This window comes from Acomys minous (genome assembly GCF_964271855.1).
Source record: "Acomys minous genome assembly, chromosome: 15".
NCBI lineage: Eukaryota > Metazoa > Chordata > Mammalia > Rodentia > Muridae > Acomys > Acomys minous.
This window is the reverse complement of record NC_140497.1, coordinates 93,950,689-94,021,805: the sequence shown is the minus strand read 5'-3', so window position 1 is coordinate 94,021,805 and position 71,117 is coordinate 93,950,689. Positions and strand designations below refer to the sequence as shown.

Below are 71,117 nucleotides of genomic sequence, written 5' to 3'. Positions count from 1 at the left end.
ACTGCAGGGGAAGGGAGCTGGGGGGGGGGACACTTTCTAGAAAGAGACAGCAAATGTAGGGGACAGAATGGAGAGGGTGGGCACACCAGACAGAGGCTGCAGTGTCAGGGGTAGATAGATCCGGAAAAGTGAGCAGGCCAGAGGAGCGACACAGTGTCAACAGAAACAGTTGGAGCCTGCGCGTCCATGGAACCTAAGCACACAAAGTGTGTGTGCGTGTGCGCGTGTGTGCATGTGCGCGTGTGTGTTTTCCCATGTTATCAGTTTATGCTTCTTGAACACAATTCTGTTCCTCACTGAGAAGAGAGTGCCTGAACCCCGCTGTGATAACTGTAACTCTGCAGTTCTAGTGAAGATGAGGCAGTGAGCTGGGGGTGGGCGTGCACAGCCTGGCATCCAGGAATAGGGGTACGCACCCCTGGAAATGTACCTGGCCTGCCACCGGCAGTCAGTGGGGCTGTCAGGAAGGGATAAGGCCTGTGGGCGTGGCCATGTCTCAGGTGTGGATCCGGCTCTATGTAGTGTGTGGTTCCTCGGCTTGCTTGTCTACTTTGTGGCTCCTCTACAGGCCTTCTCAATGTTCTGACCGGGCTGACTGGCTTCATTTCCCTCCCCCCCCCAATAGCAGGTTGGGCATTTGATATTTGTGTGACCAAAAGACCCATTAATTTTGATGCCAAACCCAGTGTTTTACAGACTGCCCCCAAGGAGTAAACAAGAGCTGATTCTTTGGGCAGGGTTGGCACATTAGATATAACAGATTGTGAAACAGCCTTGTTTTTTTTCCTTCTTCCTCTTCTTCTCAGTAGGTGAGACTGAGTTGTAGTACTTTTTTAAGGAACCAGGAAATTGTGACAGGGGACATAGGAAGTTGATGGGAACTGTAGAAGAGTGTCCCATAGAGCGCCCCCTAGAGGTCTTGAAACTCCGCAACAAACAACACCAGAAAGTCTTCCGTTAGGATATTTTTCAGAGCGGGACATGGCAGCGCACACTTGAATCCCAGCAGCCAGGGAGGCAGAGGCAGACTGGTCACTGTGCATTCCAGGCCATTCTGGTCTACAAAGTGAGTCCAGGACAGCCAGGGCTAAAACAAAACAAAAAGATATTTCTCACATGAATACCACTAGCTTCACCTTCAAAACCTGTCAATAACTAATCCAAGTAGCTGCTTAGAGCCCTATACGCCTAAAACAAAGTTCTAGTGGCTTTGGAAAGAGTGAGCTTGGATCTTCTGAATAGCTGTAGCCTCTCCCTCTGTATTTTATTTTGTGATAACACAGTAGGTGGTCTTCCTCAACTAAAGCTAGTAATTTTCTGTGTGACCCCAAGCAAGCTATTTGGTCTCTACTTTTGTATTTGCTAATTGGCTGCAATGATCGTCCCTGATTTGTGGAAATGCTGCCCAAGGGGGAATGGGTGATTCATGGAAGGCTTTAACCCAGCACTTAATGCATTAAAAAAATGATCTATGGGCGTTAATGGTGATTGTTGGTACCAGTAAAAGGAGTGCCTTCCTCTGGTCTGGGTCACCAATGGTCGGTGCTTTTTATAAGAGTACAATTTCTGGCTGTTCAAATTGAGGTTGAGTATTCTTTCTGCTGTTTTCAAACTCCGTAACTTTAGCCAGATGACTCAGCTTCCCTGTGCCTCAGTTTACTCACGTGCGAAGGTGGAGTGACGAGGACTCCAGCCCCCAGAATGGTTTACAGATTAAATGAGGCGCATGAGGAACTTGATAGAATGTGCTGCTCCTTCTCTGCTCATTTGCTTCACTTCACTTTTTGGTCACCTGACTTTGACTAGTTTAAACAGAATCATTACTCTGAAAGAATTGCCTCCGCCAGGGGACAGGGAAACGTCTGGATGCTTACAAGACGGAGGAACTCCCAGGTCATTCAACTCTAGAGAATCTAACTAACACTTTCAGAAAAATATGCTGCGGAGACCAAACATTATAAGTTTAGACTAAAGGAGAGTTCATGAGCATGCCTGTAATCCCAGCACTGAAGGAGGGAGGCAGAGGCAGGTGGATCTCTGTGAGTTCAAGGCTAGCCTGGTCTACAAAGCGAGTCCAGGACAGCCAAGGCTACACAGAGAAGCCCTGTCTTAAAAAAACGAAACAAAACAGACAAACAAAGAATTCATGAGGAGAGAATCTCTGGATTGTCCACACAAACAGACAAATAGACAAGGATGTAGCTCTCTGCATCACCCACAGAGATGAACTTCCCTGACCTCTGGTCTTGGTCAGGTCTGAGTCACAGCCATGCTATCCCTGTCCCTGTTCAGTGCCACTTTATAAGGCCAGTGAGAGCTCCTCTGACAGCTCCAGGGATATAATGACCTTGTGATCTCACAGCTCCACTAGCAGGAATATGACACTGTGAAAATAGCTCCCACACAGGAAATTGGATAGTTGGCGTCTTGCCCGGACTTCCATTCTGATTTACCAGTTGACCTTGGGCAAGCCATTGCATTTGTTACCTCAGTTCTGTCAGGTGTAAAAAAGAGAATAAATGTCTACTTTCCAAATCCAGGGGACTATTATGAAGATTAGACATATACAGAAGTCACTCAGAAGGCAGTCAAGGCAGGAGGGCATGCGATTAAGTCCCACCTGACCCCTACTGACCTTGTAACCTTGCATGACTCCCTTGCTCTTCCTGGTCTTCGTTAAAGAAGTATTGTATGTGTGCAGTTTTAGGTAAATCGATAATAATATGATTCTTCTGCCTTTGACAGACATCCTTAGGGTTAGGTTACCCCTTCGTCCCTCTCCTTCTGCACTGACCTCCCTGCCCTTTCTCTAGTGAGCCATCCTCTTGGCTGCATGGCGCCTCTTTTACTTTCCTGGTTTCTGTGGTTACCTTACGTGATATAGCTCTAAGATTTGGAGCTAGGAATGACAGAGGAAAGAGATGCACCATTTGCCTATGTGTGTACATATACATCTTAATGATGCTGCTCTACTGGGGTTGATAGTGATTTGCACCCCTCCCCACATGTCCCCCAAGAGCTGTTAACAAAAACCTCCATTCCGGGCAAGAAAAACCTCATTCGAGTTGTTGGTCAGAGGAGCCCAAGAGAGTCCCCAAACAATACAGGTGCTGTTGTCGCCTCCAATTACCTCACAGAGTTGAAGGTGGGTCCCTAGTCCTGAAGACACTGTGCTCTTCAGACACAGGCCTTGAGCTGGATCTGACCAGGAAGCCTCCTCCCTGAGGATGAGCTCTCATAAGACCGCAAAGTGCTATGCAAGCTGCCAACACAGAGAAGCAAGTAATAGCCCACCCAGCCGGGACGCCTGTGTGCTACATCAGTGGCCAGCATGGTACGATATCCATAACGGTGCAACAGCGGCACTCAGGCCAACAGCTCTTTGCTTGGATTTAAAGCCCATTCAATACGGGCCAATTCTTGCCTGGTACTGGAAGCATAGCCTGGGGCTAGTGAGGTCACGGACCTTGGAGGCAAACTCCTACTGTCATTTCATAAAGTCAGCACAGCTCCTCACTGAACTGTAAGTATTAATCCTCCTGCCCACGGAGGAGGTTTAGCTCTTACCTCTCGTCAAAGAGAGATCTCTTTTTGCAACAGACAGAGACTCCTACAGAAAATTATAGCTGACAACACGAAGAGAACAAGTGACCACGGGGTGGAGGGGGGGGTGCTCAGCCCCAGCTGATACATCTAAAACATGGTCCCTTTACCTAAGGCTCGGTGAATGCGGAAGAAGAAAGAGCAGGAAGGACGTGAGGGCCACAGGACCGCGGAACCCGCTGTGAGGCTATCTTTCCTAGAAATAGCAGAGAAGCCTCAGCCACAATACTGCAATGATATGGCCACCTAAACAAGGCTTAGCAGCACCACACCAACACACACGCTAACAGGGAAGAGGGAGAGCTCACAGGGCCCACGCAGGGACCAAGACTTACAGGCAACTAAAGAATGCCGAAAATAGGAGAAATGGTCATCCCTGAAATTATATTCATACAAGTACTACTACCACTGAATGGACCGTGTAGGAGATCTATCTATCTATCTATCTGTCTGTCTATCTATCTATCTATCTATCGTGTGTGCATATGTGTGCACTTGTTTGTGTGTATGCATAACTATAACAAAGAAAAAGAGGCCATAAGTTTAAGAGGGAATTGGGGGTGGGAAGGGCAAGGAAAGGATTGGAGAAAAGGGAAGGGGATAAGATAATAAATATAATAAAAACAAAGTGAGTAAATAAAGTGTAATAATTGCCTTGCATGTCGTTTGTGAGTAACAGTGAGATGAAAGGTCTGCAATGGCGTGCCTCATTTATCCTGGGTTGAGAGGGGTTCAACCTCAGTATCCACTGACAACACGGAAGAAGAGTGCTGCGGACAGGGGTCCTGGCTCTGTGCCGACTTGGTTACCATCTCCAATGTGCCTTGTCACAGTCTCCATGTTGGCCTCAGTAACTAACAGCCGCAACTGTCCAGAAGTGATGTAACGCATCATATGCCTGAAAAGAGATTTCTTGCAATGGTACGTTCAAACAGCTAAGCAAGGAGAGTACAAGTTGAAGGGACAGAGCACAGCATGGCAGGACCCTCTCAGGAAGGATGTGGTGAGATGGTGTAACCAGGACAAATTCCATGTGAAGATGATGACAGATTCTGCTCAGGGACTGTCCGCAAGAGCAGCCATTTGTCTGGCCCAAAGATTGCAGGTTTCTGTTGGGGCACTGTATACGTGCTCCTCTCCCAGCTCAAAAACACTGGGAGAGCTAACGAGGACGGTCAGTTCCTTCGGCTAAATTACAGCTTGTGTTTGGCTCACAAGCCCACTTGTAAGTATGTTTCCCATACCATGTGGCTACTGTTCTCGTGGTTGCTTAGGGTCACTGGCAGAGCTGAGACGCAGGCCCCACACCCTCCCCATTTAGTGAGTCTGTGGCCATCGCTTGGGAGGATTCGGGCCTTCTAAGCTTTGCCTCTTGAAATGGGTATTAGCAAAGTCCTACAGTGTCTCACACCAAATTTTTTTCTGTTGTTAAATATTTGAATTTGGAGAATTTCAAATGCATAGAAAGTATAGACTGCAACCCAGTGAGCTGTCATCTATTCTTGGTCTGGTTCACGAAATAATTTTTGTGACCAAGCATGTCCCCGGACTCAAGGGGCTCCTTTAAGATTGGGGCACTTAAAGGAATGCACAGTCATTGTCCCAAGACCTCAATTTACCCTCAGACCTCTCCTATTTCCTTCGTTTTCCTTTCTTATCTTTATTTTGTGCTGGGGTGAGAGCTGGCTCCCAAGCCTGGACTCAGACAAAACTCACACAACCACACCTAGACCGTGCATACGCTTACCTCCCCGCTACAGGCCACACAACCCCACAAGGCTTTGCCCTTCCATACTTCTGGCTTCTCCACTTTAGTTCTTTCCCAGCATGCATCTGGAGATTTTATCCCAGCATGCATTTGGAGCTATCAGAACAGGTTGTTAAAACAGCAGTTATGACCCAGGTGTGGCGGCTCACGCCTTTAATCCCAGCACTTAGGACACAGAGGCAGGCAGATTGCTGTGAGTTCGAGGCCAGCCTGGTCTACAAAGCGAGTCCAGGACAGCCAAGGCTACACAGAGAAACCCTGTCTCAAAAAGCCAAAAAACAGAAACAAACAAACAAAACAACAGAACCCCAGCAGTTATGTAGGCTGGCTCTCTACCTGATGGGCCATATGAAAAGTAAGTTCCTTTCTTCCTTCCCCATAGTTTCTCTTTCTTAATTAATCTCTAGACCTGATATGCCTCTAGTGACAGTTCTATTTATATCCTACTCTATATTTATATTTTGCCATATATTTACAAATAAGGACAAATAGTGCCATTGTTGTATCTGGAAATGCCAGTAACTTAATTTTCTGAACTATGTAGCAAATAATAAGTTTCTTCAACTGTCATATTTATTTTTATTCTGCCTGTTTGAGACAGGCTTCAAATACCACTCCTGCACCTCTGTAACTATCTTCTTACAGAGGGTGTTCTTGTGACGCCCGCGCCACCGCGGTACCGAGTCGAGGGCGAGGGGCTCCAGATTTAACTCATACACACACGAACGCACGCACGCACGCACGCACACACAATAACGCAGCGGGTCTTTCGTGCTAAGAGAGCAGCAGCTGCAGCAGCAGCCGCGGCAGTGGTTTATTCTCTCCCCAGAGTTCCAAAGAGCCTTCTTATAGGCAGCAAAACAGGAATTCTCCTCCCAGGTGAAATCCCTCAAGAGGTAATCGTACACAGGAGGAAAAGTCTCAAGGAAGGGAGGGGCGCGTTCTCAGAGCAGTAAACACGACTAGCTAACCAAGATAAACACAGACATGGAAGCTGCTAGAAACAGGACATGAAACAGCAAGACAGGCCTGCAGCCCAGTCGGGCCTGGTTCCTACAGTTCTCTCCTTTCCCACATTTTAGTTTTTGGGGATTAAAAAAAAAGACCTTTAGGACCATCTTTGCTGACTGCATCTTCATGATGTCACCTCCTTCTGTGTCCCTGTGGCTCAGTGAGATGTAACTATTTGCTCACGCCTGAGCCCACCTCTTTCACGAGTGACTTACATAATCTATCACGGGTGTGACCGGCATCTGCCTGCTCTCTTGGGGGCTTCACATATATGAACTTACTATGTTTTTAGAATGGTGACAAATTTTCATCCACCTTTACTCTCTTTGGCAACAATGTAACTTACATTTCTCTTTACCTAGTGAGAATCACAGCCTTACCACATCCCCTTAGTCACAGGGTCACCCTGTTTTCACCAACCTTCAGCTACAGCTGAATTCGTGCTCATGGGTTTCTGCTAAGTCCCCTGACGCCTCTGAGTGATTTTGGTTAATGCCCTGCCTCTCTAATATAAGAAAAAAGTAATGTATTTCCTCTTAAAGTAATAATATTTTAACTCATAGAAAAAGTTCATGAATTAGTTCAAATAGTACTCACCTCTAGAGATCCACACTAATTTGATGACAAACACCCTTGGTCACAGCTGCTGTGTATTCCGTGGTTGACTCTGGTATGTATCAGCCTATAGTATGAACAATGTCATTAAGATAGCCCAGTGTGTTCTGTACCTCATGGGACTGGTGCCGACTCTTAGATACTGGATATGTGAATAGATTTTTCGAAAGCTCAGACAGACTCTGACCGGGACAGGACCATCTTAGTCTTAGTTCACCTCTGGATGTGAGGATCCTCCTGTCCTTGTCCGTGAGTACGTGTGGGATATGTGTGTGCAGTGTGTTGTGTGTATGTGTGCACATGTATACCAATGTTTGTAGAGGCCAAACGTTGATGCCGGGTGTCTGTCTTAATCATTTACCACCTTATTTCTTGATCCAGGATCTCTCACTGAACCCGGGCTTACCAAATTGACTAGACTAGCCGGCCAGTGTGGCCAGTGAGCCCCAGGTAGTTGCTGGTCTGCCTCCCCAGCTCTGGGAGTACAGGTAAGAGCTGCCACATCTAGCTTGGAATCCAAACTCCTGTCCGCATGCCTCAGTAGCCAGCAGTTTATTGACTGGGCTGTCTCCCCAGCCCCAGGGTCCTCTCCTCCTGCTGAAGTCTGGTGTCCTTCTGTCTGCCAGACCCTAAGAAGCTGGGCTCTATGGAGTCCGTTTTGCAGTATGTCGCCTCTTTCTCTAGGATGGTGCACATTCCGTCTCTGTGGCTGATTTTCATACACTGACTTTCTCTGAAATGCTACTGAAATAATTTAAGCGATCTTTTGTGGAAGAAATAATTAGCTTTTTTTGAAGCAGATCTATTTGGGATATTTTCTTAAAGCTGAAATCCAAGCCAGCAAGAAGTCTCAGTGGGTAAAGACCCTTGTCACTAAGCCCGACAGCTAGAGTTCAGCCCCTGGGACCCACGCGGTGAGAGGAGAAAACTGACCTCTCCTCCACATGCACACTGTGGCACATGACCCCACCCCGCACACAGGCACGCACATGACAAATGCCTTAACGCAAGAAAAACATGTCTAAGTCTGCGGAAATTTCTGTAAGCTAAAAGTTCTACTTGAAGGAAATATACTTTGTAGACATAGTTCCATAAATACATAAACAAAATGTTCATTTAAGTACTACGTATAGTTTTTTAATTGAAAAGAATCTCATTTTTTATCAACAGGGGACTGTTTAAACAGTGTTTTATTCCTATGATGGCCTGGTATGGAGCTTTACCAAGTGTGGAGTAACGGCTGTGTATTAATGCTGAGAGGACAATTTGCCAGCTCAGCTTTTATCAGGTACTTATATATACTGATGTGTATCTATATATCAGTATTATATACTGTGAGCAGTATACAATTCTACACTAACAGAGAGGGCTGAGAGAGAGTCCATTTATTGTACACCACACCACAGTGGAATAAACATGTCCATGGCTTTACATCAGATAATGAGGAGTTTGTGTGAGTTCCGCATTTCCACAAGGATCGAGGCACAAGGGATGCCCTGCTCTTAGTGCTAAGTGCAATAGACCCAGGTCAATAGGTAGCAATTAGGAATTGTATATTCTGACCCAATGACCTCTGTCAGTGGGAAGGAGACCCAACCCTGAGCAGGATACAGCATTATGTAACTGATATGGGGACCGATCGACTCCCTCTGGATCTGATGAGCAGCCTGGCAGAGGAGGACAGACCTGAGCTCTGCTCTGACCCGTTGGGCAGATGAAGACTGAGAGCCGTCATCAGATAAAGTTGACAGAATGTTTAGGTGTGCTCAGACAAGGCTCTGTGTGTGCTTTTGTTCGTGTGAAGGCTTTTCATAAGGGAGCAATGCGGGGCACCCAGCCGTGACTGAAGCCGGTTCCGTGGGTTTGCAACAAAAACTTGCTGAAAGACGCATGCGAAGGAAGACATGACTTTCTGAGCTACATAGACTCAGGGAAGAGTCCTGAACCACATTTTTCAAGGGCTACGGGTCTCAATAAGGAGAGAAGGGACCCTCTCATCAAGCTCCACTCCCTCCGCACAGGGGGACAGTGACAGGCAGCCTTTGCCTCGCTTGTCACACTAAGGAGCTGTTTTTAATGAACTCAGCTGTCACTCAGTACCTCTTATTGTCATAAATTTTCCACAGAGCAAGGAGAGCTATCAGCTGACCGACTTAATCATCAGATGATGGTGTTAGCTTTCCACCTTCGTAATGAAATTCTCCAGTCGGCTGTGAAAGTAGCAGGAAGCCAGACGCTATATTTAGCCAAGGCAAGAGCAGCCTGCCTCAGTGTGCGGAGGAGAAAGTGACAGAAGCCCAAGGCTTGTGATGAGCGCCGCCCCCAGTGTCTTTTAGAGATTTCCATCATTTATAGGGGCCAAAGCAGAGGGTTTTGCTGTTTGTAACAGAAAGCAAAGCCTAACAAACCAACGCTAAGTGTAATCTTGTGCGTATTTGGTGCCAGTTTTCTGATTTAAAACATTGCAAACCTAAACACTGCTAGGGAAGGAATTCACAAATCCTCCTGTAAGAAGTCAATTCCTTTATGGCTAAATTCTCTTCATTTCCATGACTTCCAGATACTTCTACCATGGTCAGCATTTTGGGTTGTGGTCCACAAGACATAAGGAGATTGAGAATATGGCATGTCTCCTTACAAGGGCTACCCTTTAACCCGAGTGGAAACACACACTTATGTATTAGTTACCCAAACATTTCAAGTTGCCGTGACGTCCACAAGGCCACCTCCCACCCTTCATCCTGGACTCCCCAGCTGAAGGAGGAGCAGGTATGATCTGACAATCTCAAGTGGGTGAGGACACCACCTACACTTCTAACCACACCCCACTTGTCCCCCTAGATCTGAAACTGAAGAACATTATCATACTAGACCAGAGTTCAGTTAGGGGAACACGGATGACATGTGACGTCTTCTTAGGGTCTCTCTGTGTCAGTGACTTGCTATCCAGGGCACCTGTCTGATTCCTGTCTCACTGCAGACTCACTGAAAAGAGCTTAAAATTTAAAAATGTTCTTCATCATTTGTGCTTCCACAACCCCCCCCTTGCCCTGAGTTTCCACAGTAAATTACTAAATTAAAACCAAAACACAGCAACTGACTGTATTGACCCCGAGGCCAACAGCTGTTAATTGATTAGTTTGTCTATCTATTAATATTCAGAAGGGTACCTCAGAATAGTTCTGGATATATACAAATACTACGTTGAAGTGCAAACTATCTTCCTGGGCACACAGGACGTGTTATTTTTATGAATCATTTCCCCTTTGGTGGTCTACAGAGCGTCAGCCTCAGGAGGTGGCCAACACACTGGAGGGGAGGAGGACGCATTTTAAAAATCAGTAAAAACAAGGCTAAAGCATTAGCCTTATTACTCCCCTACTGCTCTTGTTGAACCTCCGGATGTCCCTGGGGACAACTACCAGTCACCATCACCCTGATAGTGTGCAGCACAGTCTTCACTTTAGACATTTCTTCTCTTTAAATCTGTTCTCACAAGTTGAGAGGAGAATTTGGCAGAAACATTTGGAACAGATTTTGGATCTTATAATAGATTTAAATTATGTTTGTGAGCCACTGGCGAGTCCAGTGTTCATTTTGCTAAAGAAACCTCTTCCTTCCTTTGCACTGTTTTGTGTGTGTGTGTTTTCTCCATCATAAGTGGGCGTCTTAAAACAATCCACCAGGAAACATTTGTGTCATAGTTTAACATGTGCCCAGCCCCAAAACAACCACTATATTTAAAAAGGGAGGGAATTCTGTGGGTCCTAAGGGATGCCAGAGTGGCATACTCAGACTAGCAAATATGTGATTCTTTTCTGATTTGTAAACAGCCGAAGGAAGTCTCCAGAACTCTCGAACAGCTCCTTGCCCCCTCAGGTCCCTGTGTTCTTGCTGAACCTGTGCTCGTGGTGAATGCAGCATATAAGGAAACCTTCAGCTGAAGCCACCCAGAGGAGGCTGATCCTAGCTTAGCCAGGCTCTCATGGGCACCATGGGGCACGGTGGCAAGCAAGGGAGGCTGTATTGGTCACGTGTCTCATCTCCATGACAAAATGCCTGACAGATTCGACTTAGTGGAGGAAGGCTTTATTTCAGCTCACAGTCCGTGTTACATCTATCGTCAAGGAGCAGAGGCAGCTTTTGGTCCTCAGTTTACTTTCTTCTTTTTAAGCAGTCTTGGAGCCCAAGGGCCCAGAAGTTTGTTTCCATGGTGACTCTAGACCCATCAAGTTAATAATCAAATTAGCCGCCACAGGCGTCAAGTCTTGAATTTTCCTGGGAAAGCTCTCTCTGGCCGTTGTCTTCTTCCTCGGCAGTCTCCGTGCCTCACAGCCTGACCAGCTTGTTGCTCACAGAAGCGCGTTTCCCTCCGTGTTCCCTCTCATATGTTATCACGGTATCAGTTAACTCGTTTTCACACGTACGTTGTCTCTATTTTAGGGGCTCCTCCCCAAAGTCATTACCTTCTTGAAGAACCTAAGTCTGCATCCTCTGCCCTGTTAAACACGGGGTGGATAGTTATTAACTGCGATGTTTCTAGCGGGGCAGGACGGCTGTTGGCGGGCTGGGTTTGTGTTGCCGCTGCTCTCCTGGTCTGCTCTAACTATTCTTCACAAATTACAGCCCATCCCCTTCCTCTAGGAGGTCTTAGCTGGCCATGATGGCTCACCCTTAGAGTCCCGGGCCTTGGAAAGCTGAGGGAGGCGCCTTGGTGTTGGTTTGAAGCCAGCTTGGGGCCCAGATTGAGAGGTGTTCTTAAGTTGTCTCTTTGACCATTTTCCTACATAGGTTTGGAATACCACTTCCTCAATTATGGGGAAGGCAAGTAAAGAGCGCTGTTTTCTAACACTTTCACTCTAAGTGGCCCTCTGGAAAACACTATGGTTATATGGTTTGGAGTGCACATATTTTAAGTTGCTCCCTGGGAAGAATTCCATATTACTGTCATGAAAACAAAATCATCTAAAATAGAAGTTGGCCATTACTTATGCAAAGCCACAAACAGTTTTCTCCCTCTGTACGTTCCAGCTTGTTTCATGCTACCCTTTCGCTATACGTGATTTGACAAAAAAAAATTAGTAAGAGTAAATGGATGAAGACGTTAATAACTACTCTAAACTCAGGTCTGAACCAGAAACTACGTCCTAGAAGGAAAACTCGTGGTCACGCTCAGCAACACACTCAACAAAGTTCTTTGCCAGTACAAGGCAAGAAGGTTATTAATAAAATAAGTAAATAAAATTATAGAACATATTTGGTTCACAGTGAATAAAGACAAGAATCCCCACTTGCTCTGCGGCATGTCACATGACCCTGAAGCCCTTTGCTACTGTGTACAGAGAATTGGGTGGCAACATAAAGACAGCCGCTTCCTCTGCTTTGGAGGCAAGGTTTTTGAAGAGTTGAATCTCTCACCCTGCCCCCCACGGAGAAGACTGCATGGGGTTCACTTTTCTGAATCAATGAGTGGAGACAGAGGAATTATTTGTGACCATAAAGAACACTTGGAACGGGGAGGGGGGGGGGTCCCTGTGGAGAGGGCGGGGTGTGTGTGTGGCGGAGGTGGCTTAGATTTGTGCCTGGTGATATTGTACAAGCTACCGTGCTCCACGCAAGGATGAGCTTAAAGACAGCGAAGATGCTCTCAGCAGCCCCTGTCCCAGTCCCCAGTGTGTCAGAACAGGAGGGAATTAAGAAACAGCAGAGTGGTGTCACATGAACTGTCTATTCCTGTTGTCATTTTAGGGACATGCAAAGGAAACTGTAGTTACAGGCTACCCTGCTCCTTTCCCATGACGTGTGAGGCTTCACTCCCCCCCCACAAAAGGGAGCTGCATTTCTTCCTTTTTGTAAAGCACTCCTTTAATACCCACAGGGTCCTCTAAGGAGCACTGCATCGACTCTGTGCCATGAGTGTTTCACACCCAGGGAGTAGGAGGATTATAATGTTGAATTCATATCATTTCCCAGATCAGGAATAAGAAGAATTTTCAAGTGGTGTCAGAAGCACTTGTTATCCAGACGGAGATAGAAAAGGTAATAAATGAAGCCAGGCTGCAGGTTTGGGAGGCTACGTAGCTATAGCAGTGCACACCAAAGGAAAAATACAGGCAGAAAGAGGGTAGAATTACAGCTTTTAAGTCAACCTGCAGATAACCAATGCTACTTGCTATGCATGGCTGGTCTACAGCTGCTACACCAGGGCTAGGAGGCTGAGAAGATTCTGAATCCTGAAAGTTCAGAATCTCCTTTTAAAAGAAGTTGTTCTGACTACGTCTTTAAGGTGGTGCACGATGCACCTTCCTCCCTGGGGAAGGCATAGATTCATCCCAGCTGGAGTGTAAGGTCTCCATTAGGCCGAATGTAAGATTCTCTCAAACCCAGAGCCTTCTCTACTCTTACAGGAAGACTTGAGCTTAACATGAGAGGCTTGGATTCTACTGAGAGGACGAACAAAGGACTGAGATGGCTCAGCATCAGCGCTCTCTGCTGTGGGAAGCAGATAAAAGCCCAAGTGAGGGTGTGGCATCTGGTTCGAGCATGGGCATCCGAGGTCCTCAATGCCTCAGGTCCACGGGAACATCAAAGCTTCCTCGTGTGCGGTTGTTGACAGTGTGTGCAGAAAATGTTGCCCCTGGCTGTTTACGGTCTGTGACTGCTCCTCTTCTACAGAAACTCCCTATTGGGGTGAGCCTGTCTCCTCCTTCAGCTGTATACAATAAGCCTGCCTCCTCAGTCAGCTGTATACAATAAGCCTGCCTTCTCAGTCAGCTGTATACAATAAGCCTACCTCCTCAGTTCAGATGTATAAAATAAGTGTGCTTCAATAGTGACTGCAGAGTCACTATTTTATCAAATAGTCAACTATTTTATCAAATGGACCTAAGAAGTTTCTTTTAAGTAAATTTAAATTAAATTAAAGTGCTGAGTTCTGGGACTGCTACTGATGTCCCTCCACCAGAGCGCACAGTCCACCTGATCTTAGCTTTTCTGCGTGAGTACCTGCGTGTCTGTTCTTTCTTGTCCGTTTCTAACCCTAGGCACACAGATTGCACGGCTTTGATCTCTTTTTCCCAAGTGTGCTGTGACACCAGCTGCTTCAAACTCCTGCTGCCTCAACTTCCCTGAGTGGTAAGCTCCACCCTCTACTGTGGTGCAAACCAAACAGAACCCTTCGGTCCCTAGGTTACTCTTGTCACGTATTTTGTGACTGCAGCTTTTACAAATAACTCTAGAGTTCATATGTCAGAGAGGTGTGAGGTTTTTGTATTAAGAGAACAAATGTCCCATTTTAGATAGTAAGAAACGCCATGTCAGCTGTGGACACCCACCTCACCACGATCAGTTTTCCAACTTAAAGAATGAGGTCGTAGCCACAAGTCTGAAACGCCTTTGAGTGCTTCTCTGCTTCTGTAAGTGACCTCTGAGCACTGGAAAGTGAGTGAGGGGGAGCAGACAGAAAAACGGTGAGGTAATGGTCTAGGGCAGGCGACCACTTCCCAGAGGTAGTTTGGAAATACTCCAGTTAAAAATAAATAATGCTTTCTGTAAGTTTCTTTCACAACCCTGTTGTAAGTTCTCCAGTGTGTTTATAACTTTGTCAGCGAATTCCATTTTCACCCTAACTGGAAAACCTTTCACCTTAGGCTCTCTTTGAGGGGAAAAAAAATTTAGCTCTACTTTCAAACTTCTCCCTTTATGAGTTTCTCTCTCCTTTGTGAGACGTTTCATAGAGATTCCAACTGGTCTAGCTACTCATGACTTTTAAATGTCTGTCCCTCAGGGTCATTCCAAAATTGCACTGGACTAGATCTCCATGTTTGAAGCAAAGTTGAGATGGTATCCATATAACTGAGGCGGTTGGTGGCGGGAGAACTTCATGGGCATTAAAGACAAGCTGTTGTTTAAAGTGTTTCCAAGACACCTTGCCTTAAAGCTTGTTCTACTTTGGGAAGAAGTCTCTCAAGAATTCCACACTTTTTCTTTTTCAGCAACTATGATGTAAGAAAAAAAATTGATGTATTGTGACTAGAGACGAACGGATTAGAAATAGGGAAACGTCGCTGTAATACTCTGACCGCAGGCAAGAGGCAGATTTGAGCCACATCGCGAAGTCCCCTTGCCCGAGGGAGATCAGAAGCGCATGCGCATTGAAAGCCTAAAGCCGAACTCAAGGCAGCTTCTCACAGAGGCGGCACTCACAAGCCCCTCCACCGTGCTTCCGCATTTTGATCATTTCGGTGCACAGGTAAGTTCTGCTGGGCCAGTCAGTTCCACACACAGCGCTATCGTAGCAAGACATAGAGGAACGAGCCGGTTCCCATACAGGGAGAAATGACTGGGTTTTGAAGCAACTTTGGGAATTTGAGAAACTCAGGGCCAGGGCTAGTAATGCCTCTGTAAATCACCACACACTGCTCCAGCATCACACGCTAGGAATATAAATTAACCACAGGCTGTCTAATAACCGATATTTTTGTGAATGTCTGTTGAATAAGACGTGGCAGCCACAGGAAGCAAAGGAAATGATGTGAGGCAGAGTGGGTGGGTAGGGTGGGTACTAGTTTGCCCGCTGTTTCTGGGAACGTTTGTATACAGTAGCCTTTATGGTGTTTGCTGAAACCCACCCACAGAAGAAATGTTCTTTTCTGTTTAAATTTGAGTGGGAAACCAGCTGACATCTCCGGGACTTCCTGGTCTGCTTCTCCAAGCCCGGAAGAGGCTCTATCCCACCTCCAAACACTGCTCTGCCTCTGACATACTACTTTGTTGGTCTGAAAAGTACATTCCTTTTTTAAGAAAAATCTCCTTATCCTTTCATAAAAAGAAAACATGTAGTAGAAAAGTAGATTTCTATTGCAGGAAAGGAGAGTGAAGAGCAGTGAGGCTGGCCCTCCGTGTGCTTGCGAGCTGCACAGGGCTGGCTGCAGAGGTCTGAGGACTCCAGACAGATCCCCACTTGTTCCTTCTTTGTAGCTGAGAGTTAAAGTGCCTTAATTTAAAAAGAAATTAAAATATATATATATATATATATATATATATATATATATATATATATATATAATCTAAATATTAACTATTGCAACATCCTTTGAGAGTTTCGCCCATGAAGTGGCCATCCCAATGTAGTATTGTAAACGTAGTTGTGGCTGCTCTATAGGAGTTCCTTTATGAAGAACCATGAAATTCTTCTGTCACAGGTTCAAGGCCTGTCAATAGAGTAAAATCTTATCCCCCCTCAAAAAAGCAGAAAAACAAACAAACAACGGTGGATACACATAGCCCTCCCTCGATGCCTTTATTTTAAATTGACACATAATAAATAATTTTACGTAGTCATAGGTATCAAGCATGGCTTATCAGTACATTTTCAAAGAGTAATAATCAGTCATATCAGAGAGATTGACCCCCCCCCCCAGGGAGTTATTATTAGTAGATGTTAACAATTTTCAAAATTATCTCTGCGGGCCAGTCTGAAATGATGCCTCGGCTTACCTCGCGGTCCTCTGGAGCATTAGCACCTCCTGCCCAGCGCCATCCACCAGCCCCCCTCTCTCCCCAGTCCCCTCCCAGGCCCTGGAAGCCGCCGTTGTACTATCTGTGTTTCAAGACCAGCTTTCCAGCTTCTGCATATTATAATAAGATTGTGCAGAACTTTTATTTCTGTTCATAAATTATTTAGCACAGTTCTTATATTAATATATTAACAACATAAGATAACTTTCCAGTTCCATCCACGGGTTTGTGGATGACACAATGCTGTTTCATGGCTGCATAATGTTTTCCGTTGGCTCGTCTAAGGACGGTGCAGTTGGCTCATGTCTTGGCTACTGAGAGTAATGCTGCAGTGAGCGTGCGAGTGCATAACTGTCTCAGCACACTGACTTCAGATCCTTTGCTACATGGCCGGTCGTAGGCTCCCTGGGTCACGTGGCAGCTCGGTTTCTAGTTGTTTGATGAAGTTGTTTTCCACAAAGGCTATTCTGCCTTACAGTCTCAGCAATGGTGTGAGAATTCGCCTCTCTATACTTTTGCTAGCATTTGTTTCTCTCTCTGTCTCTCTCTCTGTCTCTCTCTCTGTCTCTCTGTCTCTCTCTCTCTGTCTGTCTCTCTCTCTGTGTCTGTCTCTCTCTCCTCTCTCTCTCTCTCTCTCTCTCTCTGTCTCTCTCTCTGTCTCTCTGTCTCTCTCTCTGTCTGTCTCTCTCTCTGTGTCTGTCTCTCTCTCCTCTCTCTCTCTCTCTCTCTCTCTCTCTCTCTCTCTCTCTCTCTGTCTCTCTCTGTCTCTCTCTGTCTCTCCTCTCTCTCTGTCTCTCTCTCTGTCTCTCTCTCTGTCTCTCTGTCTCTCTCTCTCTCTCTCTGTCTCTCTGTCTCTCTCTCTCTCTCTCTGTCTCTCTCTCTCTGTCTCTCTCTCTCTCCCCCTCTCTCTCTGTCTCTCTCTGTCTCTCTCTCTGTCTCTGTCTCCCTCTCTCTCCCCCTCTCTCTCTGTCTCTCTCTGTCTCTGTCTCTGTCTCTCTCTCTCTCTCTCTCTCTCTCTGTTCCTGAATTTGTAGGCTCTTATCTTTTTGTCAGATTTATACACTTCACCCACTTTTTCTCCAATATCTTTTCAGTTCTGTCCTTTTTCCCCCCACCCCTGAAGCTAAAATGACACAAATATTAGAACTCTTGCTGTACCTCACAGGCCCCTGGGGAGCTTCCTTTATTATTGCTTGGGCTTTTTATTGGTTTTCATTGCTTTACATGTTTTTAAGGTGATTTCTCTCTGCTCAGACTTCATAATTTCTCCCACTTTATTTTCCAGTTTCACAGTTCTTTCCTCGAGCCCCTTCGTTCTCTTTGTCCCCTGTGTTTTCACGTTCTTCAGCACCATTTTTCAGTTCTGGCATTGCCGTGTGGATCTCGTTTCTGGACTGAGCCTGTCCACATGTCACCACGTGGCTTGTGTTCGTCACTTCTTGCCGAAGCTCTTTTACATTTTCCCCACCATGGTCTCCTGGGAAACCCTAACATTCTACACATCAGCGCTGATGCATAGCACTTGCTGCTCCCAATCAATTAGAGCCCTGTCTCTTCATGTGATGGCGGCAGCTTTTCATGAGAGCTGTGGTTACATGTTCCAGAACATGTTTTGAGACTGTGACTTAATTGTGTGTGTGGTATATGTATGTGTTTGTGCGTGTGTAGTATATGTATGTGTGTGGTATATGTGTGTGTGTGGTATATGTGTGTGTGGTATATGTGTGTGTGTGGTATATGTATGTGTGAGGTATATGTGTGTGTGTGGTATATGTATGTGTGTGGTATATGTGTGTGTTTGTGGTATATATGTGTGTTTGTGATATGTATGTGTGTGGTATATGTGTTTGTGATATGTATGTGTGTGGTATATGTGTTTGTGGTATATGTATGTATGTGGTATATGTGTGTGTTTATGGTATATGTATGTGTGTGGTATATGTATGTGTGTGTGTGGTATATGTATGTATGTGGTATATGTGTGTGTTTGTGTGGTATATGTATGTGTGTGGTATATGTATGTGTGTGGTGTATGTATGTGTGTGGTATATGTGTGTGTTTGTGGTATATATGTGTGTTTGTGATATGTATGTGTGTGGTATATGTGTGTGTTTGTGGTATATGTATGTGTGTGGTATATGTATGTGTGTGTGTGTGGTATATGTATGTGTGTGGTATATGTGTGTGTGTGTGGTATATGTGTGTGTGTGGTATATGTATGTGTGTGGTATATGTGTGTGTTTGTGATATGTATGTGTGTGGTATATGTGTTTGTGGTATATGTATGTATGTGGTATATGTGTGTGTTTATGGTATATGTATGTGTGTGGTATATGTATGTGTGTGTGTGTGGTATATGTATGTATGTGGTATATGTGTGTGTTTGTGTGGTATATGTATGTGTGTGGTATATGTATGTGTGTGGTATATGTGTGTGTTTGTGGTATATATGTGTGTTTGTGATATGTATGTGTGTGGTATATGTATGTGTGTGTGTGTGGTATATGTATGTATGTGGTATATGTATGTGTGTGGTATATGTATGTGTGTGTGTGGTATATGTGTGTGTGTGGTATATGTATGTGTGTGTGTGTGGTATATGTATGTGTGTGGTATATGTATGTGTGTGTGTGTGGTATATGTGTGTGTGTGGTATATGTATGTGTGTGGTATATGTGTGTGTGTGTGTGTGGTATATGTATGTGTGTGGTATATGTGTGTGTGTGTGGTATATGTATGTGTGTGGTATATGTGTGTGTGCATGCATATGAGCATGCATGTGAGTCCACACACAGCTCTTCAGCTGCACTGCGCATTATTCTCTGAGACAGGGTCTCTCATTGGATCCAGAACTGATCATGTTATGGTCATTGCCCAGTGAACTCTGAAGCTCCATCTGTCTCTACGTCCCCTGTGCTGGGCTTATAGCTCTACTTCCTCTGTGCTGGGCTTATAGGCACACACTAGCGTACATGTCTTCTTATTTGAATTCTTGGAACCTGATCCCAGGTCCTCATGGCTGCATGGCCATCAGTTTCCCAACAGAAGCATCTTCCCAGATGCCCCACATCCAATTTAACTTCTGTTTTGGGTGGCTTTCAGTGGTATTGCTCTGTAGGGGAGGTATAGACGCCTACACTCCCTGCTAGCACTGCCTTGGCATCCATGTGTGAGCATGTGTGTGGTTGTGGGGTGAGCTCCTTCTTCTCCAGACAGGGTTGCCATTTCTGGCTCCCAATTGTCCCCACTGTCACCACCCCTCCTGCTACTGCAGCAGGCCTTGCCAGGTGTGGGTGGAGTCCAGGCTCCCCACGTGTTCTCCACTGATGCCACACCGACAGCTGTTTGGCGGGGATGAGAAGCTCAGCCACATTCTTAGCCCTTTGGCACAACCTTGGCACTGGTGGTGATGGGCTTGGGACACCTGTATGGTTTCTTGAGGGTGGAGAGTCTAGACTTCCCTCAGCATTGGTCTGCAGAGGTGGGCCACTTTCCTCTGTGGTGTCTGACAGCAGTGGAATGGTTATTGCCTAAAGTTTCCAGTCTTGCCCGGCTGTCCCTTTCCTGTTTTCTTGGGTAATGGGTGTAAGATTTTGCTGGCTTTTCAGTTTTATTTCATTTTTGTCTGTAATTGCTGACGCATTAGGAGATTCTTTAGCCTCAAATCTGGGATCTATATAGGAAAAGGAGAAAACTCACATTATCTACCAACTGTCGTTCTTTGGTTTTTAAGGTCCTGGCCAATAATTCCATTCACTTGGAGGTTGCTTTTTGGTTGTTTTAAATATGTCCAGGCATTTTAATTTCAACCTCTCCAGGAGTAAAAGTCATCTATAGCTCATTAAATCCATATCAATCACATTTTAATATTATCTCGGGGCTAATCTGACTTTATCATTTTCTAGCAGTACTGGTACCACAGACGCAGGGCGTGCTGAGAGCTCAGGGTGTAGACAGTAAGAAGGCGTCTCTCTCTCAGAAGGATAACAGAGGCCAACTCAAGCTGCACTCAAAAGACACTGACTGACAGATTAGCTTGAGGCAGCACAATGAGCCAACGCCAATGCGCCATAAGGCGCTGCCCCCGCTGGCTTCTAGCTGTTGAAGATTCCTGCAGACAACTGAGAGCCACAGTAAGGAAGCATCTATATCCTGAACGGTGGGAATGACACATAACACACAGGACCACAAGACTAGAGCTCAGAAGCATGGGGATGAAGGAGCAGTAGGAAGTCCAACAATTCCATCTTGCTTCAGAACGCATACGTTATCGCCAGCAAATGTGTTAGTTTGAACCAAAACATCCCCATGCACGTGTTTTCTGTTAGCCTAGATGGTTTGTTTCTCTGCACATAGTGAGCCGTAACCTAACTTGGTAAGCAAACAGGTGGCAGCCGACTCTCACAGCAACGATCACAGTTGCTGAAGGTGGTTGAGCCAGGCAGCTGTTGGCCCCAGCTCAGACACAGCTGTTGGCGCAGTTGGGCTGAGTCAGCCTGCTTCCTGCGCGTCACTGCCTCTTCTCCGTATAAAGCCAACCAGCAAACATTGCAGTGTGAGGTCGCTTCAAACCATTTCCGAGTTGTCACTGACCTGACGCCAGAGCTGCAAATAAAACCAGCCAGGATTTGCAAAGTCAAATTTGCCTTTATTTTCTCTCTTGGTCATTTTAAAAGTGGAAATTAAATAGAATTAAGAGAATCTGGCATTAGTTGAAGCTGAATCTAGGGCCAAGCCTTGGCATAGGCATCAAAACATAGAATTCTTGTAGATGTCAAGAAGTCTAGGGGCTGCAGTGTTGGCTCAGTGGTTAAAAACAAGTAATTCCATGGCAGAGGAGCCGAGTCTGGGTCCCAGCACTCATGTGGAAGGCTCAAAACACCCTCTTTTGGACTCAGCAGGCGAATGCACTCTTTCTTACACAGACCCCTCCCCCTATACACATAATTATAAAATAAAAATACACTAAAAACACTTAATACAAACCAGGATTATTAACAAGAGCAGGCAAATTAGAGGAAGTAACGATCACTGTGTGGTGCCAAACCCTATCTGGAACCCTGGGCCTCACCAGCAGAAGATGACACGGGTAGCTGAAGGTCACGTGAAGGGTGACAGGAAACCGCGTAAGCACATGAGAAGGGAAGAAAGAGAGTGACTCACTGGGCCCAGCACCAGGCACACAGACACCCCTGTAGGAATACGTATGTGGGCCGGAGAGACGCCTTGCGGTCAGGAGCACTAGGCGTGCTTGCAGAGGACCCAGGATCCACGTCGTGGCTCACAACACATGTAACTCTAGTTTTAGGGGATGCAGCATTTTATTCTGACCTCCATGGCTTCCGCACAAACATGGTACGCATACGGACACTCAGGCACGCATATATACGCAAGTAAAATAAAAAATATTTTTAAAAGAGTAAGTATGAAAATAGTAGAAAAATTGGGAGCAATTGGGGATAAAACAAGGTGCTTCTGGGCCAGATGACTCTCAGTTCCCTTAAAGAGCCCATGGGTCTGGTGATGGGTGGGCGGGGTCTGGTGATGGGTGGGCGGGGTCTGGTGATGGGTGAGGGCGGAGGAGGTGAGCACAGCAGACTTGGTTTTAGTGAGATCCAGACATTAGTAAGAAAGAAAAGAGATATTTTCAATTAAGATAAATCCCATCATTATGTAAGGAAACAGAAACTCGGGGCTTCGTAAGGTGTAGGAACCAGGTCCGACTAGGCTGCCTGCCTGTCTTGCTGTTTCATGTCCTGTTTCTAGCAGCTTCCGTGTTGGTTAGCTAGCCATGTTTACTGCTCTGAGAACGCACCCCTCCCCTCCTCGGAACTTTTCCTCCTGTGCGCAATTACGTCTTGAGGGATTTCACCTGCGAGTGGCATTCCTGTTTTGCTGCCTATAAGAAGGCTCCTTGAACACTGAATAAAGGTTGTTGAAGCTGCTGCTGCTCTCTTAGCATGAAGGACCCACTGTGTTATTGTGTGTGTATGAGTTAAATCCGCAGTCCCTCGCCCTTGACTCGGTACCGCGGTGGCGCAGGCACCACAGTAAGTAAAGGTGTATGAAGGAGAGCTAGGCGGCTTTCCAAGGGTGGTTGGTGTTCTGAGGAAAGAGCTCTTGTTTCTGGTTTTTGACGTCCGAAGACAATGAGATTTGGGAATTATAAAGAGAGCCACGCGGGCCGGGCGGTGGTGGCGCACGCCTGTAATCCCAGCACTCAGGAGACCGCGGCAAGTGAATCACTGTGAGTTGGAGGCCAACCTGGTCTATGAAGGGAGTCCAGGACAGCCAAGGCTACACAGGGAAACTCTGTCTCACCTCACTTGGCCTTTTCTGTGTTCCCTCAAGTCCACAGCCTCTTTCTCTTTAAGAGTGTGTGTGTGTGTGTGTGTGTGTGTGTGTGTGTGTAAATATATAGATAGAACCTGTTAGTTCATTTAGAGCTGCTCTTGTCTATATGCTTTAAGGGCTGACACTTGGTGAGGCACCCGGAACTGAACCTGTTGCGCTTTCCCAAACCAATGTGACCTGTAACTTCTGTTCTTAACACTTGTCCCAGTGCCGACAGGTAAGTGTGGCTCTCGCCCTCACAGAAGAAACTGTTCTGCAGACAGAGACAACAACAGCAAGCGAGGGTCAAAACACAGAGAGCAGCAAGGGCTGACTGCGGACTGACTGGCAGCCCCAGCTGACACTTCTAAGCACACCCCTATAGCTAAGGCCCAGAGAGCATCTCGGAAGAAGACCAGGGATTCTTCTGTGAGATTGCGACTTCTACACGTGACAGGGACGCTACAGCCACGGAATCGCAACAGCGCAGCTGCCCCAACAGGACACGAACAATGGCTGCACCAGTCGACATGCCAACATGGAAGGGGGGAAAACTATGAGACCCCACCCTCGGATGAAGAGCTACAGGTAACCACGGACTGCTGAGAGGGAGAATCGGTATTCAGGGAATGAGTGTGTTTATATTTTTAAGAATTGATTATCTATAATGAGATAATGCTCCACATTTCATTGTAACTGAGGATAAAACTCTCAGTTTATTTCAGAATACTACTTTAAAAACCAGTGAGTTTGCCACCTAGCGACTGCCCCCCAGTGGTCAGCTTTGGAACTTCTGGGCGACTTCTTGCATTCGTGAGCCAGCATGCACACTGTTATTCCCTGGACAGCGTCCTGAGTGATGGGATTTCCAGGTCAACCAAAAAACTGGAAGCTTCGCGTGGGAGCACAGGGTTTGGGTTTTTCGTCTTGTTTTGTTTATAACTAGAGGGCTTCATTCGGGTGATTTACCTGGACCAAGTTGGCCACCAAGGTCTGCGGCCTGAGTAAGAGGCAGGGGTGTGTCAGGAAGCAGCTTCATGCAATCCTCCACGAGGGATGAAGGCTCGTGTACCAATGAGCCTAACGCTGTAAGCTGAAAATACCATAAATCAGGATGAGCTTGACTTACTGAATGTACACCACAGCCTGTAGTTGAGCAAAGCTATTAGCATAAGGCATATTGTACAAGAAAGTAATATAAGAGGTTGCCAAAAAGAATAGAAAGGTCTGATACTGTTCTTACAATACATGTGAGTAGAAGTTATACAAAGGACTAGGAAACAATGTAATAATATAATTTTCCTTTGTAATTTTTGTTTTTATATATTTACCTTTTAAATCTTTTACCATTTACATATGTTTACTTTACTGTTTTTTATATATTTACCTTCATAATTTCACTTTAATGGTCAGAAACATTATTTTATAGAATAAATACATGTCAACAGACCAAAGTCTTATTTTCCTAGCTTTTCAGTAAGTCCTAGCTTAACAAGCAAGAATAGGCTGAAATCACAAAGCTCCTTCATTCGCTCCGGGCTCTGAGAAAGCCTTGCACCATGTCCAAGAGTTAGAAAGGGACTCTGTTCCCGTGGTGCGTGTGGTCTTGGGACCAGGGGAGATTTCGCGTGTGCATACTCGAACTTGAGTCCATGTGTTGCCTGTTTTGAAGTCTGGCAGTGACTGGGGCACTCAGAGCTTTGAGCAGTGTAAAGCAGGAAGTGTGGCCGCCATCTGCACATGACTCCATTCCCAGGGTGAACACCACCTTAGCTCCTGCTTGTCTTCCAGGGTCACATGGTGTGGAGGAGCCACTTGGGCTATCGTGTCTGAAGGACCGTTCAGTACTCGCCCAACAGTGCGTCACTGCTTTGGTAACTGACGGGTCTTTTTGCACAGAGTTGTGAGCTAAGGAAGACACACATACACTCCCCACAATGCCTGCTGCACAAGAGCCCACGCAGGGCCACCATGACCTGTGTCCTTCAGTCTCTTCTATTTTTTATTGGTGTGAGGTCTCCATAGGTCAGCCCTTTCCATCAGAGACTGAGATATCCCCCACAGCACCAGGTTAGTAAGAAGTCTGGAACTGCTCATGGGCCTCCCAGAGACACAGAAAAGGGGTTTGGTAGTCACCGGAAAAGACACCCAAGGTACTGATTTCAAATTTGACATGTAGCTGTAGTCAATTGAGAAACCCATTACGAATGAAAACAACAGATTCCCTATTCATGGCCTTATACCATAAACATCATCATAAACATCCTGGAATATAAACATCATTCCAAGATTGGCGCCACACACCCCCATCAGAAGCAACTCTGCCAGTGGCTGCTTGATTTAATAGAACTCTTCAGCCACAGCTTCCAGCCTCCTCTCTCTGACCCCTTGTCCTAAGAAAATAATCTTAAAATGACTTAATATCTGTTACTAATCCATTAGTAACCTAATCTATAAAAGTTTAACAGCCATGCTTCTAAGCACGGGACAGTATGGTAAACTACCCCACGCTTTAAAGCACTGTCTGTTGAGAGGCAGCATCTGCTGGCAGCTCTTGTCCTTTCCTACCCAGAGTCCCTGTGGCTAAGGTGAGCAAGTCTCCCACATCCTGCTCACCACTGCTGCTGCCTCCTAGTCCTCATGCTGAAGTCATCTTTCTTAAACTCTAAAATGCATGCTATGTGACCGAAGGCCACCAACTACAAAGCTCTTATTTACCTGTAGATGTGGTCTGTCTAAATGTGTAACTTTTGTTTGTCTGTTTTTTTGAGACTGGGTTTCTCTGTGTAGCCTTGGCTATCCTAGACTCGTTTTGTCATCTGGGCTGGCTTCGAACTCAGAGAGATCCGACTTCCTCTGCCTCCCTGGGTGCTGGGATTACAGGCGTGTGCCACAAGTGCCCAGCTTAAATATGTAATTTTTTAAAAAGGATCGTTAGTATTGAACTAATGATCTCTGACTTATCCTGTGTGCGTGCACATGCATGTGTATATGCATGAGTGCATGACTGTCATGTATATGCACGCTCCTTGTTGTGGGATGTACGCATGTATTAGGGAAGGTGTGCATTCACATGGGTGTGTGTGAGTGGGTTAGAGGTTAACTTTGTGTGCCTTCCTCAGTTGTTCTCCATCTTCTATTTTTAAGACAATCTCCCACTGAACTTGGAGTTCACCAATAAATCCATGCTGGCTGGCCAATGAGCTCAGGGGATTCGCTTGTCTTGACTCCACCCACTAAGAAACTGGGCAGGATCAGGTAAGTCCTCTGTGGTTGACTGAGCACCCAGTGCGCAGCCCTCAGGCAGAGATGTGACAGGCCCAGATGCTCTGGGCTAGAAATGGGCAGTTTTTCTTTTTGGGCACAAGGTGGCAGGCTGCATCTTCTTTTTCCATCCCTCCAAAGGCAGCTAGGAGAGGCTGAAATTGTCCATTTTGGAGACCTATCTATATTTATTCATCTTTTATTTTTATAATTTATTCAGATTACATCCCCTCACTTGTATCTTCCTATTACTCCCGCCCCCCACTCGCCCTCCCTCTTTTTCCCTATTCCCCTTCCCTAGACCTCTGACAGAAGGGGACCTCCTCCCCCACCAAACGGCCACAGCCTATCAGGTCTCATGCAGATAGTCTACTTCCCCTTCCTCTATAGCCAACGGACAGCTCATCCTCCACGGTTGTGGGGAGCGCAAGGGACTGCCTCTGACATGAACTCTGGTATCCTCTGATCTGATCATTTCCCCCTGGCTGGGAAGCCTGGTGACACTCAGAGTCAATATTTATTTTTAAATGGAGATGATGCTAGAAAAAGCACAGCCTGCCTGTGTGATGGGGGAGAGTCCTGTGACTGTAGCTCTGGAGTTGTACCAGCATCTCCAAGTGTGCATTCAAGAACAGCTCAGTGTCTGTGAGACTTTCCTTCTTTCCCTTATAGAGCAGATATAAGCCTTGCCAGGGTTTTGAACAGCTGTCCATGAGTGCTCAAACATAGTGAGAGGGAACATTCTAACAGGGTGATTGAGGTGGGCACCTGCATCCTAGAAGACAGACAGGACAGATGGCCTTTAGTTCCCTCACCTGTGAGGACCTGAGGCCGAATTTGTTTTCTCCATCTACTTAAAGTTTATCTTGCTCTCAAGAGTTTCTACGCACTCAGACCATTCTGGTGTAAAAGATACTGGGATGGTTTCAATGTATTCACTTACAATTTAAATTTGGCTACAATTTTTCTATTTGATTGCTTTCAGTGTAGTGCCTCCCCCCCCCCACGCTAATTTTTTATTTAAAAAAAAAAACAGCAAGAATCAGCTGAGTGTGGTGGCCCTCACCTCTAATCCCGGCACTCAGGGGAAGCAGAGGCAGGGGGATCGCTGTGAGTTCAAGGCCCACATTTCTTTATGTAGCTTCTCTTCGAGGCCCTCATTTAGGTGAGTGCTGATAAGAGGCCTATATTAGTAACGAATCAAAGCAGGCATCTGTTTCAGCACTGCGCTGACGCCTGAGGTAAGGCAAGCCTGTCATCTGGCTGAGGAGAAGAATGCTGGGAGCAGGGAGCTGATGGGGCTGACTCTGTGGCCTCCCCGTTCTCATTCTGTTTTTCCCTTGTGGATGCACACTGGGTACCACACACTCAGACTGCATGGTCATGCTAAGCCAAGGAGAAGGTACAAGAAAAAAAGGGACTGAGAGCCAGCGAAGTCCATTTCTCTTGCCCCGGGACAAAAACCTTCCACAGCAGAAGATGGAGATCTTATCTCCAGACCATCTTAGCTGGGATCAGTGCCAAACAGAGGGGGAGAGAAACAGAGCTGGGAACACTTTGGGAGTAGCCAGTGGATACCATCTGTTGAACCAGGTTCTTGTCTGGCCCTCTCCTTGGTGCTGCCCCTATCTCCCATGGCACTTTCTCTGTCCTCTTCTCCAGATGGAGACAGAACCAGCTAAACTGATCAACACCGCAGAGACTTGTTTTGGAAAAAAACAAAAACAAAACTTGCGCCACCAGACACTGTAAATGCACAACAAAGGAAAAAGCAGAGGTGGCCAGGAAACCCCTAACAGAGCAGAGTGAGACAGCCTGTCCAGGGGACCAGGTTCTCACACCTTACCTCTCTGCTGGAGGCGGATTAGCCTGTTAACTCCACCGCCAACAGGCTCCTGTGGATCATTTGCAGACCATCACAGAGAAAGCATATTTATTTTCATGTCTGAAGAGCAAACAACGCATCAAGGCACTCGAGACATTCACAGACTATTTTGGTGTGTCCCCTATTCAAAGTATTACCTACTATGCAAATTCTTATGAAATTTTTTATTTTAAAAAAACATTTGAATTTTGAATAGAGCTTCTTATCATAACCATTAAAACAGCACAGTGTCCCAGAGGGGACCAGGTGTGTTAGCTCTTTGTCTTCGGGACCAGAGCAGAGGACTGGGTTCAAATTCCTGGGGACTAGTCACCCTCACTCTCACTCGAACTGTCGCTGGATGACTCGCTGCTGTCTCCCTGGCGGGTGCTAAAGCGCCTGTGGGAATGGGGCCTCCGGGAGCCTCTCCACTGTGACATCCCTTTATTCCGTGTGGAGTTATTTAGCCCATGAGGTACATAACGGTTCTCTCTGCTGTGTGCTGTTAGAATCCTCTCACTGTGGGAAACCTTAGAAGGGTCTCCTTCGCTTTTAACCTCTTTACCAAGACCGTGGGAAGGAACTGGAAATCTTTGGTTTTCTACTTGGTTCCTTTTGGGTTCTTCTCCATCTTTCCTAGAACTGCCTCTGCCACTCTTGGGGATTTCGTTGTGACTGCCGCCCCCTTTCACCTTCTCTTTGGAGGGCACTCTCGGGTAGTGGAATTCTACTTTCCCTTGATGCGCATTTTGGCTGCCCGCATCGATTCTATTTCCTTCTTTTCCAGGGAGCTCCCTAAAATTTGTGCTGCCCGTGATTTCATTGCCGCCCTCCACAAGGCTCACACCAGCAGCACCCGCCCCTTGCGCAGTTTTGTCTCTGGGTGCAGCGGCATTGCCGCCGTGACCTTCTCTCCCTGGGATCTCGTTAGAACCCGGTCTGCTCCTGTGTGGGTTAACAATCTCAGCTTTGCGGGAGTCTGAGAGCCCCGCGTGGTGACTAGCTGAGCTTTCTGGACCTGGCCCAACAGCGCCTCCTTTGCTGGGAATGCGTATAGCATGCTGCCCGTCTCCACTGAAAGGAGGGATGTCGTTATCCCCCCTTGCTTGAGAATCTGGGGAACCGCTACCCTCAAAGTTGCTGGGGATCTCTCTGGTTTGGGGGAGATGCTTTGGGTAGTGAGCGCTTCGTCGGGTCCGATGGGTACCTTCGCTCTTTGCTGAGCTGTTTGGGGATGGTAGATATTTCCGCTGATTCTCTGCACCCTTTAAGCCGTTTTTAGCATCGTTGATGGGGTCTGCTGGAATCACGTTTAGAACACTCTTAGGTTTCTTCTCTTCGTCCCTGTCCCTCGGTAGTTTCGTCCCCGTGTCTGGTCTCTTTACAGCCTGCGTGATACTTGCTTTGAGGGCAGCGCTGTACCTTTCCTGGGCAGGCAGGTTAAGGAGGGTGTCTCCCTCCTCTCTTCCTTTACCCTCCATGGGCTCAGGGTACACGGATGCCCTGTGGATGCTGCCTTTGTCGCTGGTTCTGCAGTCTTCACTCAGCGCCTGTGGATTTACAGAAAGATTCGGGGTTTTACTACACAAGTCTCTTTTTCTCGGGGTAATGGTTTCTTTCCGCGTTGACTCGTGATTTTTTTCTCTTGTCACAGTAGTAACTGTCTCTGCCTTTTTCCTCTTTCTAAAGTAAATTTTTTTTTTACTGTAAAGTGATTAGTTTATGTTAAAATGTAAAATTCTGGCTGCTCATAAAGAGTATTTGAAACTTATATTCAATGAAAAGGCCACAACCCAACAAGGGGGGACTTAGAGGGAAGGAGGTTTCATGGGAAAATAAGAATGAAGTAGATTTGATGGCCAAGTGAGATCCAACTATTCAGAAGCAAAGCAGTGAGACTAAGCAGCAGAATCAACACATTTTTTGACACACTTCAATGTGCTACCTTTCCTTGAGCAAGTTAATACCTTGGTTATGATAATTAAAGACTATCATGGGTGAAAGATGAAAGATGAGTAGATTAATGTTCCTATACAGAGAAAAAACAATCAGCTGGACACGTCCACCTTCACGACAGACGTGTAAGGACGACTGCACAGATGCTAAGCAGCTCGGGCGAGCCAGGGCCTCGGTGAGCTGTGCGACATGAGGCAACATACAAACTGGCCAAATGTTCTTACCCTTATTGTTTTTATATGTGTGAGTGTCTTGCCTGTCTGTGTGTCTGTGCACTGTGTGTGTGTGATGCACACAGAGGCCAAAGAGATCATCAAACACCTTGATTGTGAGTCACTGTGTGGGAGAGCGCCCTCTGAGAGAGCAGCAAGGCTTCTCTCCGGGCTACAAACGGTTCCAAGCCCCTCACTCCAGTGTTCACTAAAGCAATTGTGGTACGGGAGGGCTCAGGGGTCCCACCAGCTGCCAACCCTCTTTGGGCTGGAGGAGCTGGGGAGGCATGTGACCTGGGGAGGCATGTGACCTAGGGATGCTACTTTGCTTCTTTGAGCATCATTTTTCACTACAAAAATACGAAAATACACACATTTCGGGATTTTAAATGCAAGTAAGGCATCTAGCACAGTGCCTCTCCTTAACCAAGCTCTGTATAAATGATGGCAGCTGTCAATCATGCAGGGCTCTTGTGAGGCCCTTGGTGGAATGTTAGCTTGCTTCCCTGCATATGACAGCAACATCCTTTTCCTCATAGGATACACGGCTGCCCTCCTAGTCTCGAGATGTCATTGAGCTGTATGTTGCAGCAGCATACTGTGGACTCTTCCTTGACTCCTTTGGCTGCAGGTTCTGGAACCTATGGCCTCCTATCGTGTGTTGTCTAAGATAGAGTATTGACATCCCCAGTGTGTGTGTGTGTGTGTGTGTGTGTGTGTGTGTGTGTGTGTGTGTGTGTGTGTTGAGCAGATAGAGCCTGCGTGTGTCAATATCCATGCAACCAGACAACCTGTGAGATCTTGGCCTCACCATCCACTGTGTGAGTTCTGGTGACAGAGCTCAGGCATCTGGTTTGGTGGCCACTGCTGAGCCATCTTACTGTGCCCTTCTGCCTCTGCTTGCTTTAGGATGTGCCTTGTTGGGTGTCTGGAGCTGTGTAGCTTTTGGTTCTGCTCACATGGGAAGTGCAGAGAGGAAGCACAGCAGAGTCCCCTTCTAGTCAGCCAGAACTTGTGCTGTGAAGTCCCCGAAGTCCCTTTATGTTTTAATAGTGAGGCACAATTAGAAACAGTTTACATATTGGAATAATGATGCCGTTACTCACTAAGTTTTATAGCTCCAAGCTTATTCTGAAGATAGGATTTTGTTACGAGGAAACAAAAGGGCCCTGTACTGATTTACTTCTGACTAGAAAGTATTCTAAATACTTAGTTTAAGCCTGAGTTTCAGGAAGCTTGCCTCGGGCACTGGCATTTATTTACCTCAAGCCTGTTAAGACATTTTGAGCTAGACAGATTAGAAAAATCAGCATATAAATTAAATTTAAAAAATATTTTTTCTTGCTACTCTTAGAGGAAACCTTGTGCCACTTTTGGTGTTTCTATTAGTTTTCTATTATTAATTTTTTTAAGGAAGGAAGCATGCTTACTAATGACCAGTGTGTACTTAATTAGAAGGGTAAATAAACTGTTTTGTTTAGAAAAGTAGGAGGGCATGCTTTAATTTTGCCGTAAGACAGTCAGCCATTTGTTTGAGAAAATATTAAAAGTACAAAAAGTTTCCTGTCCTGCATGTGCTGAGGGAAGTGACCGCCAGTCCATCCTTGACTGTTTGAGGGCCCTGAGTCAGTTGGCTGCCCTGTCTTCCTTCCTGGCCTAAGTCCCTAGCATTTTCTCCCTGGAGAGCACCCCTGCCCGCCCACTCCTGCATTCTCAGTCCTGTCAGCTCCCCCAAACCTGGCTCACAGTTTCCAGTGTGTACCATCCTCTGAACACCACCCTGGGACTGATTTCTTCCTACTCCCAGCCGCTAATGTGTAATTATTTGGGGGGGGGCACTCACAGGACACTTTCCACATCCTGTCTTGGCTCCTCTGTATCTCTTTTCAATTTTTAAGTTCTGAGAAAGAATTGCATTTCCTCAGTTGTTTCAGCTGGCATTTTATCTTCCTCAGCAGGAAGCACCAGAAGCACATACATCACAGGAAAACCAAGGTGACCTAACTTTGACAGATGACAGAATGCTGCAGCCTTGGAGGCAGAAACAGAGCTCTATAGGAGAACTCTTACTTCCATGGGGAATGTAATCTAGGAAAGTAAATAGTTCCTTATTTGGAGATATTTTAAGCTCTTTGGGCAATGATTCTGCAAGAAGCCACCAAGTGAAAAGAATTCTTGTCACCCCAGTGACAAGGGCTGCATTCCTTCTCTTCAATGTGAGTGGACAATGGATGACGTCATCCATGGGATGAGTTTACAATACAGAGAAGTGTCACTTTTTAGCACAGGATGGCCTGCCATAGTAACTTTGCTCCCCTGGAAGTTCCTGTATATGGTAGAATATGCTCAGAAACCCTCCTTGTGAAATACGGTGCTACTGAGGCACAGCGAAATGACAGTTACAGTCCCCCAAAGTCCACCGAAGCCAAGTAAACCAGAACATGGTTTGAGCCAAAGCACTGGATGGGGATAAGGAAGATTCTGGAATACAGAGTCGCAGAACAGTGACTTCAGGACCTGAGTGTGGGGAAGGGAAGAAAGATGGCATCCACAGCTAGAGACACCAGACCACTTTGTCTCCTCCGGTTTCCCGCAGCCAGTTAAGACTGTCAGGTGAAAGGAGTCTTCTCAAAGCCAATCACCTTTGTGCCACGTTCAGTGTGGACATGTTTTTCAAGGCTACCTTTAAAGAGTATGCACATACCCATTCCATTATATTAAGGTAGGTTTTTTTTCTCTCTTAAGAAAATTTCTAGACTTCTTTCTAATGCTACAGGATATTTTTGAACTTGAGAGAAGTTCTGCCTCTGACAATTGGTGGTACTCCTTCTAAACACAAGAGGGCGCTGTCGTCCACCCCAGAGGACAGCCACCTACCGGGATCTCTTCTGTACTCCTCTTGGAATGTATTTTCCTGCATGTTACTGCCACTTGTTTGTCATCCATGATGTGTCAATCTTACTACCGTCTGTCAGTGGAACTGCAACGTGAGGGGCTCTTTCCCGAGTAGAATGGAAGGGGCATCTGAAGGAAGGCGGGCTTTACCATGGCTAAGGCAAATGCCACCAGGTGAATCTTCCGGCTTTTATTATTTTTTTTAATTTATTCATATTACATCTCAGTTGTTATCCCATCCCTTGTATCCTCCCATTCCTCCCTCCCTCCCGCTTCCCCCCTACTCCCCTCCCCTATGTCTGTGTCTGAGGGGGACCTCCTCCCCCTGTATATGCTCATAGGGTGTCAAGTCTCTCCTTGGTGACCTATTATCCTTCCTCTGAGTGCCACCAGGCGTCTCCATCCAAGGGACATGGTCAAATATGGGGCACCAGAGTTTGTGTGAAAGTCAGATCTCCTCCTCCCCTTCACGGTGGAGAATGTCCTGTCCATCGGCTAGTCTGGGTAGGGGTTTGAAGTTTACTGCCTATTATTTTCCTTGGCTGTTGCCATAGTTTGCAGAGGACCCCAGGGAATCTTCCGGCTTTTAAATTTGCCGTTTGGACCTTTGTAACTTTCAGCTGAGATCCAGACCACAGAACTGGGATTTCCAAGAGAAGCCATGGTATAAATAAGCTGTAATTTGGTGACACTCAAATCTGATAGTATTTGCTTAACTTTCTTAATACACACAGAAAACTAATTCCATGTGAACCCGATTCTCCGTTAAAGTCTCTACCAGCCCCTTTTCTTGCAGCTGTCCGTTTGCGTTAGTACGATGCAGCACACACACACACACACACACACACACACACACACAGAACAGTGTGCGGGAATAACAATGTCCCATGTCCTGACTTGTCCTTCTGAGAGCTGTGTAGCAAACCACTGTTTGATTTGACAGATGGAATCACACTGAAAAGAAGCCGTCACTATCTGGAATTTTCCCCCTGTCTGTTGCAGGCATTATAACGAACTAGAGCGTGTCACCGTTCCACTGGATACTATGCACTTCTGGCCTGCGCACCCAAGAACATTTCGGTAGTTAAATTTTTCTCTTGCTGTTTTTTTTTAACAGTTAAAATAGTTATTTGAGAGGAATAATTCTGTTTGCTCTCTGTTTCTCCACACAGCCTGGCCTAGTTTTCCCTCTGTGGTTGACATGTCGGCAAGGAAACAGGGAACTCAATTTCATCAAATAGAACATTCTTTCATTCATTTCTTCAAACAACAAATATTTCATTTCTTTTTCTTTCACTGGATTGTATTAATGTGGAAAATCATTCTGGCAGAAAGAAGATTGGGCCCACTTTTCCTTAAATATTTGTTAGGAAAAAAAAGAAACCATTTCCTCCCCACCAGATGGCAATGCCATCTCTATGAGAGAATCAGTTTCCAGCATAGAGAAGTGTCCCTGAGGCATGGAGGGGAAAAGGCAGCCATGGTGTTCCACTTTAGGAGTATTAGCCATTGGAATCCATGGAAAAGAAGCATTCATTTGCAAGCCTGGGGTGTTAAGTATGAGTGCCACAAGCCAGAGTTCAGGGTGCTTGGTGACAGTGTAAGTTGGCAGCTATGCTGTGGTGTGACAGTGTGATGTGCTGGAGACACACAAGCACCAGCTGCTGCCTGCATGTCAAGGTGCTCTGCGATGCCTACTCATGTGGCGGATCTTCTGCCCAGGCAAGGAGAACGCACACGGCCGGTAGACCAGGCAGTCTCTCTGATCACTGTGGAAAGTGACACACCTACTGAGGCTTACCAAAATCCATAAAGGCCAGATACTGAGGAACAGACATAGGTAGCTGCTCAGGCCTTGTGAGTTGTCACACCAAATACAGGATCCTGGAGCAAGTCTTCTGGGTACAAAATGGTGCAACAATTCTTCAAATCTTAGTATTTTCATTTTCTTATTTCCTTTGGAAGCCTCTCGCTTATCTCTGACATGCAAGTAAAGGGAGCAAGTGAACGGTCTATGTTGTGTCATGTGTGTGCTAGAGTGGAACCAGGCTATGTGGTGTGACATGTCATGTGTATGCTAAAGTGGAACCAGGCTATGTGGTGTGTCATGTGTCATGTGTCATGTGTGTGATAGAGTGAAACCAGGCACCGTGATAGATCAGCCACAGAAGAGAGGGAAGTCCCAGGGGAAGGTTTAAAAAGAAATAACAAGCAGTCTGAGGACCACTGTGTGCCCCTGTCCTATGGCCCTAGAGCTATGGTTCTTAACCTGTGGGTCACGACCCCTTTGGGATCCAACTACTCTTTCCCAGGGGTCACCTAAGACCATCAGAAAACAATATTTATATTATGATTCTCAACAGTAGCAACAGTCTAGTTATGAGGAAGCAACAAAAATAATTTTATGGTTGGGGGTCAACACAACCTAAGGAAATGCATTAAAGAGTCAGTCGCTGCATTAGGGAGACTGGGAACCCCTGGCCCAAGGGTATTTTCCTGAGCAACACTCACAGGCATGGGTCTCTGTTTATCTAGCTCTAACTGAAAAAAAAAAACCTTCACAGAAATGTAAACTCAAGTAGGTAGTGAAAATATCCCATTCTTTGGACTCTAAGGATTTGTCTATTATTCTATTTCATTCTAGAAACAAACAACTGGTTTGTCGATAATGTCTTATATATTTAGGACAAAATATATTTTCAGAGAACTTCCTAGTTTGCAAAGGACTTTGGCATAAAAATTTCACTTGCTTACTCTGAGAACCACGTGAGATGAGCACTAGAGAAGAGAATGTCCACACAGACACAGAGGGTGTCCACACAGACGCAGCTGACGACGGGAGAAGAGAAAGACCCCAACCCAAATCGCCTGCTTCAGAATCCCAAAGACTGGAAGCAAAAACAAAAAAAACAAAAAACGGAAGTAGCTTTACTGGAAAGAATGTAAATACAGAGACATGCTCTTGAAGCTCCTTAAACCTTCAAGATACATCTCACAATTTTATTCTTCATCACATCTATTTATTATGTTAGTTCTTCCATGATTCTGTGGCTATGAATCTAAGCTGTTACCTCATTTTTACTAATATCAAAATAAGCTGAAGGAAAAAATATAGAAATAACACGGGTAGGTGTAAAATAGTAATGATGTGATAGCACAGATGTGTACTAACAGAGCAGGCACACACGCACACACACGTTTGTGTTACAGATATACTTGCTGACATAGGTTAACCCTGCATATAGTTCTTGGTGCATTGTATCTTAGATCAAAGCCTCCCTCGCTTGCATAAGATATTAATTAAATCGAGTACTCAATCTTCACCTATTCCCCCTGTAAAACTGTCTGAATCTGGGTTATAAGACACACACACACGACTTGCTATGCACCCATATCTATACCCACACGTCATGGTTACATAATAGAGGTGATTGTTAAAATGGAATGTACCTGTGAGAAAAGCTGGCAGCCTCTTCTGACTGGCGGTCACTGGCCCAGCACTTTACGGGAAGCTGGTGTTCCCCTGGGGTGCGCTGCTCTAAATAACTCGTCCTCAGTCGGCTGGACTGGGGTGGCCAGCAAGCCCCACTGACCACCACCCTGCTTCCGTGCGTGCCTGTATGGTCTGGCCTGGCTTCATGTGAATCGGGTGGGACCAGCCGGTTCACTCAGCACAGCACGCTACCACTGTGTGAGGATTGTGCGTGCAGCGTGTGGTGTGACTGTCAGTCTGCTTACCCGAATGCTCACCCACTTGCTCAGGACCTATATTTAAGCTCGGTCAGCACTGAATGAGTACTGGGCTTCTTAGTTCTCCAGCCCGGAAGGTTCCTCCGAGGGGCTAGGCTGTTGGTAAGACGATATCTAATTAGCCCCGGGTCTGAATGGCAGAAAACATTTCTGTAGTGTTCAGCCTTGTCACAGGGTAATTTGGTCACATCCTGCATATGCTCATCCGGGTGAGTCAGAAGACGAAAAGACAAAGGGGCAGTGGGAGCTTGATTTAGGTTAAGTTCATGGGTGTCGCTCCTGTTTCAGCCTTGCCAAAGAAGGGACCATCTTTGACAGGATCTTACTGTGCCAACATTCTGCCAGAACAGAGACATTCCAGCCCTCACGGCCCCATCCACGGGTTCAGTCAGCTCTACTCATGTCCCGTTCTTCAATGGTCTGCTAAAACGCTACCAGGCCCTTTTGATTCCGTGTGGTTTCACCCTTTGAGCGTAGCTCACTAATCTCAGCTGACTTGGACCACTGTGACCGGCTGGCTACTGGTTTTTTTCAAAAAAAAAAAAAATTCTGAAAAGACAACATGGCCCTATCGCACAGCTTACACACCGTTTGCAGCCTCCTGAGTTTAGCACTTCACACTTTAATGACCACTGCTTGGCAACTAGAGCGAGAAAGAGATTATGAGGCACATGAATGAGTTTGTAAAATGCTTACGGGTGCCGCCCAGGTCACACTGAAGAGGAGCAGTCCAACAGGCAGAGCCTGCATCTTCACAAGGCTCTCTGCAAAGAGAACAAGGATCAGTCTGAGAAGTGCCAGCTATGCAAGCAGACATGAACACACACACGCACATACATACACACACACACACACACGCACGCACACACATGCACACGCTCATGCACACACACACACACGCCCATGCACACATGCGAACATCCTTCCCACACCTGTTCATTTCCTTTTAATATATAGAATGATGCATCTTATATTACATTTTATAAAATTAGCATCTATATGAATATATGTAGTTTGCACAAATAGTTCGTTGTCAAGGGTTACTGTTTTAATCTATTTTCATGCAAAAATAAAAATCATCAACTGAAATTAATCTAGTAATTAATAGAATAGCTATAATAATAGAATAGAATAATAATAGAAAATAAGAAATAAGAAAAAAGAAAAATAATAGAATAATAATTACTAGAATAGTAGATATTAATTTTATAGACATAATTTTTTGCTCCACTGCTAACCTGACGTTTTGCCCTAGGAAAATATTATTAAATGCTTGCATAGTTAATAGTTACTGTAAGAAAACATACCATATCATGCCTGAATCATTAAGTGTGTCAGGATGGGAGAGACAAGGGTGAGGAACGGGATCTTATCAATTCCAGACTAGATAGACCCCCAACGTACATCATAGTCATTAGCAATATGTCTGAATTTGTCACTATGTAGGGGCCAGAAAACAAACCGCTGGAGCAATTCTTACTGTAACTGAAAATATTTACCAAGTATCATAATGAGCTACGCACCACTCTATGAGTTTTACAAGTCTATTTATTTCAGTCCTACCACAGCCTTAGGAGTAAGGCGGCTTCAGACCTGTTTTACAGACTAAGAAACAGACTCATGTCCCACAACATGACCCATAACTCATGAATATTAATAAGCAGAACTGGGTTTGGTATTCTGGCAACTTAGCTACAGAACTGGTGCTCCCAAGCAAGACTCTGTGTCACCCCGAGTAAGTTTCTGCTCTGGCATCTTAATAAATAAAAGCGAGTGCAGCCGACATGAAGAAGATCCCACTGCGTGGCAACCTTGATGATCTACTGTGTGGAGCGCTGGCGTTTACCTACGGGCCACAGCACACGTGTGGAGTGTGCCCAACGGACTGCCGAGACCCAGTAAGCTCAGCTAACTCAGCCCTTACGCTGAAAAGTTATCAGTATAGCTCCAGGCCCTAATCTGTTGGTCTTGAACATTAAATATTATACTGACACATAAACATAGAACAACCAATATGGAAATAATAATGTGATTTATTTGAAGGAAATGCTTTCAGTGAGGGGAGTAACTTAAATGTTCTTAACAGCATTTAAACATCAGAGTAATTGCTTTTACTCTGCAAACAATGTAATCAGGATATATCGTAAAATTGTAGGTTATAATCTTCTAACTCAATGTGATCTTAAAGATCTGAGTCTCAATTTTTGGCTTCTAAGTGCTGCAGACAAGGACAGTCTGTATCATTTATCAAACAGCTGGTAAATGCATCAGCAGAGACAGTGTTTGTAAACAAAGAGCTAGGACAGCTGCCCCTGCCCCTGGCTTGTAAAATGATGCAGTCCAAGTTACCAGGATCTTGGTAACACTGATGGCTCACAGGCCACTTCAACCCATGAAGCTTAGTTGACGGCCTCCAGTGCGCGCCAGCACCCTACCTCTCCTATAGAGCAAAGCACTGAATTCAGACAAGTTTGCAATTTGCACTTAATTCCAACATCATACCCAGTATGGTGAAAACCTAAGCAAGCTCTTAGGCTAGGAAGCAACTCTCTATGAGGAGGCATAAGAGACTAATTACCTGGTGTCATTCACCTTCGGGAAGGCTTGGTTTCTTCAGACTGGACAGTCTCTGGACATTTGCTGAAATTTAAAGTTTGTTAGAGGCCCCAATGGCCAATCAGCATGGCCCACTCAGTACCGGCACGGAGTCTGTCACAAATGCCCACAGATGACCACAGGGGTATGGCAATTTTAATCTAAAAATGTTTTTTTGTGGTGGAAAGCTGCTATCAAATGTTCCAGAAAGTAGAATAAATAGAAAAATATAAATATCTCAGTTTAGACATTATGTTGAAAAATAATTAGAATTGATTTCAGAACTATTAACTATGACTGGGTGAGTGGCTTGTATTATTCAGAAGTAGAAAATATTTGTAAACAAAAATAAATGGAAAGTATTTTTTATTATTTTATTTAGAAAATTTATAACCTAAATCTGCATGTGATTCAGGCAGAGTTAACAATGATGTTCTGAATGCCTACTTATGCGGCAGGCATTGGAGAAGCCTCAGTGAACGAAACAGAAGTAATCCTGCACTCTCCATCCAGTGCAGAGAATAGACAGCAGACTACACTGCATTAAATGGTGACATGGGTGAACTGTGAACAGTATTCACGGGGAGGTGTTGAGCATTGGGAGTAAGGACACTGGGCTGAAATTTCACACAGAGAGTGCTGGAATGGCCTCACTGAGAATGTGACATTTTAGTGAAGGCTTTGATGCGGATTACCTGTGTGTGTGTGTGTGTGTGTGTGTGTGTGTGTGTGTGTGTGTGTGTGTGTATGTGTTGCTCCAAAATTCCTATCCTGCAGCTAGAACTCCCGTGTCAGGCAGAGCTCTTCGAGTCCAAGCCATCGGGTGAGAACCTTCAAAAGTGAGATTAACAGATTCAGGAAGTCTGAAGGAATGGACCTTGATCCTTTTGTGTCCTACCCGTCTGTCGTGTGAACACACAGCTCGCATCCCCACCCACCACAGCCGCCACACCCTGGAGGGTGAAGTAACAGGCTCCATCTTGGAAGGTGGGATAGTTATCATCCGCTGAACAGTGAACCTTCCAGTCCCCTATGTTAAACTTCCCAGCCTCAAAAGCCACAAGATGTTAAAACAGTGGGCTGTCAACTTGTGTTCTCTTTAAGTTATGTCTGGGGTATTCGGTTACAGTAGGTAGGGTAAGACACAATCACAGCCACGTGACTTAGGACAACGTGGCTTCTCTTGGCCCAGAATTGCTCTGCTCGGCCTCAGGCTAACTCAGCATCTGCTCTAATCTTCTGACTCTTTCTCATTCTCTGGCTCATTCTGCCTTCACCTGAGTTCTCTCTCTGCAACCCGTCTCTCTGTTACTGTCCTGGTAAAACTGCCTCTTAAGTAGCTTCCCTTTCCTCTCTCTTTTTGTGAGAGTTGGGCTTATCCTATTCCATCAAATCTTCTCTGCCTTGTCACATTTTCTTCCACTCCGTTAGACCTCATTTTCAAACATGGGTGCTTTTTTCTACAAACTAACTTTAACTTCAGTTGGAATTGAAGGCATGTACCACCATGCCTGGGCCTAAGCTTTTCTTTACCTGATGTTTGCTCTATACCAGGCTGCCCTTGAACTCAGATCTGTTTGCCTCTGTCTCCTGGATTAAAGGCTATAGCCTGATCACACAGACCTAGATCTTTGGATATGATCTCTTGCCAGAACAGCCGCGTTCTGAGTTAACATTCCTCTGCGCTGAGTTTACTCAACCTCCTTTTCTCCATCCAAGTGTTATTCTAACAAATTTAATCCTTGTAAGAACTCTGATATATTGTTATTATCACCATAGATTTAGTGATGAGGCGCTTTCTTTAGTCATTTTCTTATTCTTTTTTCTTTTTTGGGTTTTTCGAGACAGGGTTTCTCTGTGTAGCCTTGACTGTGCTGGACTCACTTTGTAGATCAGGCTGGCCTCGAACTCACAGAGATCCACCTGCCTCTGCCTCCTGAGTTCTGGAATTACATGCCAGCTTTTAGTTGTTTTCTTAAGGTCACGTAACCAACAAATAGAAAAACCAGGAGTAGCATAGGCAGTTTGGCTCATTAAGGCAATGCTCTAATTTGACATGTATGCCAGTATGAAAGTTACCAAATTCTGACAGGTGCTTTGCCTCCACTGCCCACTCTGTCTTACCTGTTGTTCCTGTTATAACCAACAGTCTGGGCCCAGGTGGATGGGCATGCTTCTGTCTCCGCCCCATCCCCTGTTGGCTTTCTTACCAAGTCTTCTATGACTGAGCTAATGGAAGCACAAACGCAGAGAGAAGACACGGCCAAGTTTAAGGAGCTGCAGGGCGTGTCTCTCCAGACCTCACACACACCCAGGCTTTCAGTGAGTGCCATCAGGGCTGAGGATCTGGGTGACAAGGAACAAAGCCAATAAGGAAATGGAAGTCAAAGACAGAAAGGCAACGAGCAAAAGCAAAGCTAAACACAAGCAGTGGGCAGAAAAGAGAAAGAAAGGGAAAAAAGATGAAAGTGCTCGTTTGGAACTTTAAAAGTCCTATTAAACCAATAATCCACTCAAAAAACTTTACAATTAATAGGTCACCCAGTGTTTTATGCTTTTACACTCTTCATAACTTTGATAAGCCACACAGAGCAATGCTTTGTTTGTGCCACATATATAATATGGACACAAAATGTCATTTTCATTGTTATAATCTTATAAAGAATTTAATATATTTTCAAATTACTTTTCCTTTGTTTTTCTCCCTTGCAAAAGAATGTTCCTATCTGAGAAGATATTTCCTGTTAAATTAATATATATATATACCATAAAATATTACAAATATTATATATATCAATATCAATCTGACAGAAAAGAACATGAGTCCTAGGAAAAGAAAATTCATAGAATTTTAAGACTTAGGATTCCTGTCCTACCAAGGGGTGAACCAAAGGGAGCTAAATATACATGTTCTCAAAGCTGAAACGAATTCAAACGAAAAACACCCAACTTAAGTCTTAAATTTAGAACCTGCAATTGACAAGAACAAAAATAGTGAGACCCCTTTCTAGCTGGAAGTTTAGAGACAGGCATTCTGGGAAGAGAAGAGGCATCTGGGTGATTGATGTTGACATTCTGGGAGATTCATGTTTCCTTTCTCTCCTCCTGGAAGCTGCCCGCCTTGCTGAATTAAAAGCAAACAAAGCTGGGCCGTGGTGGTGCACGCCTTTAATCCCATCACTCAGGAGGTAAAGGCAGGAGGATCACTGTAAGTTCGAGGCCAGCTGGTCTACAAAGCGAGTCCAGGACAGCCAAGGTTACACAGAGAAACCAAGTCTCGAAAAACCAAGCCAAGCCAAAACAAAACAACAAACAAATGAACAAACATGTCCTGGAAGTTTTGTGTATAAAATAATTATAAGACAATCCTGGAAATCTTGTTCTGATGCAGAATAGTAAGATGTTATATGTGACATGTGCTCACTCATAAGCAGCACTATTCTCATAAGCTACAAAAATACCACTTTCTAAAACACCGCTGACAAGCAACCTCTCATTTTCCTGCAGATTATTTTTTTATCTTCAGAAAGTATTATCCCCCATCTTGGGCATTTCTCTCAAGCGCAGTGCCATGGATGCCACAGGGCAGCATGAAGCTTGCTGTGTCCATCCCTAGGCCGCATACCTGCTCAGCTATCGCTAGTGAAGAGACAGCACGTCAGGATAACTCACTTTTATTTTCATATTAGGAAGACGTTTTATTACAACTTAAGATGACGACTCAGAGGGTGTAGTTTAAAATGCAATTGTGATGGTCCCAGTCGGAAGGGCCCTGTGGCACTGCTGACACTTCTGGAAGTGGCTACTAAGCTTTGTTGCGTGGCCTCAAGGGAGAGAACACTGCTCATGCTCAGAGCAGTTTTACCTTCAGGGGCTGTTGCTGAAAGTAGCAAAGCCTTGAAATGGGCCACAGAGAAAGGGACAGGGTCATCTTTTAGAAGCAGGTACTTTGTGGTCCTGTGGCTCTTCTCAGCTCACCACCACCCTGCCTGCCTTTCCCCTAGTTGTAGTTGAGTAAAACTCTCCCAACTTTGTCTCCTCAGTGCTCAGCTTCAGCCTTCCGTGCGAGCCCATCTGCCCAGCTAGGACTTGCGCTTGCCCTCAGTAACAGAATGCCCTCCCCTCTGTCACCTGTCACCTCTGGTTTAGATCATCTTGTAATGCTAGGGATACTAGTAACTGACATTTTGCTGCTCCCATGTGAATGAGGAATAAACTGGCTAATTCCATTCGAGCCTGTCTGCTTGTGGAACCAAGATAGAGTATGTGGTAGGCTCAATTCTCTTAACAAATATATTTTACTATGAACTTATTAACCAAGAATCCCTCACTTATAACCTGACTAACCTAAGCAATAGGAAAAGAAGATTAAAGAGTATAATAACAAAACCGTAAGGATGTCAGTTCCAAGGAACGGTTCTCCTGGCGTAATCAGCAGGATTTCTTCTGCGGGAACCTGGAGCAACCAGAATCTGGAACCTCAGCCAGAGCCGGGAGCGCCAAAGCCTTCCCTGGAGCGGTTCTCTCTAGGAGCTTTACTAAGCGGAGCGATGAAGAGTGAAAAACTATCCCAAGTCTCCAAAGGCCCCGCCTCCTGGTTTTGGCTCACATTTATATCTCCTCTCAGAATTTGTTCAACAATGTTTTTCAGCTGCTTAATAACCAATCTCCCCCACATGGTGGTTCGACTTCTAAGGGGCTAAACATCACCTGCTCACTCACAAGTCTTTTTCTCATTCCCCACTTGCGATCTAAACAAAAAAACATGTTTATCTCTCCTTCAGAGTGTCAATCTAGCAGCAGCAGCATGGGCCTGTTACAAACCATTCTGCTGCTTGACACCCCTACACGTCTACACTTTATTAGGAGTGGAGAATGGTAACACCCACTTAATTATACAACTCACCAAAACCTACCTGGGCTGTTTTGGAAAGCATGCTTGCTAGGTAAGCTGATTTGCCTTCCTGGTAGCTTAGAAATGTAAAACAATAAGCAAGCAAGCAAACAAAAAATACCCTGAAATCAAGAATGTAGGGGTCACAGGGAGGACTGAGGGTCAGTGGGAGGACTGAGGGTCAGTGGGAGGACTGAGGGTCAGTGGGAGGACTGAGGGTCAGTGGGAGGACCGAGGGTCAGTGGGAGGACTGAGGGTCAGTGGGAGGACTGAGGGTCAGTGGGAGAACTGAGGGTCAGTGGGAGGACTGAGGGTCAGTGGGAGGACTGAGGGTCAGTGGGAGGATTGAGAGATCAGTGGGAGGACTGAGTGGTCAGTGGGAGGACTGAGGGTCAGTGGAAGAACTGAGGGTCAGTGGGAGGACTGAGGGTCAGTGGGAGGACTAAGGGTCAGTGGGAAGACTGCGGGTCAGTGGGAGGACTGAGTGGTCAGTGGAGAGACTGAGGGGTCAGTGGGAGGACTAAGGAGTCAGTGGGAGGACTCAGAGATTAGTAAGAGGACTGAAGGGTCAGTGGGAGGACTGAGGGGTCAGTGGGAGGACAGAAGGGTCAGTAGGAGGTCTGAGGGGTCAATGGGAGGACTGAAGGGTCAGTGGGAGGACTAAAGGGTCAGTGAGAGGTCTGAGGGGTCAGTGAGAGGTCTGAAGGGTCAGTGGGAGGACTGAGGGACCAGTGGGAGGACTGAAGAGTCAGTGGGGGCTCTGAAGGGTCAGTGAGAGGACTGAGGGGCCAGTGAGGGGACTGGGTTGACAGTGGAATTCTACAGTCAAGAAGGAAACTCATTTCATCAGACAGGCACAATGTGGAAGATGAGACTCCAGGAAGGAAAACAAACTGAGGTTTCTGAAGCCAAAGCACAGCCTCTGTACAGGAGAGCGGAGGGGTGTGACAGTTGTGAGTCACAGCCTGAGCCACAGCTGCTGCATGCTATAGGAAGCTGGAGCCCATGACTTACAGGAGTACATTGCCCAGGAGACCAGACCCTCTGCCTCCAGAGCACATGGGCTTCGCACCATTCCAGGAGAAGATCCTGGCTCTGAAAATGGTCAGCATTCAGGTCACAAGACCTGGTTGGTTCTAAGCTAATTGTGGGATAGGACAAGGCATATTGTCAGGCAGTGCGCCGAGCACTGGAGTCACCTTCCCACCCAGCGCTGATTCGCACTGCAAGAGCTATGCAGTGAATGCTGTGTGATGCTGTGTAATGCCGGAGAGCTGGGAACCTAAGCCTGTCTGGCTTACTTTAACCCTTCCTGGCCATTTCTGATTCCTTTGTGCCAATTGTTCATCAATAAAAATAAGGATGATAATAAAAGGGAAACTTAAGTTATTGATAAATGATACATTTTGAACATTATAAGATGTTCTTTGCATACGTTAAAAATCTCTAGAATGAGAATAGTAGTATGGTTATACAAGGGGAAAAAAGCATTGCTACAGGGCGAGGAGAGACTGGAGGAATCACACCATAAAGGCCATGCTGGCCTGGAAGTTTCCATCCTGTTGCATCAGACACTGGGATTGAAGACATATACCCTGCTTGACAAATTCTCCCTATAATAAATACTGAAGTATTTAGGGATGACGCATCATGATCTTTACGAACTCCTTTTCAGTGGTTTTGCAAAGAATTCTGGTGTTTGGTTGGTTGGTTGGTTTTGATTTTTTGAGACAAGGTTTCTCTGTGTAGTCTTGGCTGCCCTGGACTCACTTTGTAGACCAGGCTGGCCTCGAACTCACAGTGATCCACCTGCCTCTGCCTCCTGAGTGCGGGGATTAAAGAATTCTGTACACATGAGGGGAAAGAGAGAGACACAGAGACAGAGAGAATGAGGGTAAACGTGACAGAACATGCACCCGTCATGAGTTTAATATTTAGTGTTAATTACCAACCTGAGAGGATCCAAAACCAAATGGGGGAGGGGGGCTTGGGCTTTGGGCGTGCCTGCTGGGGGCATCTGGATCTTAGGAATGGATAAGGGAAGACCCTCCCACTGTGGGCGGCACCACTCCCTGGCTAGGAACCTGGGCTGTGCAGATGGAGAGAGAAACTGGGCAGCGGTGTGCGTCCACCGCCCTCAGCTAACATGAGCTGCTGCCTTGACGTCTCTGTGGTGATGGCTGGCACCCTCGGACTGTTAGCAGAAGTAAGCACCTTTCTCCTTAAGATGCTTTTGCCAGGAAAAGAGGCTAAGGCAGCGACGGTGACAGGTGCCGGGAGGGGTGTGTGCACCAGTGCGCCAGCTTCTCTGTTAAGGATGAAGAGCAAATGATGATGTGTCTTATAATCAGCACATTAAAGGAAGTGTGACTTCCTCTCATTGCGTTTCTTCCAACTGTCTATATGCTTATCTCATGTTTGGTTTCAGGTTTAAAGAGGCCGTTGCTCTCAAGACTTTCTACACTGATTGTGTGTGTGTGTGTGTGTGTGTGTGTGTGTGTGTGTAATTAGTGTGTGTTTGCATTGTGTATGTGTGTAATTTATGTGTTTGCATGTATATGTGTGTATATATGTGTATATGTAAGTGTTTGCATGTATATTTCTATGTACTCTGTGTGTTTATGTGTGTGTAGTTCTTGTGTGTGTAATTAATATGTGTTCACATGTGTGTATGCCTGTCTGTAATTTGTATGTTTGCATGTATATGTGTGTGTGTGCAGTTTGTGTGTTTACATGTGTGGGTGTAGTTTGTGTGTTTGTATGTACGTGTGGACGAGTTTAATTAACCTATTGCAGGCTCCGCCTCATTTAAAAATTAAATTTTGTAGGGATAAGCTTACCAGAAGAACAGAGGACACCCAGTCACAGTTGAATATTACATAGAAAATGTCATTTATTTAGCATAAGTTTGTTGCAGATATTTCACAGAGAGTAATTATCCATCAGGGAGGGGCAGTTGTATTAAAAACCAACTGTTGTTTATCTGGAATTCAATATAAAGTGAGCATCTTACAGCATGTACTCATGCTCGTTAGAGTTGGTGTCTCTAGGATGTGTCATTTGTTCCCTAGTGTGTACAGACAACTCTGCTCTTAGGTCTCAAGCCTTAGCCATGCGGATACATTGAGGAAAGAATGCCTCCAGATCCTCTGGGGTTTAAGCCCCAATGGAAATCAGTGTTGCTTTGTAGCTGGGCTGTTCCTCCCTCCCTAAACCCACATGCACTCCAATGCTATCTCTTTCTACTTAACCATAACACATTTGAAGGATTGCGTGTTTATTTGTGATAGAACCCCATGTGTGCAGGTCACATGAAATACACAAGGATGAGAATTGAACCTAATACAGTATTAGATAGGAGGTGTGAAAAGGAGCTACACACTTAACTGCATGCAGTGCTGTAAAGCAATCTCTCTGGGAGCCTTCTCGTACAAAGAGTATGTCTGCGCAGTTAGCAATAGCGCGCTCAGCACAAACACTACAGAGCTACAACCTCAAAGCATCCGGTCTAGTCCCAGCTCAAAGCACCGGCCATACTGCTCCACAATGGCTCTGGTTTACAATGTCCCTTCAGTGAAAAAAAGAAAGAAAGAAAGAAAAAAAGCCCGCTACAAACAGAAGCATTTGCGGAAATCTCTCTGGGACTGTAGCACCATTCCGCACTGTAAAAACTTGCACGCCTGCTCTACTGCACCTTCCTGAGTTGAACTTTGAAACTGGTAGCCGGGTGCAAGGACAGAATGGGGGACTCACCCCAGGAGGGGCCTTCACTGATGGTAGTAATAGTCTTGACCCTCGTAGCCTTCATAGCCACGCCCCTTGTAATAGCTGTATTCGTCCTCATAGGCTCGGTAAGTGTCCCCGCGAGGCTCCGCGTTCTCGTTGTCGTAGACTTCGTACTGAGAGTTGTACTCATTGTTGCCTGCTTGTTCGTACTCTCCCCAATACTCCGCAGTGCTGCTTTGTATGGTCGGTGGGGAGGTGGCCTCATAGGCTTCGGGCGATGGGGTCGTGTGATGAAACCCGTCCAGCGGGACAGTTGTCGTGGGGCTTTCACTGGTCTGCCCCCCGCCACCAGCTGTGTTTCCTGCGGTACCTGCTTCAGTGACGCTTTCTTCCTCGCCTTCTTCGCCGCCATTGTCCCCTCCGCTGCTGCCGTTCCCGCTGTCCACCTCCGTGGAGTTGGTGCTGGTGCCGTTGACGAGCTGCTCGTTTTCATCCACCTCTGCTTCTTCGTTTTCGTTTTCTTCCTCCTCTTCCTCTTCCTCTTCTTCGTCGTCACTTTCCTTCGTCTTTGCAGCCTCGCTTTCGGCGTCTCCAGCCTGCAAAGGAAGGTTTGGAATCATCCAAATCTTAACTGTGAAGGGAAGCTCAGAACTTCTGGACTGATGGCCTTGTTACGGGTGCTGTTTTGAGTTTTGAAGAGAATTTAATTTGTGAAGGAATTGGTGATGACATAAAAAAATTCAGAATAGATACCTTGTGATGGGCTCTGGAGGGTTGGGGGTGTACCTGAGAATCCTACCCTGTGGGCTCTGACGTGGGGTGCTACCTCTCTGGCCTTTCATCCATTCTGTTCCGTCTGCTGCTGTCTTCAGCTATGATGTAAACTGTCAAGTAATCGCTAGGGAAGGAAACTCACAGAACGTCACCCCTCCTTTGTAATCAGGGAAAGCGTATCTAATGTTGCTTCTTTGATGAAGTAGTAATATCAGGAAAGTTGGTATCAAATTATTATGTGTATGGTGTCAGGGAAACTGGGATATCAGCAGAGAGATGAAAATAGAGACAGCTTTTGGGGCTCAGTACCTTCTTGGGCAGTTGGAGTGCAGCTAACCCGGGCTCTTCTGCAGTGGCCGTCTCTGTTTCGTAGCTGGGTGTCACTCCTGCGAGGGTGACATTCTCAGCTTCCGCTTCTTCACCTTCATTGCCAGCAGAATCTTCATTGTTTTCCTCCTCATTTGAAGTCTCCTGGTGAAAACATCCAGAGTTCAAAGTCTACTACACCTGGGATGAAGCTCAAGACTTGCTGCGGCTTTGAGGCACTAACCAGAAACAAATTTCAGCTGAGTCGTAACTGCCTCCCCATGTGCCATTTCCCTCCTTATTTCTGAGAACTCAACGTTCTTTAATCCTATTTACCCAGCTGTTTAGGATGCCTCAATGATTTATGCTTTCTGTTTTATCAGCTCAGCGGTATTTGCACTTTAGGTGTTTGGCACACAATTGTTTCTTCTGGACATGAAACTCACAGTCGTGTATAGCGCCAGTACATGAAGATGATTAGAAATCAAGACTTGAGCAAATGTACATTATAATCTTTAACATTTTTGTTCTTTTAGCCATGCTGTGAGGTAACAGTTTGTAAACTGAGCTAGTCCAACAGTATGATTAACACCTACTAGTAAAAGTCTGGGTTTCATATATATAACTTTATGTATTTAAATGAGTACCAGACAGTTGAATTTACCTGAAAGGTATTTCTGGGAGATTGTGACATTAAGATAATGTTAGGATTTCAGGAAAACAAACTAAATCCAAGTTTGGTCTGGCTTATGGAAACAAATTGACCAAAGCAGGTTTTTTTCTCATTAAGTTTGTGAATGCTGTAGTTTCTGTGAAGGGTTTGGTCCAAGCCAAGTCTACTGTTTCAAGCTAGGTGTGCCCGGTATCTCATGAATGCTGTGCTGTCAGGGTTTCTTAATAATTCATTCAAACAGATTCAACTTAGTGGTATAAGAAGAAAGTACTAACATCATTGGAAAGAGGCTGAGACTCAGAGGTTGTGCTAGTAGGTTCCTGTACCCTCAGTTTACTGAGGAAAAGCTGGAAATTGTGTGGTGATGTAGCACCACGTAAGAAATCCAATGGATGAGAACTCACTGGTGGCTGGGCCAGGACTGAGGAGCGGCCGGCCTCCCAATGTCTACACTGTCTCCTCTAGGATCCTTTCTTGGCTCAGAAACTTAACTGAAGAATGTTCTTGTGCAAATGAAGTAAAAAAGGGAAATGGGTAGGGCTGATGCTCAGGCTCCAGGCGTCTCACTAGACAGAAAAGGTTACGCACACATTTTTAAGACTGATTAACCTCCAGAACAGGCAAAAGGTGTGAAACCTGGAGCACCAGCTGTGTAGGTGAGGGTGGGACTTTGCCTGGAGCATCAGCTGTGTAGGCGAGGGCGGGACTTTGCCTGGCTGCTCCTGCTTCTGAACTCCCATCAGTTGCATTTACTACCGTCAAACCAAGTGCATCTTTAACTCAGAAGCTACACCTAAAGTAAAACAGCCTCTCCAAAACTAGAGAGCACAGTCACTCGAAGAAGTCCTAGAATGCTGCCAGCAGCAAATGTGTAGCAGCCATAATTTGGAAACTACCAAAACAACCATTTTCAAATGAATCATACATTGTAACGGATTGATAATACTGGGTAAGGATGGTGAGGATCAGATGGTTGGGCCTCTGAAGGTCAGAACAACAGAGACCTCTTACAAAAGGGTGCATGCATTCTATATATAGACTGTATATACAAATACTATATAAAAGTATATAAAGTATTGCATGTAAAAATAAAAACAAGCAGAAGCCAACCTATTCAGTTATAGTCAGACTCATGTAGTCCAGGTGGAGTTGATTGACGCAGTACTAGGCATGTGCCATTTTCTGTATTAGTGCTGATGCTGCTCACGTCTTCAGTTTCTACACTTTCAATGAGCTGATAATGTTACCTTGTATGTTTCAATACAAAATTAAGCAAGCCTTAAATACTTTAAAGTGTGTGTGTGTGTGTGTGTGTGTGTGTGTGTGTGTGTGTGTGTGTATGGTGTTCTAGTCAAATAGAAAATGGGCCCAGGTAGCTTCCTCATGTGAACACAACCCCTGGCGTCTGTCTGTACCTCTAACTGGAACCATCAATTAAATTTTAAAGAAGAAATGAAGATGAGAGCATGTCAGGAATGGAGGATCCCTGGGTCTGCCCACTTCGTCATGGTGACTGGAGCATCTGTTCCTTTGACAACTTCAAATCCAAATCATGTGATGTTCACTGGGACCCCGGTGTGCACAGGACGGATGCTGGGCAGTATGGGTGCCACAGAAGAGGGCACAGAACAGCCCTTTCCTTACACGGAGCTCAAAGTAGGGGTCCTGGGTCTTCGGGGATATGTGGAGGTGGCTGGCAACATTTTGGGTGTCATAACTTTGTCAGAGGCCCTGATCCTTCTGTCTTCACCACCATCTCCACCACAGCAAGCCAAGAACCGCTGCGGAGAGATGCCTGGCTATGCAAAGGCCACGTCACAACTGCTGGACACAGTAGCTATTGTAGAAGGGATGCCTCTTCCTTAGCTTTGGGATATGACTGAGCTGCAGCAAGATTTTGAAGGGCACTGGGCGCACACACGTTTTTTTTCTGGCCCTGGCTTGGCATTATTTTAAGGCCTGCCCTCAAGTGGTCAGTGTGATAATAACACAGAGAATGTTACTTAAGCAAAAGAAAAAACTAAAACTTCATCACCGGTCAAGTTGCCACATCTTTTGCTTTCAGGAGAGCTGACACAGATGTTCGTTTTTTGTTTTTTTTTTTTTACTGTCATTTCCTATTCATAAATACCACCTAGAAATACCCAAATTTAGAAGGTTCCTAAGCCAAGGGTAACTATAATTGACTACCCAGAAAAATATATCTTTACTGGCATGCTTCCTTAGACAAGGATGTGAGTTATAAAGGTAATGGCATATTATTTACAAGCTATATACATGAACTTTAGCCATGAATTACAGTAATTTAAATGTTTAGGAAGATGTTTATATGTCTTGAGTATCTGGGTTTCTGTAGTCTAAATATTAGACAAAAAACATTAAATTATTCTTAAAGAGATCGGCTGCATTCTGTAGATTAAACCGGGGCACCACTGTAGAGGTTTCCCTTGGCTTTCTATACTGCCCACCAAGAGGTGGACCACAGCAAGGTTAGGAGTACTTTTTTCTTGCCTACTATCATGGGCACCAAACACAAATAAGTGGCAGGCTGCTTTTTAATGGGTTTTGCTCTTCCCTTAAAATTCAGGCACCTTTACTTTTGTGTACCGTGTCTAGGTGACTTTAACCCCAAATTGCAATGGTGTTTGAGGCAGGTTATTTCAGTTGTTTCTAATTTAAATAGCATTCTACCTGTCCAAAATAGCAGTCTATGAGTAGCTGGTCTGGTGGAAATGGCTATTTTCTGATCCCAGAATTCATACAGCAGTTTCCTGTTAGCTCCTTGTGCTGCTTGGCTTGTTATGAAGACTTTAAAAATGTCTTACCTCTTCCTCCTCCTCCTCCTCATCTGAGCTGTCACCATCTCCATTTTCTTCAGAAGAGTCGCTGCCACCCTAAAATATACACATGCATATACTGTGTCCATGTGTATACACACGTGATGCATAGATACACACTCCCACACAATGAAAATTTCCTGACAATTAAAGTGTAGCATGGAGATATTTATGTACACTTACCACTGTCAGCTTGATTGATTTTCTAGCACAGAGAGGTGCCGAGCTGATGTGAGAAGTGGGTACATGTGTGCATGTGTGAAATGAAAAGTAAGCAACAGTGTGGAAGAGGGTGTGCACTTTCACTCCCCAAACATAGATAATATGCTGAAATACTGCATTTTATGTAAAAGCCAAAATTTAAAAATCACAAAATTGCTTAATTTGGAAAGAATTCAGGACCTACCAGGCACAGCTCTCCAAGAAGGAACCATTCAAAAAAGTGTGATTTCCACAATGATTTCTAAGAACATAGATTTCATTGTCTAATTTTCTTAGAATATATAGGTGATAATGATTTAGCTCACTGTAAAGTGCAAACTGGTATTTGATAATTCTCTTAGATACTATAATTGAAATTATTATAATTTTATTTAAAGAAATTAAATTTGTGTTCCCAGCTTTTCAATTTAATTAAAACTAATTTTTAAATAACTGATAGATACACGGTTAGATTGGATAAAAGATAAAAGTTATTATAATTAGCTGTGATTATAATAAGTTAAACAAGGATTATACATAAGAAACATGAGTCAGTGAGCTTTACTGGGGTCTTTCCTGTTGTTGCTTTAATCCCCCCCCCTTTTTTTTTAATATTCTTGCAGTGCTGTGGGTCAAACTCAAGCAAACGCTTTACACATTAAACACATCCTTATTCTGAGGCTTCTTCTTTTAAAAAAAAAAAACTAACTGTAAGTCTAAACAAGCATCAAAACTTCCAAGTCAAGAAAGGAAATTCTTCTACCAAACACAGCCCAAACTGGGTCTCTCTCTTACTTGGCACCAGCCCCATAGCGCCCTGAGGCCTCACGGCATCCCCATGGCTTCCTGAGGCCTCACGGCATCCCCAGCCCCATGGCACCCTGAGGCCTCACGGGCATCCCCAGCCCCGTGGCGCCCTGAGGCCTCACGGCATCCCCAGCCCCGTGGCGCCCTGAGGCCTCACGGGCATCCCCAGCCCCGTGGCACCCTGAGGCCTCACGGGCATCCCCAGCCCCATGGCGCCCTGAGGCCTCACAGCATCCCCCGCCCCATGGCTCCCTGAGGCCTCACGGGCATCCCCAGCCCCGTGGCACCCTGAGGCCTCACGGGCATCCCCAGCCCCATGGCGCCCTGAGGCCTCACAGCATCCCCCGCCCCGTGGCGCCCTGAGGCCTCACGGGCATCCCCAGCCCCGTGGCGCCCTGAGGCCTCACGGGCATCCCCAGCCCCGTGGCGCCCTGAGGCCTCACGGGCATCCCTAGCTTCTGCCATTTCCGCCCATTGGTTTTAGCTTTGATCCTGACGACTAGTGAAGCATCCTGTTCTTGGAGACCATGACTTAGAAGGACCGTTATCCTCTGGGTTAGGAATAAGGCTGCAGGAAGGCTCATTTGTGTATGCTCACGGCAGTCCCCGTTGGCCTCCTGCTTCAGGTGGCCACGTCATCCAGCCAAGGAAAGGAAACGCTTGTTACCTTGGGCCAATAATAACTTAGGGTGGAAAAAGAATACTTGGGCCCTCCCTGTACTGCCATGACCCAGTACTTGTCTGTCCCACACCTAGAGTGGAATAAAACAAACCATTATATTTGAGCTATTTCCATTTATTAAATCGAATATAGAGGATCGTATATTTAGATCACCAGTGCTGTTTCTCTCAGCTGGGAGTGTGCTGGGGACCTTTTAGGCTCCCTTCCCTCTAGTTTCCTCCCTAACTCTGCTAACATTCTACTAGTGTGTGTGTTGGGAACCATTTAAAGCTATATAGAACACCTTAAGGGTTTGTATTTTATTTTATTATTGTTAAATTTAATTATTATTGTTTAATCACTTCCCCCCTTTTTTTTTTACTTATTATCAACTTATTACAAGTTTTTCTGATTCTTCCAGAGTCTTTCATATATTTATATAGGCACATGAAAAAAGATAGATAGATAGATGATAGATAGAAGACAGACAGATGTCTTTGTGGAAGATATTCTGAAAACCCACATTGTACGCTAGCTAAATATGATAAAAGAAATAAAATTAAATCTTGTCCTCTGCAAGTTGGCATGCTAATCAAATAGCATCTTAAACATAAAATGTAATTCTTCATTAAAACAGCACAGGATACTAAATTAAGCTGATTCATACTTTTCCTTGACCGTTCATCATAGAGACAATCTATAGCCGACTTGCTGATGGCTTTGCAACCTGTCTGCTCCATTACGTGCAAGTTGGTAACTTACATGTGATTTCCCACAAACAGCTTGACAGACTAGAGCAGGAAGGTCAGAGTTAATACAGTGTAACACTCGGGGTCAGGATGACCACTTTGGATGCAAACAGACCCTGGCATAAGCTAGGAGAAATCAAACTTTGTAAAATAAGAGCTTGTCACAGATTATCTCAGAAAATTGTATTTGAAGATTTTTTTTTTTACTTAATAACAACTACCTTACAAGTTCTACTTAACTTGGTCAGGCCTCTGTATATAATTCATGAGAAAAGTCTACTTAACTTCTGTGGGCTTTGAGCCTATCAGTAATAGAGTAACTTTACCAATATTGGTATCCGATGGACCATAGCTATAAAAATTCCTAGGAGGGAATAGATGTACCTAAGTATTAGATATTTCAGAGAAGTTTGCCAGCCACATGAGAACTAGGATTTATATTGTTTCTGTTTTAGAGAGAGAACAATTTTGCAAATGGATCCTGTTTATTTCTGGACCTGGGGCGAGCCAGAGACTGGAAGACAATTCTGAAAGCCCACAACTCTTGTGTCATCCGTGCTCATATTTCTGTGGTCGCACAAGTTCCCTATAATTATGATGGTGCTGGAAATACTTGGCGACTATAGTTCCCTATCATTGCGTGAGCTGGAGAGGGGTTAGCCTGACATATGCTGAGACTCGGAGCCAAGCCACTGCACCGAGGCAGCGTCCTCAGCACCCTGCTGCTCGCAGTCCTTGCTGGTCCTGGGTCAAATGGCACCTAAGTGATGCTCTGGACCCAAACTGTACAGAAGTAGTGTCACTCTAGTCAATTGTGTATTTAAAATCGACGCCACACCCTTCCCTCCAGTATTCACAGGCCTCACTTACAAGTAACCCAGCAAAATGGGATGTCTCATTTTTACCTATAGCTATTTTTCCTTCTTGTTTACACATTTTAGTGATTTTTCCCCCTTAGACTTCATACATTTCACAAGTTTGTCTCTTTTCTCCTCAGTGTTTGAGCCAGACCCCATTATATCTGTGTTTCGTGTGTGTGCAGCTCTGCCACATAACAGGGTAAGGTGTCTGAAAAGTCCTATCGCTGATGGTGAGTTACCAAGACTACTGCTGTCCAAAGCCTCTGGTGCCTGTGAACCTAGCTTTTCCCATGCCTGGAGGACACTGAAATGTCACATGTGAAGGTCTGGGTGGGGGTACTGAGTCACAGCAGCACGTCTACTCCTATAGATTGTCTCTATGATGATGATAGAAATTATAGTATCAATCAGCTTAATGACCATTAGTGACCTTATCACTGGCTTTATTGTCAGCAGCTGATAAAATGGTTCTTTTTTTTTTTTTATCAGCAGGTTAGCTGAACACTGGAAAGCCACATGCCACAGTGTTTGTTTCTATCGCTTCAAGGCTTCAACTCCATGTGCTGTGTCTCCTGTGTTAAAGAAAACTTAGAATTTTTTAAAATAGTAAGTTCAAGCTTTCGTAGCAAGAAGTCCCCTTGGATGAAATGTGTTGAGAGTGAATGCAGACGCTTGAGGGTTAAACCTGATCCCTGTAATACAAGTTTAGTGAGTGGGAAGGAAAATTAAGTCTTGCACTGACCTGGACTGGAAACCGCTTTAGAGCAGGGTAAAAGTAGGCATGCTTATAAAGAAAGTAGCGGGGCCGGTACTTGAAGACCTGCACAGACAAAAGCACCATCGTCACGTTGGATGTACACGGGTATTAAGTAGGCATAGGGAAGTTTCCTGAGGTCAGTTACCCCGTTTTCTTCAGAATCCTCTGCTTTGGCCCTTCGATGGAAATTTTTCATCTGTTGGAAAGAACGTTTTTCTGTTACATACCCTGTTTACACAAGGATGCGTAACTACCCAAAACACAGGCTTTCCCATAATGAACTTACGGAGAAAGCACACGCCATTCCCAGAATGCCGAGCAAAATCAAGGCAGTCCTCATCTTGCAGCTACTCCTGCAAGCCAAGAAGGGAGAGAATTAATTGATATTTAAGTGATTCAGTTGATCTTAACTCACTTAATTCCCATTTGAGCCCATTGTAAGCAAGTTCCTGGCTGGGAAGGTGTAGGCACTTGCCTGCCACACGTGGGGAGCCTGTGCTTGACCCCCAGCCACAAAGAAGTCTATGTTTATTTTCAAAGTTCTTCTGCCTATCCTGTAGATGTGTCTGGACGGCCCTGAGTGCCATATTTGATTTACGCATTTTTTTCTGTGATTTTTCAGGTGAGGACATTGGATCCATGCATCCAAATCTAAATAGTTGGGGTGCTTCACACAGAGGTGGAGAAACCCCCAAATACCACTGATGAGGGAAGGTCAACCACACCACCAGCTGGCTTGTCAGTGCAGCTGCGCCCTGTTCCGTGCCTATTAGTTACAATTCAAGCAACTCTCAAATGTGTGGAAATGAGCTACTAGAAGTTTCCAACTTCTATGCAGAGAGTTTTAACTGAAAGTTCATCCTTAAAATAGGCAGAAGGGAGCCTTCCCCCTGTGAATACCTGTGAATACTTCACAGTCGGTTTAGGGCCTGCAAGAGAGAGGGGGAAATGAGCGGAGGAGGGAGGGAGGGGGGGAGGGAGGGAGGGAGGGAGGACGGAAGGAAGAGATGGGGAGAGGAAGAGAGAGACAGAGACAGGGGTGGGGTGGGGGAGAGAGGGGGAGATGGGTAAGGAGAGTGAGAAGGGGAGGGGCAGATAGAGGAAGGGGTAAGGAAAGGGGGAGAGAGGAGAGAGGAGAGCAGAGAGAGAGAGAAAAAAAAAACAACTCCTAATATGTGAAACACTATCCCCATAGCAGGAGGAAGAGCTCTTCAGAGTCTCATCTGGAAGGTATCAGGTAAATAAATCTCCTCAAATTAGGTCTCCTCAGCTCCATTTCAGTTTCCCGTCTCTTAGTGTGGTGCCCTGGGATGGATACAGCTGCTCTACGGAGCAGTCAAAGAGGCAACTGTCAGCGGGTGGGTAGTCCTGCGTGATCCTGGGGCACAGGGACAGCGCCCCACCTCCACACGGCCTCATTATAAATAGAAGCAGACACCGAAACGTTGCCCTAAGATTTGGTTTTAAAACTCTATCCTCGAGAGCTTGAACAATGGTTCCTGGAGCCCCACTACCTGCTCCCTCACAGCTGATGGGAGCAGCTCCGTACAGGGTGGCGATTTGGTGACATGACGGGAATGGCAATGTTTCCAAATACATTTTGTAAAGAAATATTTAAAATGTACAAAATCCATGACATGTATTACACTCCGCGGGGGATTTTTTTCTTCAAATTTCACCTCATCATTGGTGTTCGCTACATCTACACTGAGTATCAGGTGCTAAAATCACCATTGTGCAGAGCAAAGCATGAGGCACTGTGGGTGTGGGAATGCTGATTTGATGTGTACACACAAAGAAAGGGAGTGGAGCAAGAGAGAGAGGGAGGGGGAGGGAGGGAGAGGGAGGATGGGAGAGAGAGGGGGAGTGGGAAAGAGAGAGAGAGAGAGAGAGAGAGAGAGAGAGAGAGAGAGAGAGAGGGAGAGAATAGCTTAGCAAACTTAGAGGAGCAGGGGGTTGGTCTGGGAAGATGGGCCACCTGCTTAGGAAGGTGGATGCAGCACTCCTGGTGCTATAGTTAGGAGGCAAATGCAGGAAAACCATTCAAGGACACCCTTGGCTACACAGCAAATTTGAAGCAAGCCTAAGCCATAGGAGATTCTGTGCATCATAAAACAATAGCAAGGAAGGAAAAGGAGGAGGAGGAGGAATTGGAAGAATGTTACTTTGTAGCTTCATAAAAACATAATATTCATAGTATTCAAAGAACTAAAAACTTAAACATACAGAACTGTAGACAGAGCTGTGATGACAAAAATTTCTCACAAGAAATCATAAACTAACCATAATGAAAGCCTGACAGGGATGATAATATTTTACACATGAAAACAGCCAATGGAATATGAACACCTCAACCGGTTGCCCATGGTAATCTCACCTTGCTTTGCTTTTTGAATCACCAAACAGCGGAGACTTCCTTCGTGGCCACTGCTGACTTACGCAACTCAGACACTGTTAGTGGATCATGTTAAACACTTGCTTATATACAGGCCAGCGAAGTCATTTCCTTGCCTACTTGTACACACCTCCACACTGATTTTAGGGCTAGGGGGTAGGAGCAGTTTGAAGTTTAACACAGAGCATATGGAGAAGACTGCATTGTTGAAATGCAGGTGAGGTGTAACTTATGGACACGCGCTCACCCAGGCAATTTACAGCTGTAAACAGTACTGCAGTTAGGTTACCTCAAATTTGCCAGCGTGAGTAAAACAGTTGGCCAGGACGTGCAGGAACAGAAAGTGAGACGCACCGTTTTCCAGTTCCTGTGTCCGGTCTAACAGTTCAACTGCACGCTTAGGTTAGCAAGCCTGTCCTTTGGGAAGAACCCAAGCACAAAGGTCCCTGGTTCACAGCAAGCAAAAAGCTCAACCCGGGCCGTTGTGCACAATGCAGTAATATCCACATTCCAACTACAAATTCCTAGCCGAAGCCACACAAGTACGCCTGAGGTGCCCGGCTGTGAGGTAAGCAAGCTTGCTCATTAAGCCTTACCCTTCGGAAGTCCTGGCTGGACTGAGTGAGTGGCACGGATTGTTCCCTCTGCTGTCACTCACTCATTCACTTGCTCTTTCAGGCTATAAACCCTTCTCTGCCTTTCAGCAGCCAATCACGGCCAAGGCCAGCATGATGATGTCAGCCTGTGGGTTCTCACCAGAAAAATCCCAAACTTCCACACGTTTTCAAGAGTCAGGCTCAGTTGAATAAACATGAAAGGCAGGTCTGGTGCCAAGGGGTTTGCATTGTGGGATTTAATTGAAGGGTTGGAAGAAGATGGTAGTTAGAGTTCTGAATATATATAATAATATACTGCATTTCAAATAAAATAAATAGAAAAGACTTGGGCATTTAAACCTTCACAATTATACAAGTTTTCACTATGTTGGAAGAAAGGAAAACTGGCTGCTATGGCACATGACACCACATTAGCCTAAAAGCACTAAGTAAGGGCAAGGGGCTAGAGGCCAGAGCTATTTAATAGCCATTCTTTTATGTTTCTTCCTGAAACATGTTTCAGAGATTCGTACGTCATATCTGATGCGATTGAATCATCCAGATTGCCCAAGTGCTGCGGAAACACAGTGCTGACTGTGAGAGCTGCAACGTTTGAGAGGCGCAGACCAAGAAGGCACCTTAACCTTTTATAAAACTAGCCCAAGGGGCATGTCCCATGAAAGTCTTCACCTACCAGGAAAGTGGGTCAGAGGGGAGGACATCCTGTTGGGACTCTAGGTGAGAGAAGTATAGGAGAATGGGGAAATAGAAGGATCCAGAGGGTCCTAGAAACCTACAAAAAGAACATTATGATGGGCAGATCTGGGGCTTCTGTTCAAACTGCTGCACCAACCAAGGACAATACGTGCAGTAAACATCGATCCCCTACCCAGATCTAGCCAATGGACAGGACATTCTCCACAGTTGAGTGGAGAGTGGTGACATGAACTCTGGTGCCCCATATTTGACCACATCCCCTGGATGAGGAGGCCTGGTGGCACTCAGAGGAAGCATAGCAGGCTACCAAGAAAAGACCTGATACCCTATGAGCATATACAGGGGGAGGAGGTCCCCCTCAGTCACAGTCATAGGGGAGGGGAGTAGGGTGAACATGGGAGGGAGGGAGGAATGGGAGGATACAAGAGATGGGATAACAATTGAGATGAATAAATAAATAAATAAATAAATAAATAAATAAATAAAAGGACTTTGCACCGTCTGGTATGTGGCCCTCCTTGTACAGTTGTGGGTGTATTTTCATTCGTCTGCATATATATATATATATATATTCCCCTCCCCCCCCCCCGTGGGTAGAGAACAGTTGTGAGCACTGCCAGGACGTGGTTCATGATTATGAAGATGGTTGTTGGAAAACAAGACCATAGTGCATGAATCAGCACACTGAGCGTCGCCTACGCTTGCAGAGCAAAGTCTTCAGTGTTCTGCACTCTTCTCTGGTCCCATCTCTTCGTTCTCCTCAGCTGGTGTCTACTTTACAGAAATGGATGTATGTCATTGTTTCTCAGGTCCCGGTTACCCTGCTAGACCCTACGGGTGGTTTAGCTAAAGAAAAGTATTTCAGCATCTTTTGGAAAATATAGAGCCATAAAAGAGATGCTGAATAAGCTCCCTTTATTCAATGCAACCCCATAAGCTCAGTTGTGCAAAGTTTGGATTACTCAGTTTTCTACCGAACCGAAGTGTTTTTACAGGACACAGGGAGCTAAACAAGAAAACCTAGCGCTTGTTTTTAAACGCTCGTGGTCGTGTGTGGAGAAAGCCATAGGCGGAGAGCCCAGAGGCAGAAAAGCCTACGAGGCCCAAAGGAGCGATGAGGGGAAAGAGGTTAAATTCTAGATATGGAAATGTAACAATGCCAAGAACCTGAAACTAGACAGGCCACGAGCCCCAGGGGACGCCCCACTGCTAGTGCTCTGCTAACTGGCGGTGAAATGACTTCTAATGACTCGTTGGCGCACGCCTGTGTCAGTGCCTGGCTCACGCCGCTCCACAGAAGCCTGTTCTTGTACAGGAACTGATGCCGAGGCGCACCACGGGGCAGCACGTAGAGAACAAGAGACTTCAGAACACTCACTCTGAACGGAATGATTTTACCTCAAGGCTCGGGGATTCAGAAAGATTTGTAAGAGCCACAGGTACTGGATGATTTTGAGGAAACAGCGTTTTCCAGACACAGTGGGTCAGATACACGTGTGAACTTACACACTGCCCTGTACACACTCAAGCCAGACAAAAGCCAAGCAGAGAGGAGGGCACGTGAGCACAAAGTCCCAAACCCAGATAAGAAGATATTTACGAGCAGTAGCTGGTTGCAGGAGGGGAAATCAGTTTTCTCCAATGACGCGACACTGAGGACACCAACCACACTGCAGGGAAAGGCCGGCGCTCGGGAGCGGTTATGCACTGTGAACCAGATTCCATGTTTGCAGTGCCGTCCCCTGTAGCCCCCCGTATGGAAGGGATGACAAGTGCTCACTGGCCATCCACCTAATGGCCTGCACCTGCTTGAATGAAAGGGTACACTGAGAGTCAAGAATGGGGTGTTGCTTTGACTCTTCCTCAATCTTGATTTTATTATGTAACCACTTGGAGGTTAAAAAGATGCTTTCACAATTTTGTAAAGTGTCCTCTGGTATATACTTCAATCACTCACAAGGCATCTGGCCAAATCTAGTTGAGCCTTTGCACCTACCAGGTCAGAGGAAATTTAAGTTATAGACAAAGACGTGAAACGGCACCGTCGGGATGCACTCCAGAATATAGGAAATGTCCTTAGACACACTGCCTGCTTTATTCAGTAAAATAGTCAAATAGCAGAAAAAATAAAGTAAAAGGAAGGGAACACTAGGGGTCAAAAATTACTTTGAGGGTCTGAAGTGCTCAGCAGTTAAGAGCACTTAGTCCTCTGCAGAAGACAGTGGTTCAGTTTCCAGCGCCCACTGGGTGGTTCACAAAGAGGGGGAGGGAGGGAGAGAGGGAGGGAAGGAGGGAGGGTGGATGGGAGGGACAGAGACAGAGACAAAGTCAGAGATAGAGAGACAGACACACACAGAGACACACAGACACACAATTTTATTTCTTTTTCTTTTCTTTTTTCCTTTCTTTTTTTGTTTTGTTTGTTTGTTTGTTTGTTTGTTTGTTTGTTTTTTGAGGCAGGATTTCTCGGTGTAGCCTTGGCTGTCCTGGACTTGCTCTGTAGACAAGGCTGGCCTGTAACTCACAGAGATCCACCTGCCTCTGCCTCCCCAAGTGCTGGGATTACAAGTGTGCACCATCATGCCTGGCTTACAATTTTTTCTTTTGTTAAAAATACATTTTCTCACAATATATTCTGCTCACACTTTTCCCTCCCTCAACTCCTTCAAGCTTCTCCCCACCTCCTCTGCCGTATGGACCCACCCCAGTTCTGTCTCTCCTTAGCAGATATGTAGAGAATAAAATAAAATCCGATACCATAAGAATAAACAAACTGGGACGAACAGAAGAAAAAGAGACAAAGAAAAAGCACAAGAAACACACATAGATGCAGAGACACATGTTTGTGCACACAGGAATCCCATAAAAACACACAACTGGATGCCATGACATGTGCAAGGAACCTGTAAGGTTAAAAAAATAAAATAAAACTCCCTGACAAAACACCGTGAGACAAAGAACTCTCCAGGAATGTCACTGAGCGTTGGCTGTTTATCCCCGGGCATGGGGCCGACCCTTAAGACTGGTTTGTTTCACCAGTGAGACTATGGGAGAAAACTAATTTTGCAGTTGCAAGTGATTACCAATTGGAGATCGTTCTGGGCTAGGGAAGGGGGCCTGTATCCACGTCTCCTGTCAGAACTTCAGGTCCATCAGTCCCACAGCAACCGACTCCAAGCCTAGACCCAACGCAAACTCTTACTGAAGACCTCCGCGTTCTGGCAGAACCGCATCCTGTGGGGCGGCGGTGGCCCAGACTATGCCTCCTTGCCATCTGCTTCTTGTTGTTGTGTTCTGCCTCTGCATCCGTTGTTTTATGTGGAGACTGGGAAACCACATCTGTGGCTATTTACACGAGACTGCAAGTTCTCATAGACGTTGACATCGGTTGAACATGACTGAGACGCATCAATTGATTCTATTCTTATAAAATGAGGGGAGACCCGGTGGCGACACATGGCGCTATTTGTGGCCGGTAGGCCCAAGGGCAGAGCGCTCGCAGATCATTCTTGACACGGTTCCTGTCTCAAAACGTGAACTCCTGAATCTTCCTCCGTCCTTCCAAACTGTCATTATTCAAAATTATACAGGAATGAACAAAGCTGATGTCTGTTTGACCTATTCACAGCTTTCCTAGTTGCTTGTGTCCCCCCACAGTGTCACCAGTTCCTCCCTATTGGCTCCTTTTCATTGCCATTTAAATTTCAAGTCTCTTTCATAAAAGAAAGAAACACAACCCTCTCCCCATACACATCCCTACACTTACACACACACACACTATACATATACGTATACATATACACACATCCTATATATGCATATGCATCCTATATATACATACACATCCTGTATATACATATACATCCTATATATGCATGTACACCCTGTATATACATATGCACCCTATATACACATATACACGTATACCCACCCTTCTGCATCCCTGTCTAGCTCTTCCTACGTGACTCTCTCCTCGAGCTTCTTGAGAGTCACCAACACCTGCTATGGTGGGTTGAGTGACAGTCGTCCCTACAGACTTGGGCATCTGCACATTTACTTGGTCTCCAGTTGGCGAAGCGCTTAGGGGGGCTTAGGAGGCGTGGCCTTCCTGGAGGAAGTGTGTACTTGAGTGGGGGGGATCCTTAGTATTCTAGTTTGTTCTCTGTGCTTCTTCCTTGCCCTTGAGGGTGGGAGGTCTCATCTTCCTGCTCTGGCCACCATGCGATTGTTGCCTCTGTAAGATGGACTGTTCGTTATCCCTCTGGAGCCAGCGATCAACACAAACTCTTTCTTCCCTAAGTTCCTGTGGTCCTGGTGCTTTGGCACAGCAATGGAAGAATGACTACCATGGCCTCCGATTCCACCTCCTTCCTGCCTGCTCACCTTTCAACCTGTCTGGCCGCAGCCTTGGCCTCCCCCACCTCTAAGGACCCGGCTGCGCAAAGGCCCACGGCACTGTGCTCAGGTTCCGCTGTCCCTTCTGCCCAGCACTGCTAAGCTTCTCCTCGCTGCCTGCCACACTGTCCCTCCCTGTCATTTAGACTTGTGTGCTCTGGGGAGGGGGGGAATTCTGTATCCATCTTATCTTCCATTCTGCAGACTGTTAAATTATCTGTGACTTTGTCTCCACATTCCATTGCTTAATACAGATGGTTCCCTACCACCCTTCAAGCCGACTGTGGACGGTGCTACCCGGAAGATTCGCCTGCTCTTTTCTCAGCGTTCTTTCGCCCTGCTCCTCAAGATAGACATCCATGTTGCTTCCTTGTCGTCGCTTACATGGATCCATCCCTCCTTCATCAGTGTGGGGCCACCCCGCCATCAATTCAATGCCCTGAAAACCTTGCTGCTGTCCACCTCGGCTCTGCTATCTCACCTGACATAGTATTGCCTCTCCTACATTGATACAAAACTTCTTCACTGTTTTCCTTGTGTTCTGCTTTTCATGCCTGTCATCTAAGTGAGCTTTCTAAAACACAAAGACGTTGAAAGTCTCTACATAAAATGCCCCACTACTCAAGGTAAAATTTTGATCTTTCTAGTCGTGTAGAAGGCTGGTACTCACCTGGCTCTGATTCCAAATTCGCAGCAGCCCCTCCACATACGTGTTCCTCCCTTGGGCTACTCAGGCATGCTCGGCAGCTCCCACCCACTCGCTGGACTGCAAGTCTTCGTCTCACGTCTCTGTCTAACTTCCCTGCCCTTCCGCACTCAGTTCTGACATTCCACCCTGCGGGAAGGCTGCCCCGACTGCACTGAGAGACCTCTGTGTGTCTCCATGCACCGCTGTGATGGCCATGGTCCTTCTCTGATGTGGCAGCGTGACTATTTCATCCCCTGTAAGTAGGCTGTGAGCTGCTGAGCACAGGGCTGAGTCTTAGCATTCAATGTGACTTCAGCCTGACCCAGGGCACACATTCAATAAGCCTTGAAATAATGTCCAACAGTGAACAAATGAGAAACTACCATGGTGGTCTCAGCCTCTTTTTCACTATCGCCTTGCTACAGACCAAAATTTAACTCAATTGAAAGTTTCCCCGAAGAGAGAAGTTGAACACCAAGGAACCAGATTGGTTTTTGAGAGCCTTGGCATTTGTAATATTTGAGATGCTTTTGAGTCTCTAAAGGGCACAAATGCTCCCTGGTGAAGCCATGCTGCTCTCTGTGAGGTCCTAAGTTCTGTCACTGTTGCGTTTTTGTTATAAGGGACTGAACAGGAGTTCTTGGCTTACCTGTCACAACGGTGCCATGTCACTGTCCACAGCTGCTTTTCGCAGTGTCAGTTCAATCAGCGTAGAAATAAACTAAATGGAAATTCTAGAAACACAGCTGCATAAGGTTTCGGTGGCACACCATTGTGGGTACCATGGTGAAATCTCACACTGCCTTCTTCCTTCAAGGGATGGGTTATCACTTTACCCACAGTGCTTATGCTGAGGCCTGCTAGTCACTTAGAATCATCTGTACCGTGAAATTCACCTTCCTACACTCCAGGGCTTGTATTCCACAATTAAGATTCAGTAGCCTATCTGTGTCTCCCAATGTCTATGTCACGAAATATCATCACTTATGTCACGAAATATCATCACAGTTAAAAAAAATTAAATACCCTTTCTGAAGTATAATACTGGTCTGTGTTATGGAATATTTTTTTACTCTCTGTATTTTTAGTAATAAGTGAACTTTTAATTTTCTAAGAAAAAGTTTCACACTGTCACTAGATTATTTGGTCATCCTATGATTGGCCTGAAGGTTTCACAACTGTTCATTTTGTTTTGTTCAAAAAACAAAAAACAACAACAAAAAAAACACCTTACGTTCTCTTACTGGGCCAGCACATTCTGTGTGAATAAAAAATCTGGTCTCAGAAATTGTCTCAGGGATTCCACACTCAACAGATATAGTCACTAGCGGGGTTGTATTTTTGGCGTTTCCCAGGCTTCCCACTGCCTGAGCCTTCTGCAACAACCCACAATAATAACAGTCCATGACTCCATAACAAGTAAGTCATGCCAGCCTTCACTGTGGTGGTGGTGTAATTCTGCACGACAGGGCTCATCCACAGTAAAGGTTGCAATGTTGACAGAACACCTGAAGCCAGCTGGCCTCCTAGTTAACGTTTCCTGGGGCTGCATTGGCATTTCCTACTTGAAACTGCACAAAGCAATTGTCAGGGGTGCCCCAAGCAAACTCCTGAAGAGAATGTGTCTTCTCCTTGGGCTCATGTTCCTGTTGTGATTCTTCTGGGCTCTCATACATATCTCCTGTATAAATTTTTGTCTTTATTGGTCTTGTTTCTTTTGGCATTTTCTAATTTTCTCACTGTTCTGCATGCACGCAAACACACACACACACACACACACACACACACACACACACACACAGAGAGAGAGAGAGACAGACAGACAGAGAGAAAGACAGAGACAGAGAGATGTAAGCACTTGGTGGTTAACTGAATGACTAATTTCTTGTGGGAGTATCTATCTTTATTGCAATGTATGAAGTCTTCTTATTAAGCCAGTATCTGAGCTAATAAGTTAGGTCTGTCTATGCCCACACCAAAGATGAAAATATCGGTTATTTAGGTTGAAAAATATGTTTCTAAAGTCAAAATCATGATCTGTACTTTTAAACTCTAGGCACATCACATTCAAGGACAAGATGGCATGTTTGTGCTCAGTGGTTAATAGTTCATTATAAGTACTTTGTCATCATGCGATAAAGTCATGAGGACTTGAACCATGGGCCAACTTCAGATTGACTGGGCAATTTAACATCTGTGGAAACTAGGAGCCTTTGTCATGGTCAATGTCATCACTATCAAATGTGCTAAGATGCCTGCTTTCACCTGGTATCTGGGAAGGTCTGTTTGGGGAGAATAAGAATCTCTACACTTGAAATGTGTGTGTGTGTGTGTGTGTGTGTGTGTGTGTGTGTGTGTGTGTGTGTGATATTGAAATATCTAAAAATATCAGTATAGTAATTCTTTGACAGAAGGTCTTAAATTTTGTAGTAATCAAATAGGCCAATTAGGTATTCCATAGTATGAGGGTGATTGTCCAACGATGGGTGCTACACTAAACATCCCATTATATGTTGAGATGCTTGACCTAATTCTACAAAGTCATAAACACTTCCAACGCACGGGTGTCCTTGTTTTTCTTTCAATCTGATGAGTTGGCATTGGGAGATGATGTCCTCCCTTGGTCCTGTGGCTTTGAATCCAGGGTGGGGGTCAAGCATCTGCCTACAATTTCAGCCCGATTCAAAACCAAAGCCAAGAGCTCCTTGTAATTACGTGTTCCTGTAATAGCTCAAACTTTGCTCCACACGCTTCCCTAAGGTAAACGGGAAGAGCCCCGGCTTCTGTTGGCGCTGCTGTATCGAACAGTGAGAAGCCGCAGGCTGTGAGAAGCCAGAGTTGGTCTTTGTGGTAGAAGAAGTGTTGACCACCATGAGGGAGAAGTTTCCTAAGGATCTGGATGTTTTAAAATTGGAAGCAACTGAGGGGGACCTCCTCCCCCTGTATATGCTCATAGGGTATCAAGTCTTTTCTTGGTAGCCTGCTATCCTTCCTCTGAGTGCCACCAGGCCTCCCCATCCAGGGGACATGGTCAAATAGCGGCACCAGAGTTCATGTGAAAGTCAGACCCCACTCTCTACTCAACTGTGGAGAATGTCCTGTCCATGGGCTAGATCTGGGTAAGGGTTCGAAGTTTACTGCATGTATTGTCCTTGGCTAGTGCCATAGTTTGAGCAGGACCCCTAGACCCAAATCTGCCCATCATAATGTTCTTTTTGTAGGTTTCTAGGACCCTCTGGATCCTTCTATTTCTCCATTCTCCCATGCTTCTCTCACCTAGAGTCCCAATAGAATGTCCTCCCCTCTGTCCCTCAGTCACAGTTATAGGGGAGGGGAGTAAGGGGAAAATGGGAGGGAGAGAGAGAGGAATGGGAGGATACAAGGGATGGGATAATAATTTAGGTGTAATATGAATAAATTAATAAAATATATTTTTAAAAAAAGGTTTGCCATTATGAAATATATTATAGGATTTTCTCACAATAAAAAAGAGAACTGTTGTATTATACCAACTCATTTTTTGGTATATGAACAAATAAAATAAAATCACTATCTTGTAAAAAAAAAATTGGAAGCAAATTCTATGCAACATCCAAGAGGAGCCTTACAAAGGAATTGGTCATCTGGGAAAAACCAAACCTGAAGGATCTCAAAGAAACCAGAAAAGTGCATCATATGGGATGCTGGAACATATGTGGACCACATTCCAGCCCAGGGCCCTTGGGGAAGAGTGTTATAAGCACACCAGCAGACAAAGCTGGGGTACCAGCGGGAAGCACAGAGGTGGCAAAGCAAGATGACCCCAGTGGGGAAGGTTAAACCACTGTATCTAACCAGGTGGGGAGGCACAGCAGAGTCAAAGCTTGGGAAAGCAGCAGTGAACGGAAAGTACTCTGTCCACTTCTTAAGAGAGAACTTTAATGTCAAGAAGAAGGTGCTAACATAACGAGGCCCATTTGTTTCACAATCCAGAGAAAAATCAGATTTGCTGTGGTGTCTTGGATTTCCTCAAGTTCCCCTTTCTTCCAACTGATGTTACTGTTTCATTTACTATAGAACTGAGCTTATTATTGGCTAGGTTTTCAATTAGCAGTCATTTTATAAGTAAAGCAGACATTTTAAGTACTTAGGTAGTAATCTATATAGCTCAGAGAATTATCTTATCCTTAGTGAATAGCATATCACAGTATCTTTTGTTGTTGTTGTTGTTGTTGTTGTTGTTGTTGTATTGTTTTGTTTAAGACAGTCTTTCTCTGTGTAGCCTTGGCTGTCCTGGACTCAATTTGTAGACCAGGCTGGTCTCGAACTCACTGAGTTCTCCTGAGTGCTGGAATTACAGGTGTGCGCCACCACACCCAGCTCACAGATAGTATCTTTTAATAACTGCTTCACCATGACAGAAAGACTCACAGTTGTGCTGGTCATCAGCATTCACAAGACTTCATTACTCTTAGCAGAATAGGAAAGCCTGTTCATTTAGTCTTATAAATTGTTTCTGTAGATGTCAGAATAGCAAAGATTTTAGTGATATCTTTTTGTTTTGTCTTCTTTCCGAGACAGGGTTTCACTGTGTAGTCTTGGCTTTGGCTGTCCTGGACTAGATTTATAGACCAGGCAGGCCTCAAACTCACAGTGATCCTCTTGTCTCTGCCTCACAAGTACTGGGATTAAAAGTGTATGCCACCATACCTGGGGGCTGGAGAGATGGCTCAGGGGTTAAGAGCATTGGCTGATCTTCTGAAGGTCCTGAGTTCAATTCCCAGCAACCACAGGGTGGCTGACAACCACCCATAATGAGATCTGGTGCCCTCTTCTGGCCTACAGGTGTGCAGGATGTTCTTATATTGGTTTGAAACACAGCACTTTCCCAGTAGAACAGAAGCAATCAGGTTTGCCCCGCTAACCACTGAAGCCATCTACAGGGCACCTGGGAATGATGCCGAATAATGAAAAGTAAATCTTGCATAATACAGCAATTTTAACTGATCATTCTTTCTTTCACAAGGATAATTCATAAATCTTTACGTAAATCTGAATAAAGAAAGCTGAAATGAGGATGGGAGAAGAGGGTAGCCTTTGTGTGTTGTACCACGACTGTCTTTTCCACTTGAGAACATCCATGGCTTACCATGGGCAGTGTTCAGAACTTCTGTGCGCCCAACAAGACATCGTTTTCTCCCCTGGCCCACATAACAGTAGCAGACTAGAGATTTGCTTCTGTGCTACTGGCTGCACAGGCCAGTAGGAGGCAGGGACTAAAGATGGAAATCCTTTTATTTAAAAAAAAAATTGGTCCAATTGATGTATTTCAAAATTGCTCTGTATGCCCCTATGACATCATAGATGATGGTGAATCAGAAGTCTTCCTCCTGTGTGCACGAGGGTGGCTGCTGTGGTCTTTGAAAACTTGGTCTAGGCTCTTCTGGCTTTCAGTTTCTATGGAGAAGTCAGGTGCTATTCTGACAGGTTTTCTTTGATATGTGACATCTTTGCATAGTTTTCAATATTTCTTTGTTTTGTGTATTTAGTGTTTTTACAACAATGTGCAGAACTATTTTCTAGTCTTGTTTATTTAGTGTGTGTGTCGTTCCTTAGTTTGGGAAAGTTTTCTTCTATGATCTTGTTAAATCTTGTCTATGCAACGTCTTTGGATCATTTCTCAAACTCTTTGATGCCTCTAATAGGAAGATTTGGTC

The 71,117-nt window shown here is 45.4% G+C and overlaps 2 protein-coding genes and 2 long non-coding RNA genes across 5 annotated transcripts; 2 read left to right on the top strand and 2 right to left on the bottom strand.

The window, feature by feature from the left end:
* The first annotated feature begins 14,046 nt into the window (after window positions 1-14,046).
* LOC311585493 lies at window positions 14,047-36,495 on the top strand. Its single transcript, XR_014775234.1, has 8 exons — window positions 14,047-14,131; window positions 14,992-15,248; window positions 23,079-23,437; window positions 25,997-26,107; window positions 27,776-28,110; window positions 32,104-33,214; window positions 34,043-34,120; window positions 34,213-36,495. It is a non-coding gene; the product is annotated as an uncharacterized lncRNA (long non-coding RNA).
* Window positions 28,227-39,681, bottom strand: MEPE (matrix extracellular phosphoglycoprotein). The gene is made up of 3 exons (XM_084760713.1): window positions 39,369-39,681; window positions 37,487-37,554; window positions 28,227-29,527 (listed from the first exon to the last, which is right to left on the bottom strand). The coding sequence occupies exons 1-3, from the start codon at window positions 39,376-39,378 to the stop codon at window positions 28,304-28,306; spliced, it is 1,302 nt and encodes a 433-aa protein (XP_084616839.1). The 5' UTR covers window positions 39,379-39,681; the 3' UTR covers window positions 28,227-28,303.
* A 7,473-nt stretch (window positions 39,682-47,154) lies between these two features.
* IBSP (integrin binding sialoprotein) lies at window positions 47,155-59,712 on the bottom strand. 2 transcript variants are annotated; one of them, XM_084760002.1, is made up of 7 exons: window positions 59,622-59,712; window positions 56,917-56,983; window positions 56,776-56,826; window positions 56,616-56,693; window positions 52,584-52,652; window positions 49,089-49,247; window positions 47,155-48,601 (listed from the first exon to the last, which is right to left on the bottom strand). In XM_084760002.1, the coding sequence occupies exons 2-7, from the start codon at window positions 56,968-56,970 to the stop codon at window positions 48,047-48,049; spliced, it is 966 nt and encodes a 321-aa protein (XP_084616128.1). In that variant the 5' UTR covers window positions 56,971-56,983; window positions 59,622-59,712; the 3' UTR covers window positions 47,155-48,046. The 2 variants fall into 2 exon arrangements, with proteins under 2 accessions (XP_084616128.1, XP_084616129.1); XM_084760003.1 differs by lacking the exon at window positions 59,622-59,712 and adding an exon at window positions 59,008-59,060.
* Window positions 57,245-60,517, top strand: LOC311585138. The gene is made up of 3 exons (XR_014775112.1): window positions 57,245-57,368; window positions 57,826-57,867; window positions 60,145-60,517. It is a non-coding gene; the product is annotated as an uncharacterized lncRNA (long non-coding RNA).
* Window positions 60,518-71,117: the final 10,600 nt, after the last annotated feature.

What these genes read in the sequence shown, in the direction of transcription:
- IBSP (XM_084760002.1), bottom strand. Translation starts at nt 56,970, where the DNA reads ATGAGGACTGCCTTGATTTTGCTCGGCATTCTGGGAATGGCGTGTGCT. An exon ending in GAATGGCGTGTGCTTTCTCC is followed by an intron (nt 56,827 to 56,916) that starts GTAAGTTCATTA and finishes TCTTTCCAACAG; the next exon opens with ATGAAAAATTTCCATCGAAG. An exon ending in CACTCCAACTGCCCAAGAAG is followed by an intron (nt 48,602 to 49,088) that starts GTACTGAGCCCC and finishes CTTCCTTTGCAG; the next exon opens with GCTGGAGACGCCGAAAGCGA.
- MEPE (XM_084760713.1), bottom strand. An exon ending in GTGTGACCTGGGCGGCACCC is followed by an intron (nt 29,528 to 37,486) that starts GTAAGCATTTTA and finishes GTAAATCCACAG; the next exon opens with GCGCTGAGTGAAGACTGCAG.